Here is a 72089-nt window from a genome sequence, read left to right on the forward strand (position 1 = left end):
TTAAATCATAAATTAGCATAGATAATAAATATCCAGATATTATTTTTTTCATACTTTGCAAATATCTATTTGAAGTGGGAAATTTTTATGGGAGCTAAGTGTGCTAATGAAAATTAGGTAAATGGTGGCAACTTGAAATTTTCTCTATAGAAAGGGCTTGTGAGCAGTAATTTGGCAGGAATCAGACACTCAGAGACTCATCAAAGAGATTTGTTGGCCACACATGCTCTCTGTTTTATTGGCACGTGTGTTTGTTTTGGGGAAAGCTTAAGGAGAGGAGTGTGGCTGATAAAAACTGCGAACAGGATAAATCTTCTCAAGCCATCCATGTGTGCCAACACTAAACACCACGTGTACATGGATTGTTGAGATTTTGGCTTTGTTTTTCACTTTATGAACATACCCAAAATCACAAAGCAAGAGATATAGGATTAAAATATCCAAAAATAAATGAGTGATCATCATTTTCACAATTTCTGAACCTAAAAAATTAAAAACATAAGACAACCATGGAGAAATTAGTGTAAAATTTTTTTCATGCTATTTTTAAAGGCATAGAAAAATTAGTAAAAGAGCCTGAGAGCCTACCTCTACCTCTCTCTCTGTTTGATTATTGAGCAGTATCTCTCATTCCATATCACTTGATTTGAGTGAAGGATGCATTGCCTAAGGAAACATTTTGAAATTATGGGATACAATGTCCTAAAGTCAAAGGCACAAGAGAATGGATAGGATCTCTCACTTGTCTTGGCTTTTATTTGAACAGAACTTGGCGTGTGTGCCATGAGAAAACCACACATTTTCCCTAAACAATAATTTTTATCCCCTAAACTCTTTTTAGTTGTAGGGTAGCATAATGTGACAGTAAGTGTCTCCAAGTACTAGTGGAACCAAATTACACTCTTGAGACTACGCGTGCTCTGACTGTTGATGGCAATGTCCCTGTTCTGTCGTTCTTCCTCATCAGCTATCCTGCTAAAGTGTGCAGTGAGTAATGATTACAGGGTGATGTTTAATGAAAACTCTACCCATGATTCTGAGCCAAATATGACCCCTACTATTCTTCTACTATTAAGGAAAAATTACCCATTCCCCATGCAATTGCAGGTGCCAGAGACCTCAATTGCCAAAATATGCCAGTAAACTATTCAACTTTTTAAAATTTCTCAACATATAATGTGCTAATATTGATATAGAAATGCATAGGAAGTAAGAGGTCTGACTCTTGGGAAAATTAAATATAAATAACTTTGCTTACACTAATTTGGATGAGAGTTACAACACCCTTTATAACTAGCTTTTATATATGGCATGAAATGAAGATGCCAAAGATTAATGCTGTCCATTTCAATGGCCAGCATGTATCCAAAAGACAAATATATAAATCTAAAGCAAATAGAAATGCATTGCTTAATTTCTGCTTATCATTCATTATACAATTGCCAGGAAGTTAGCTGTTACATTTTGCAAATCCATCACATCTTAAATTCAACTCGGAAAAGTTCCTTCTTCCATCACTGTATTGGGCTTTTATGGACCTTTGATGTCTCTCACAGTAATCAGCGCTAGAAGATCTACTGAGAGAAAGAAGATGAATGTATTCTACATTGTTCTTCAGTTTTTTTCAGTGCCTCAAAACTGAGTATGGGCTTTTATTAATGTAAGGTAAGACACTGTACTTACAATGACCGTAATTCTAGCAAAGAAAAAATAAGTTTAGGGTTTCTAGTCACCTGTTCCTTGATATAGACAAAGTAGTAAGAAACTTGGAATTTTCCATGATGCCCAAAGCCTAATGTTCTTAACTTTGGAGAAATGCTTTAACATCACTTTGGAAAACAAATCTGATTTGTTGTAAATGAATTTTCTGGTATTCATAAGCTCCACATATACTCTCATATATGTTATTCAATACATATAATCATACAGGTAGTAATAGCAGCACATATAAGGAGTAGAGGTACAATGGAGCAAATGATTAATGTGAAAAAGGGAAAGGAATAAAGTAGGATGTGAACATGGTCCTAAGGCATCATAGTGGAGATAACTACCTTGAAAAGTAACAGGTGTTTGCTATGTATGTATATGATGCTCTGAAAGTATGTCCCCACATTCTCTGACACTCCTCATATCTCTCCTCATGAACACGGTTTGTCCTAGTGACTCACGTCTAATAAATAGAATGCAATAGAAATTATACTGTGCAACTACTGTAAGGCTGGTCCTAAAAGATGATGTAGCTTCTACCTGACTCTCTTGTTCATTTGATACATGTATAGTTGAAGGCCCAAGACACCATGTAAGAAGTCTGACTCTCCTGAAGCTACCATTCTGGAGAGATCAATTCAAAAGGCCATATGGAGAAATGCCCAAGAAGCCAACTGTTCCAGATCTCTGCTGCTTGACTCCTTTGAGCCCAGGAACCAGACATGTGAATTAACAATCTCAGACAATTCTAGTTCCAGCCATCATCTGGTTGCATCCACAGGACAGACCTCACTGAGAAAGCGCCACCTAGCTAAGCACCACCACCTCTCAGGACCACTACCAGTGTTGGCATGATTTATTACCCAGCAGTAGATAGCTAGGAGAAGGCAGTGGCACCCCACTCCAGTATTCTTGCCTGGAAAATCCCATGGATGGGGGAGCCTGGTGGGCTGCAGTCCATGGGGTCGCGAAGAGTCGGACACGACTGAGCGACTTCACTTGCACTTTTCACTTTCATGCATTGGAGAAAGAAATAGCAACCCACTCCAGTGTTCTTGCCTGGAGAATCCCAGGGACGGCGGAGCCTGGTGGGCTGCCGTCTATGGGGTCACACAGAGTTCGACACGACTGAAGCGACTTAGCAGCAGCAGCAGTAGATAGCTAGAATGGTAGACAATGGGAATACCTTGTGAAAAACTATGGAGGCTTAAATCATCTGGGTTTTTTCAAGCAGAAACAAGTAGCTGAGTATGGCCAAAAGACAGAGTATGAGTCAGGGCAAGGTGAAACACAAGATTGAAGAGATTAGCAGAAAGCCAAATCATGGAGGTCCTTGTAATTTATGCCATGGAGTTTTATTTTGGAACCAGTGGATATTCATCCATAGTTTAAACACATCTGTTTATAAAGATTAATCTATGACTTGTGAAAATGTTTCAGAAATATTATTAATATTCTGTGAATATGAATACTAGCAAACACAGGCTAGATTGTCAGTTTAAGAAATTACATGCTCTGTAAGTGTGTTTGTTTTGCTGGTATGCATCCTTTTTAGTCTCTGGAAAGTCTGAAGAACTAACTGCTTAGATTAGCACTTCACTTTACTGAAATCAAAGCAACCTATCCTGGATAATGGCTCGTCTCGACATATTATCAGTCAGGGGTTACTTTCTAGTCAGCAGCTTCAATGGCTCTGGCTTTATTTAGAAAGATTTCAGTGTTTCCCTGAAATGCTTCATCTGAGCACTCTGTGCATGGTTAACCTTTTGTGCTTATAAAGATTACTTAGAGTCTTTAATTATAAGAACCCCGAGTGGAAGATAAGTTAACACATTTGCCAAGCTCACACAGCTATGTAGTACTAACACCAAAAAAAAAAAAGATCTACACATTTTTTCAATTAGTGATTCTTTTCAGAACACTTTTGACAGGCCAACTACTGGCCACGCTGGAAAGAAACTAGAATAAGGTGGTATAGTGCTTAACGCTTGATTACAACTATTTCCGTAGAAATACTGCTAGATTTGGCAAATCCTGACATTTTGATTATCTATAGTTGTAATTCAATATTATTTTTGTTACAGAAAATATGTATCTCATGTTTATAAAACGCAACAGAGGTAGAAAAGAGCTTCATAATGTAAGGTTTACTCATGTTATATATTATATATATGTGTGTGTATACACACACACACACACACACACTTATTTTCATATTGAACTCCTACTTTAAAGGGCATTTGAAAAATGAGAGTAGAATGGGATTAGATTTGACTTTTTCTTTTTTGTCACTGAAAATTGTTTATTAAAACACAAACCAGACTTCCCTGGTGGCGCAGTGGGTAAGAATCCACCAGCCGATTCAGGGGACATGGGTTCAATCCCTGGTCCAGGAAAATTCCATATACCACAGAGCAACTAAGCCTGTGCACAGCAACTACTGAGCCCACGTACCTAGAGCCTGTGCTCTGCAGAAAGAGAAGCTACTGCAGTGAGAAGCCCACACACCACAACAAAGAGTAGCCCCTACCCGCCATAACTAGAGAAAGCCTGTGCGAGGCGGTGAAGACCCAGCACAGCCAAAAATAAGTAAATACATTTTTAAAAACACACAAAGCAATGGACAGTGAAAACATCCTTCTCTTTTTTAACTTCCTGGTAGGAGTAAGGTGAGGCCTAGAAGGGTTAGGGGCAGATGGAAACAGCGCAGAAGGAAAGAAACTCTACCTGCTCCTCCTGCTTTCCTGGAGTCAGACATGTTCAGTGCCTCTCAAATTTTGGGAAACGGCATGTTATAGTGATAAGACTATTAACTCTAAAAACACTATCACAGGGTGTTAAATGGGGCTTGTCCTATTGCCTCTAAATTTCAGCTGAAGCCCCAAGGCCAAGAAAAATGGATAATAGATACTTCCTACATTCTAAAGAAAGGGGTTAGACATATCCATGTGGTACTAACTTAAGAGAGCAAAATCAGTGCAGCAATGGACCCCTACTTCCTAGCTATATAAGACAGCACTAGTACATCAGAGAGGGTAACCAAGGTGGTCATCAGCCTTGTCAAAGTATGCCCTCTTCCACATCATGATAAGTAGAAGAAATATTAAGTGTCTTAAAGGGGCACAGTGGGGATCTCACTCCCCAGCTGGCTATGTAGAGAACCTGACATATGTTCCCAGGACCTATACAAACATTGAAACTGGTCACTGCCTCTCAAATGAAGAGTGCAGAAAGTGGGAGGATGGGGGAACTGGGAGAATGGGAGGATGCGGGAAGCAAACTGCACTTAGACGGTTTTGTGAAACAAGAAGATTTGAGTTCCTTCATGAAAAATGGCTTCCTTAGAAGGTAGGGTTCAAAACATACTTCTTGTGGGATGGTGGGCATCCCACAGGAAGAAGCTGAAAAGTACCTTGCTGTAGGAGAATTGAAGTTTCAAGAAGTCAGCCAGAACATGAATCCCCTGTGTCAGACAGCATTTAGAAATTTGCCGTCAAAGAGGACATCAAGAGATGAACTACAGAGCCTACTGTAAGAGAGACGTGCCTTTTCCTCCTACCCCATCTCCCTCCTACCCCATCTCCCTCCAGCCCCAGCTAAGCCAATCCACCCCTACCCTGGTCAACAGACACACACACAGATACATTGGAACAGCCAAGTGCTGAGGAAATGGAGAGGAGTAAAAAGCCTCCAATCAGCAGCTCATTCCAATCTCTGATGCCCAGCTCCTACCTCAGCTATGGCAGGGGAAGAACTTTGAATAAGATGGATGTTTGAAGGTTTGTTTTAAGAAGGATCTGACTTGGTAATATCTGGAAATAAAAAGTAGTCTTGAGCTGCAAGTGACTCAAAAGGTGTACAATTTCCTGATCAAGTGATGGGGACAGGCAAAGGACCTTTCTAGAATGCAAACCTAGAAGAAAAATGTTGTGTTCTGATTATAACGTATCAGAATATCACTCATGCAATACAGTGGTTACATACAGAGAAGTCTGAATACCAATATTGTCACTTCAGATTTGTTTGAACCCATCTTCCTTTATGGTAAAGATTGAACACAGGAGAAGAGGGCAAGAGATGATTAGATGGCTGGATGGCATCACCAGTGCAATGGACATGAACTTGGGCAAACTCCAGGAGATGGTAAGGGACAGGGAAGCCTGGCATGCTGCAGTCCATGTGGTCACAAAGACTCAGACATGACAGGGCGACTGAACAACAACAACAATCTTCATTTATAAAAATGGAGTAATGAAATCTATACCGTAGGCTGAGAGATAGCTAGGTAATGCATCTATAACATGTAGCACATAATTTGCAATAATATTGTTTCTTCTGACTTCTTCTGTTAGTTGCAATACTTAAAAAAGAGTTAAGGCAGCTTATACTTAGGTTGCTTACTTAGAAGCTGAAAATCAAAATAATAAAAAGGAATGAGTGGCATACAAGCCAACAACATATTAAGAACCAGATTTATTAATATGATTAAGCCTCAAACTTGAATTTATTAAAGACTAGAACAAACAGCAGCAGCAGAACAAAATAGTTACAAAATTCTTATTATCTGCTTAAAGGAAATTTTCCCATTCTTCAAGAGAGAGACACGCTTTTGGGGTGCTAAACTGAAAAATAATTTTATTATATAAAATATCCAGGAGACTCCCCTTTAATTTATTCTGGCTAGAGATTCCAAAACTGTATAATCCAATTATATTGCAAAAGTTCTTTTTCGGGGGGTGGGGGGAGGTCTATATTTGAAATTCAGAAAGATATTAAAGATCAGTCCATAAAAACTGTTTTAAGTACAATATGGCTTTTTATGGTGCTATTTTTATTCTCTGAGTTCTATTTCCTGGTAGAGCAGGGATCTTGAATATAATACCCTCTGTGGAGGGGGCGGGGCAGGGGCACCCATTCCAACTCCTGCACAGGAACAAGATTTTTTTTAATCTCTTTTTCTTGTGATTGATTAAATCTATCTTCAGTTCTCTTTCTGTCCCACAGTATTGCCCACCCAGGCCTAGCCCACAACAAAGTGTTCCATGTTTTCAAATTATTTGCTTTCTTTTCTCCAAACAAAAATTCACATTGCCAAGGCCCAGCTGAGTTTAGGAGGAAAGCAATATTATAGATGAATTCATGAAATGAAAGTATTAGTCACTCAGTCATGTCCAGCTCTTTGACCCCATGGACCTGTAGCCCACCAGGCTTCTCTGTCCATGGAATTTTCCAGGCCAGAATACTGGAGTGGGTAGCCATTTCCTTCTCCAGGGGATTTTCCTAACCCAGGGATCGAGCCCTGGTCTGCCACATTGCAGGCAGATTCTTTACCATCTGTGCCACCAGGGAAGCCCCAATAAAACCCATTTACCGTTTCCATAAATGTTCGTGATCTTACCAGAGTGTTCATTTTTGAGCCCATATATTCTAATTGTAAGAATTTCACAAAAATGAAATAAAAAACAGTACCTAAGCTCAATCAGCACGGCCCATCCATTAAAGTTCTAAGTCTTTGTATGGCACCCATGCAGTGATTTCCTAAGCTGAAAGGATGGAGAGGCAGGGAGAGCAGTCATTTGATTTTCCATGTAGTGTGGCTTGTGGGATCTTAGTTCCTAGACCAGTGACCCTCAGCAGTGAAAGTGTGGATCCACTGAAACACAGGGGATTCCCAAGAAGAGTCCATTTATGAGAGGGCAGTGTATGCAAGCGGGCCTTTCTCCTTTGAAGACTGACTTCTTTTATAACAAAATCTCATTCAATATATACCTCTCATCTATATTGTATTTTTAATTAAGTTGGATCATTTACATTTCTGAGCATACCTAAATTACTAATAATTAAGCTAAATGAGCAAGGAAAGGTTGCAAAACAATAATCTCACTGAAAAAAAACTATCTGTCAACTGAGAATGTGCTATGAATTATCTAGGACCAAGTATCATCTTAAAAATGGAGAGGCCCACAATGCAAAGGTAATGCATTCTTTAAGGGAGGTTTATATTCCTGTTTTTCCCCAAATTTTCAGTGTTTTGGAACAGACAATCAGTCTGTTTACTTACGTGTGATTAATGATTTTCTGAGCATCTAAGCTCTAAATTTAGAGAATTTTAAAAGGACTGAATTGTTCCTGCAGCCAGCAATGCTGACGGACTCCAGGGAGTTGAACAATAGAAGGAGCAATGAACTATTTGTTAGCTACCCTTGATAAACTTAGCATTTCCCCTGTGAATTCAGGCATTTTATTTAATAAAAGTTGATGTTTATTTGGTTGGGGCAAACCATTGTTGAAGTGGTTTTGAAACAGTAAGAACTTCCTAAAATTACTCTAATTCCTCCTCATTTTTTAGAGGCTGCCTGGTCTGGTGGCCCCACAAGATCAAAGTTTGGATTCTAATACTGTCTGTTAGTAAACCTTTGTGTGTGCATGCATGCTCAGTCACCTTAGTCCTGTCGTATTCTTTGTGACTCTATGGACCAAAGCTCTCCAGGCTGCTCTGTCCATGGGATTCTCCAGGCAAGAATACTGGAGTGGGTTCCCACTTCCTCCTCGAGGGAATCTTCCTGACTTAGGGATTGAAACTTCGTCACCTGTGTCTCCTGCATTGGAATGTGGATTCTTTACCACTGAGCCACCGGGGAAGCCTAGTAAACCCTTACTAAGAATTTATTTGATCAGTGAAGTTCTCAAGTCTCTTTATTTTCTAAACATGAAAAGTTACACTGTGCTCTGTATGGTCCCCATCATGTAAGCCTGGCTGTCTCTGAAGGCAGCAATTCCATTATCTTCTCTATCTTCTGAATTCAGTGCTTTGGGTCCATTTTCTTTCTCTTTTAATAACTAGAGCCTATAAATCTACTTTGTAATCAAATGTATTGAGTGTTCTTTCATAGTTTGTCTAAAATTATCCTTCCACCTTTGTTACCTAGATTATCTACTTTTCCTCCTTAAAGTGGGCCAACTGACTTTTGTCTCATCTGTTTAGATTTTGAATTCACCGTAATGAGAGCTGCAGCCCTGGTAATGGATGAGCCCACTCAGCATGAGCACAGATTGAGAAGAAGGTTGGGGAGAGCAAACCAATACTTCGGACCAAGCAGTAGGGCACATTAAAAAAAGAGAGAGAGAGAAAGTTTTAAAAACATAACAGTTAAAAAAAAATAGTCATGAAAAAATATAGTGTCAATCCAGGAAGCCAAGAGAGAGAAGACATTTCATATGCAAAGTATGGGTGGGGTGCATCCAGGCAACAGAATTCATATCAAACAATAACAAAGAGATCTGATAATGCTGCTGCTGCTGCTGCTGCTAAGTCCCTTCAGTAGTGTCCGACTCTGTGCAACCCCATAGACGGCAGCCCACCAGGCTCCCCCATCCCTGGGATTCTCCAGGCAAGAATACTGGAGTGGGTTGCCATTGCCTTCTCTGGATCTGACAATACAAAGATAATAATAACAAACCAAATATAGTTGAAAATGGGAGTATGCAAAGGATTGAAACATGCTTGGTAGATAAGTTTCACCATGTTCACAAGTGAATCAGAGTTATAATGCCATAGACAGAAGGGAACAGGATCAAAGGAGGTTGTTTTCTGACCTAAGATTATTTTAGAATGTTTATAAACGAAGCTACTAGAAAAGAAGAGAAAGAAGATGAGGCAGGCAAACTGGCTAAAAGTGACAAGAGAGAATGAAATCTGGAATCTGATAATTTAAGCAAAGTTGAGTCTCCTCAGTAGAGAAGACTGTTTTTTTCCTAATTATTTTTTAAATTATTTTTAAAAATTATTTACTTTTCCTAATTAACTGTTCAAAAAGTTATGCAACGATTGTTTTCTTTCCACTCCAGGAGCTGATTGGCTCCTTTTTCATTTGAAGTTCTATTCTACCTAATCTGTACCTACGTGCTAGGCCTTTACTATTCTAGTGTCTCATAATGTTTACTATTAACCATCAACAAAGACTTTAAAAGAGCCTGCTTTAAATGCAAATATTTAGGTTTTACAAAAGTAGTCTGCTAATTAAGTTGGTATTTTTATCTTGTTCTTTTCGGTTTCCTAGGTAAAAAATTAGAAAATATATCCCCAAATGGTAATGCACTTAAAAAGCACAATTATATTAGAAGACATGTATTCCCATGAAAATAAAATGCACCATAATAGAGGTTTGAAGTAGGGAAGGACATACTTTGACAAATTCATTTCTCAGTTAAAATATCTGCTCAAGCTTTGAAAGAGGAATCGCTAAATCCATCTTAAATTAAATAATACCCTACTGACAAACTCCAAGAGGGTAATATTCAGTTCAACTGGAGTTTATTTGATACCTGACAAAATGATTGGATCTAAGACAATCACAGACTACTAAATTACCCAGTGAAGAGTGTATAGGTCTTGGTCTTTTAACACAAGGAAAGAGAGTTTCAGTCAATTTGCCAATCACTTCCTTAGATAGAGCCTCCCATTTTGGATAAAATGTTACAAGTAATGGAAGTCTTGCAAGTTAAGGAGCAGCTCTGCTTAGACAAACAGTATTTGAAAGACTAAACCATATGTAATTTAAATGTGATATCTGATGGAAACAGTTACACGGAGTACCATCACAAGCATTTGTCTTTGTAGTCTCATTTCGAAACAATTCCAGGTCAGTGTCTGTGGGACACCCCATGATGAGGTAAATGATAAGAACCCACACAGCCTAGAGCAGGGAGTCTCTAGTGCTTCTTCCCCACTTGGAACAAATGAGCCCTCCTAGTTTCAGTCCTCAATCGGGGTGAACATAGATTGGTTTTCTACTTGGACCTAATGTTGTGTGAGCCACCCCACCAGAGCTCCTAGCTCTTCCTCTGAAAGTGAGCCCTGTGGGACACCAATTGACCATTTCCAGTGAGGTTTCATGGCCTTACTTTACAACTCCAGTAGATTAGAAAGTCAGTACAATCTTACTTAGAAAGTTCAGAATAATACTGCCAGTTGATGAAAACACCTGCTTTCAATAGGTAAACAATCTATTCTAAATAATTCTGGAAACAGTTTGGCTTGTAGATAAAGCTATGCAAGCAAATGAAGATAGGTAGAGGTTTATAACCAGAATTGGATGCAAGAGTACTAAACAGAGGGATTATGTCAGTAGCTGGGTGTTAACCATTCCTTAAATGCACATATATGAAACTCAGGATTGAATTGGAAATATGTATTGAATTGGAAATATGTAAACAGTCAGAATTATTAAATTAACTGAAGTTTCAAATAATATTTAAATAGTTTAATATTTGCAAGTTTCTATGATTTCAAGAATTCAACTAAATCAAAACCTCTTTCAGAATGTAATGATTTTAGATTTTAGGTAAGTAGGGATTATATAGTCCCTATAAACATTATCTTGCACATATGCTATAAGGAATTAAACAAATTTATTATTAATTAGTTTATGGTAAAAGGGCTTATTAAATCTCCTTATTATATTTATTGCAAGGATGTTGTGAGAACCCAAGAAAGAAATGTCTCTTGAATCTAGCTTTCAAGAGAACCGGGCCTTCTCCAGAACAAGTAATTTGCTATTTTACATATGCTTGTATTTTCTAGGAGTCTTGCAACTTAGTTTATTCTCTGCTTTGACTGCTTAGAAACCCAGAAGAAATATGCAGGCCATCTATGGGAGCACTAGAGCATAGGATGGAATTTTTGTACTAACCTTACCCTGGACTTAATCTTACTTATGCCTCCACTTCAAATTCTTCATCTATTTACTTTTTGAAACCTTTTATATCAGTGTGATCTTATGGATATTTATTTTATAGTTTGGGTTATATTCCAGCATTACTTTGTGTATTTTGATGTTCTATTTTTTGCAGTTTTGGCCATTGAGAGCTATTTTAGTTGGTTCTTTGGTCCCATGGACATACCCTATTATTGCAGATTTTATTGTTGTTTCTAAACACTTCCTTACTTTCTGGCACTCATAGATTCTCAAGGATCATCCTGTGTGTTTCCTCTCTAGTTCTAGAATCAACAGTTTCTCTAAGCAGCCCTGGATACTTTTATGGGAGAATGGTATTAGAAACCAAGATCTGAGCCCTAAATGTTCCACTGTTTCTAGTTCTGCTTACCTGACAGAACAAGGAAATATATGTGTGCACACCAGCACATATATGAACACATAGCTGTAAATATTTCTACATGTAACCATATAAATTGCTAAGTGTTTGGCATATTATACCTTTAACTCTTACAGCAACTTCATGATATAAGTTCCATTTGTATCCCCATTTTATAAATGAGGAAACAGATGTAGAAGCCATAAGAAACTTACCCTAGGCCACACAACTTATGAAAGTCAAAAATGTAGTTGTTTTTGTTCTATGTATAAATTAAAAACCAAGTTATAAAGTAAACAATGTGGAAGTTTCATAAAAAGTTAAACATAAGTTTACCATATAGACTGATAATTCCACTTTTAAGATCCTACCCAAGGAAAATGAAATTATTTGTTTACACAAACACATACATGTGAATGTTTATACCAGATTTATTCTTAATAGACAAAATGCAGAAATAACTTGTGTTCATGCATAAATGGATAAATGAAATGTGGTTTATCCATATAATTAAATGTCATTTAAAAAAAATAAGGAATGAAACACTGATACCTGGTACAAAAGGGATAAACCTCAAAAATATTATACAAAGTGAAAGAAGCCAAAATAAAAGATTACTTATTGTGTGATTCCATATATGCAAAACGTCCAGAAAAGGCAAATCCAAGAAGACAGAAAGCTGATTAGTATTTGCCTGGAGCTGGAAGTGAGAATGGGAGTAAAATCTAAATAGACACAAAATCTTACTAGGTGATATAAATGTTCTAAAACTGGATTATGGTTTTGTCTGTACAATTCTACACTTAGAAAACTTGTTGAATTGTGCATTTCAGAGGAATTTTATATCTTGCAAGTTATACCTCAATATAGAAGTTTTTATTTATTCATTTATTCATTTTTAAGTATCACTTTTATATCATAGAGCATATACCAGTTTTTTAAATTGATCTTTTATTTTTGGCTGTGCAGGGTCTTCGTTGCTACATGGGCTTTCTCTGGTTGTGGTGCAGGGGCTGCTCTCCAGTTGCAGTGCATGGGCTTCTCATTGCAGTGGCTTCCCTTGTTGCAGAACATGGGCTCTAGGGTGCTCGGGCTTCAGTAGTTGTGGTGCATAGGTTTAGTTGCCCTGTGGCATGTGGGGTCTTCCTGGATCAGGGATTGGATCCATGTCCCTGGATTGGCAGGCAGATTCTTCACCACTGAACAACCAGGGAAAGTTATGGACAGAAGTCACAGTTGCACAACATTTGAATGTACTGAATACCACTGATTTGTATATTGTATGTTATGGGAATTTCACCTAAAAAACCTAAATAAATATAAAGTTTGGACACTGCCAAAATGTGTGTTTTTTGTATGTATTTTAAGTTAAAAAAAAAAAATGATGTTCTTTATTCATATCATTACTTCTACATATGCAACTCATATTCTTTGTATAAAAAGTAGGAAATAAAAAAGGACAATAATCTATTATTAATTTCTCATTATCTTACTGCCTAGTAATAATTTCATTTAATTTGTGGGAATATATCCTTCCATTCTTTTTTCTATGTGTTTTTATCAAAAATGTAATCCTACTATATGCTATGCTATGCTAAGTCACTTCAGTCGTGTCCGACTCTGTGCGACCCCATAGACAGCAGCTCACCAGGCTCCCCCGTCCCTGGGATTCTCCAGGCAAGAACAGTGGAGTGGGTTGCCATTTCCTTCTCCAATGCAGGAAAGTGAAAAGTGAAAGTGAAGTCGCTCAGTCGTGTCTGACTTTTAGCGACCCCATGGACTGCATCCATGCAGGCTCCTCCATCCATGGGATTTTCCAGGCAAGAGTACTGGAGTGGGGTGCCACTGCCTTCTCCGGTCCTATGACATGCTTTCGCAACTTAACAATAAACATAAATATCATCCTATTCTAATGATATGTCACGCTTTTGAAATTCAAAAGCCAAATGCCCACCTCATTTAAAGATAAAATCCACTCTGTGGGAGACAAAATGGCCATCCCGCCAAATATAACCTGAATCAACATTCTCTGTATGCCATGTGCTATGGACTGAATGATGTGCCCCCAAAATATATATGTTGAAATGCTGACCTCCAGTTTGACTATCTTTGAAGATAGAACCTATAAGGAGATACTTAAGATTTAATAAAATCTTAAGGGTAGGCCCTGATCCAATATGATTAGTATAGTGTCCTTAGAAGAAAAGACAACAAAGCACTCTCTCCTGCCCTCTCTCTCTCATCCTTCCACGTGAGGACGCTTTTATAAAGTGGTTATTTGCAAGCCAGGAACAAAGCCTTCATGAGAAACAAGATTGGCTAGCATCTTGATTAGGTCTTCCCCGGTGGTGCTAGTGGTAGAGAACCAGCCTGCTAAAGCAGGAGACATAAGAAATAACAGGTTTGATTCTGGGTGGAGAAGATCTCCTGGCGGAGGGCATAGCAACCCACTACAGTATTCTTGCCAGGAAAATCCCATGGACAGAGGACCCTGATGGGCTACAGTCTGTGGGGGCTCAAAGAGTCAGACATGAATGAAGTGACTTAGCACAGAATCTCAATAGGCATCTCAACCTTCAGAACTGTGAGAAAATAAATTTCTATTGTGTAAGCCACCCAACCTGTGCTCTTTTGCTATTTCATTGCAAGCTGACAAATATGCCATGTTTTCCAGTCAATCCTAGCTCCTGGACTAATTAAATTATGCAACAGCCTTTCCTGAGTGTGAACTATTATGTTTCAGATACTGTACTAGGTACTTTAAATATGTTACCTCTTTTTATTCATAGAACTGCTTGAAGTCATTTTACAAATAAGAAAACCAGGATTCAGAAAAGAAAACTAACTTAGTCAAAGTCACACAGCTAATAAATGCCAAAGTTTGAACTTGAACCCAGGTTTGTTTGATGGCAGAGGCTTTGCACATGCCCTGAGGCTGCTGAAGCTAAGAGATTGAGCTAAGTATTAGTAGTGTAGGATATATTTCCAGCATAAAATTTTACATAGATTATACTTGTATTGATCACCCACTGTGTGCTAACTACCATTTATGAAAGGACATAAATGCCAGACTGTAGTGTTTATATTTTATCCTGTAGTCCAGAGGTTAGCTAAACTTTTTTTTTTTTTTTCAAATTTCTATAAACGGCAAGAGAGTGGAAATTTTAGGCTTTGTGGGGGATTCAGTCTCTGTGGCAACTACTCAACTGCTACAATACAAAAACAGCCATTGGCAATGAGAAAATAAGTAAGCATGTTTGTATTCTAATAAATTTCATATATGAAAACAGACAGTAGGTTGAATTTGGTTATCAGGCCATAGTTTACCAACCCTGTTGTAGCCAATAGTAAGTGATTGAATGTGCTCAAAAGGGATTTTATCAAAGCTGTATTATTTTAAAGGATAGGTTCGGAAGTAATGTACACTGTGATTTGGGGGAGGGCAAAAATAGAGGCAGAGAAAGCTTGAGAAGACTAAGACTCAACAGACCCGATATAAGGCATAAAGAGAAAGAAGAAATGTTCATCAAATGAGTCTGTCAGGTTTTTAGATCAAATATTAATCCCTTTTAGAACTCGAATTTAGAACTTTCCCTTTTGAAAACTCACAGTAGATTATATGCCAGTTTAAGTCAATAGTTAATTTATTTCTTTCTTGGTAAAAACCAAAACTCCAATTTCAAAGCAGTTTGAATATATTTAAAACCAAATACTTTTGTGTGTGTGTGTGTATCTGTCTACCTGTCTTTCTGTCTGTCTTTATAGCCCAAGGAATCACAGGAACCAAAGAACCCCAGAATATCCATCAAACGTTTTTATTTGTAATCACTTTACTTAGTAAATGAACCAAAGAGTAAGGGTGTGAAAATAAGGATGATGCTGAGGAGCCATACTTCACAAATTGCCAAACTCTAATACACAAAGCTGGGTTGATGAATTAGAATAAAACCATTCATTTGCACAGTCTTCCCTGGAAAGAGATAGGAACTGGGCCTCTTGGCCCCTTATTTCTCTCCATAAAATCCTCTTTTATAAAATGTTGGCACAGCAATTTCCTTGTGAGGCAATGACTGGGCAGAGTGGGCTACACTGTTTAGTAGACAGAAAGGAGAAGACTTGGGATTTTATTTGGTCAAGATCACCCAATTAAACATTATTTTATCTGGAAAAAATATATAAAACACTATGAGTTTCTGTCTACATGATCTCACAGCCACAAACTAGAAAGTGAACAATCCAGTTAATGAGCCAATTTTTGTGTATGGGATGCAAAACATTGGTTTGATTCATATTACTTTTAAATTAACCAGCTGTTTAGGTAACGTGGTGCAAAACAACTGGCATCCCAAACCATCCATTACTTCTTCCAATTAAATTGTATTGCCTTATAACTGTTAGCAAAAGATCGTTCACTCATTTGTTCATGCTTTGTTTACTGGTTAAACACTTAGTGAGCACCAGTTGTTTCTCAGAGCAGGGTACTGCGCTTAGTAATAAAGGAAATGCAAAGATGAGAGAGACTCTAACTCTGCCTATGAAGAGCTTCCAATCTCAGAGGGGACATAATACAACAAAAAAATATTGATAAATAAAAGACAGAATGTGGTGTTTTGTGCACTGATTTAAAAAATTATTGGGTGCTTACAACCCACAGGGATTCTCTTTTTGAGGAAAGAGCTCTTGATACAACCCTGATGTAGCAGATTCAGGTCTGAGCACTGTCACTAACTGGCTTTGGCATTTGCTTAGTCACAGCTTTTCTGGAACATAATATCCCCGTCTAGGAAAGGATCTGTTGTGTTCAATGTTTGTTAGTGCTTTTTCCCATGAATACTATTCTAAGTTTCAATATTTTAAGTTGGAAAAGAACATGAATCAGGGTACATTTCAAAGGGTAGAGGAAACTTTGATTAAAAATGTAGAAATATGGATGTTCTTGAAAACACAAGAATGGATCTTAATTGATGCAGATGAGTTAGGCACACTCTCTTTAAAAAAAAAAAAGATTTATTTATTTATTTTTGGCTGCACTGGGCTTCCTCTAGTTGTGGTGACTGGGGGCTACTCTTTGTTAAGGGTCTTGGGCTTCATTAATTACAGCACACAGGCTCAGTAGTTGTGGTTTGAGGGCTTTAGTGCCCCGGCTCAGTAGTTTTGGTGCATGGGCTTAGCTGCTCCACAGCATGTGTGGGATCTTCCTGGACCAGGGATCAAACCTGTGTCCTCTGAATTGGCAGGTGGGTTCTTTAACCACTAGGAAGCTCAGGAATACTCTCTAAATAAAGGTCAGCTACATATATAAGAAAATAGTGATAACAATACTTTCATTTATAGGGTAAATATCTGGATATAGAATCTGTTCAGAAAACTGGAAGGAGGCATGAGGCTGAAAGCAGATAGAAATATCAGTGACTAGTATTTGGTGGACAAAAAATGAATTCTTTGGGTCACCTACTTTTCTACATAGAGTACTGCATGGGGAGAGGGAAAGTATGGGTGTGAAAGGCTCCCCAGTGCAGGAGGTGGCCTCCTGGAAGGTCAGCCCTGAGTACTGAGAAGCTACAACAACATCAATGACAGAACGAAGCATCCTTGCTCCCACAGCACAGGGCTACTGGGAGAAGGTACAGGTAATTCTCAGATTCAGTCTTCATACTTGATGTGTTACATGCAGCTAGGACAACCTTATAGAAATCTCTGGGTTAATCAAGTAAGTGAAAATTATAAGGGTGATGGGAATCTGGAAGTTTAATTTATAGCAATATCATGAGTGAGGAAAAAGATCTTCAGTTCAACACCTGTGCACAAGTTGTTAAGGATTTGTTTGTTTTAGCCACCCAGAACAGCTTGTGGGATCTTAGTTCCCTAATCAGGGACTGAAACCCCACCCTTGTGGAGTCCTAATCAGTTTTCTGAGTTAAAATTAGCAAATCAGTCTCATTTACAGCAGCAAAAACAGGAGTTTTCCAATTAACACGAGCTTTGGAAACTTTGGAAGTTTAATAGTATGTGAGACACTTGAACAATTGACCTTTTTTCCTGAATTTCTCACTAATAATGAATTTTTTCCCAAAGGAGAAGGCAAATGCAACAACTTCAGAAGCTTATGGGACTAAGTGTAAAACTAGTAGCTGTGGCCTAACCTAGGCTTTGGTGGTGCATACTGCTGCAGATATAGGTCTATGTCCTCGGGATCAAGTCTGTGGCATGGAGGTTTCTGTAAGCATGAGTGGCCAGATGTTCTTTCCCCAAAACCCTTGCAACTCCTTGTTCCCACCTCCTTGGCCTTGTCTTAGAAGCACCCATAGCCTGAGCCGAGTCTTCTTGCGCTCTGAGGTATCCTCAGCATCTGAGCAGGAGAGGTTGAGGTGAAAATTGAAGCCAATCCCTACAGGCCTGGATCGTGGGATGTGCCCAAGGGGAGCAACACAGCATATTGTTAAATGACTCAAGGGCATTTTGGGAACAATCTAGGAGGACTGCTTTGTGGGAGATTAATGACCTGAGGGATCATTTAAAAGAGCTGTTGGTTAACATGATCATTACTGCTTCAGAGCCCATATGCCTCTCCAGTCATGGTAGTGAGAAAGGAGTCTGGAAAAAATGGTGAGACTGTGAATTCTCATACTGCTAACTGTTGAACCAAGAATGATCAATAGACTGCTTGTAAAGAAAGTGTAGAGTTCACCTCGTCAGATTTGTGGAATGGATATTACCAGATAGGCGTGCGTGCAAAGTCACTTCGGTCGTATCTGACTCTTTGCAACCCCGGGGACTGCAGCCCGCCAGGCTCCTCTGTCCGTGGGATTCTCCAGGCAAGAATACTGAAGTGGGTTGCCATGCCCTCTTCCAGGGGATCTTCCCGACCCAGGGATCAGACCCATGTCTTTCATGTCTCCTGCACTGGTAGGCAGGTTCTTTACCACTAGTGCCACCTGGGAAGCCCAGATAGTTAGGTGACTGAGGATAAAGAAGAGAGCTTTTATCTGAATAGCAAGGTCTCATCCATTTTATTTATTTATTTATTTTTTTGTCATTTGAAATACTTATTTTTTTAATCAATAGAATAGCAATATAATTTCTCAATTCATTCCAAGTATTCCATCATTTGGATGATAGTCTGGAAACTTTTGAAACTATAAGGTAGATTATGTTTACAATTAATCTGAGGGGTTAGCATAAACAACTTTTGGAGAGAAAATATGTGGCATTTGGACTTGGATGATCCGCAGCCTGGAGTGGGATGAACTGCTCTTGAAGCTGTGTCTTTTTTTTTTTTTTTTACTGTAGTGTTTTTTTTTTCTAATTTTATTTTATTTTTAAACTTTACATAATTGTATTAGTTTTGCCAAATACCAAAATGAATCCGCCACAGGTATATATGTGTTCCCCATGCTGAACCCTCCTCCCTCCTCCCTCCCCATACCATCCATTTTAAATGATGCCTCAGGGTCTCTCAGGAGGCCCTGCTTTGAACTCTCAATGGAAAGAGTTATTGGTGACAGGAGATAGCCTCAGGTGGTTTCTTCTCTTGATCAGAAACATCTACTATTTCTTAGTACTAGATTAAGTACCTCTCACCTGTGCATAAGTGAAGGGCCCCAGCTGATCAGGAAGCAGTGGTTGTCGAATCCCATCCACAGCTTCTCAGTGCTCACCTCTAAACTGAAGGCTGCATGCTGTGAATGTGTTGCTTCTTAATGGAGATTTGATTCCCACCCCCACCCACTCCAGGCTTGATAACCCAATAGGCTTGCTATTAAGGCTAGGCAAAAGTGATAGGAGTTAAATCCTCCAGAAGCAAGCTTCAACCAATGAAGAATACTCAACCTTCTCTTCAGGTAATTCTAAGGTACGGTAGGCACAGACTCCCAGATTTCCTTAATGGAATTACCTTCGAGCAGCTCACAGTTGTAACTTGCTTGATAACTTACTCTCTATTGCCTTCCTTCTTTTTCCTGTCTACTTCCCTACTGGTGTTTCTTGGGACCACCTCTCCACTGACTCTCAGCCTTTGTCTCAGTGTTTGCTTCTAGGAGAATCCAAATAAAGACATTCAGGTAACACACCTTGTTATACATCAATCTCAAATATTTTTTTTTTGTTTTTGGTGTTTGTGCCTAAAGAATAGGAATACAGATATATATGTTCTGATAATTTAAATACAAAGCCTTCCATATTTTTCTACCCCTTGGCCCAAAATAGGAAGAAAGGGCAGGAAAAGTGTGTCATTTCAGGACACAACTTACATCTTACCCATCTGATGCTCATCTGAGCATCCTCATTAAGAGAAGGAGAGGAATAGGAATCTCTAGCTCCTTTAAAAACTTGCTGATCAAAGTTTAGTATCACTCTGGAACTTGTTAAAATGCAGAATGTCAGATCCCTTCCAGACCTACTGAATACGAACCTACAATTTTTTAAAACAAGATCTCCAGGCAACTCATATGCACATTATAGTTTCCATGTTGCTGTCCTCAGACACATGGCTGTGGTCTTTTGGAGGAAGAAAATGCAGTATTTCTATCAGCAGATCTTAGCAGCTGCAGCTCTCTGCTTAGATGTATAGCATATCACTGCTGTGGCAAGTAACCCAAGAGGAGTCCTTGAGTTTCTGTTATATGGGGTTACCTGGGTATCGATGAGATTTTACCACTTGCCACCAGGTGTAACAAGCTGTCAGGTGTAACGATGTCCTCCAGCCAAAGACTCAAGATCACAGGTAATTGAACAAGTTTAGTTTATTACCAGTTGCCTGAAGAGAGAACACACATCATGGGGAATCCTGGGGTGTCTCAGTAAGAGAGTGTCAGAAAGAACTTATTAAAAGATTCGGATTTTGGTTGAGTGATTTTGGAGAGGGTCCAAGGAAGAAGGGCTTTGCTGTGAATTGGGTGCTGTCAGAAAACAAGGATAATTCTATAATTGAGTGTCTTATAAAATCTTATCTATGGGGAGGACAAACCAGAGTGAGGCTAAAGTTATCACAATAAAAAACCACAGAATAAAAGTGAAACAGGAGATACAAACCTGTTTTTTTGTTTGTAGGTTTCAAATCCCTTTCACCACATTTGAACACCTTTAATATGCACCTAGGGAATAAAGATGCACGCTATTTGTAGACTGAAGAAGATTGCACTTGTGTGTGCGTGCTCAGTTGTGTCTGACTCTTTGCTACCCCGTGGACAGCAGCCCCCCAGACTCCTCTGTCCATGGGATTTCCCACACAAGAGTACTGGAGTGGGTTGCCATTTCCTCCTCCAGGGGATCTTCCCGAACCAGGGATTGAACCCTCATCTCTTGCATCTCCTACACTGGCAGGCATTTTCTTTATCACTGTGCCACCTGGGGAAGCCACTATTTGTACAACATGACAAACAAGCCAACTACTTTCTTTAACGCTCAACACAAGAAACAGTGAGATGTTCTACAGTTAAAAAGAATTGGTTGTGTTGGACTCACTGAAGAATAGGACCATTCAATAGTTTATAGAAAGAAAATTGATACTATGCAGTTCTGTGTACCACACAGTATTATCTTGTTGCCTAAATATACATGGGAAAGAAAACAATGTCTCTAATACAGAATAGCAGAAAGGGACAGACCATAACAGGTAAATAAGGTAAAATTCAAATAGTGAAAGTGTTATAAATAAAATAAAACATGGTGGCATGTTGAAAAATAGAGAAGGGGGCTGCTTGAGTTAGTTTAGTGGGGAGATCAGGACTGAGACATGAGTGAGGTGAAGAAGTGGGCCGTGTGTAAACCTGAGGGAAGAGTCTCTGGACAGAGAGAACATGCTTACTAACAATTGGGGTTACTGCTTTTAAAGTTTACTAATATGATGGAATGATGCTGAAGCTGAAACTCCAGTACTTTGGCCACCTCATGCAAAGAGTTGACTCATTGGAAAAGACCCTGATGCTGGGAGGGATTGGGGGCAGGAGGAGAAGGGGACGACAGAGGATGAGATGGCTGGGTGGCATCACTGACTCGATGGATATGAGTTTGAGTGAACTCCGGGAGTTGGTGATGGACAGGGAGGCCTGGTATGCTGCAATTCATGGGGTCGCAAAGAGTCGGACACAACTGAGCGACTGAACTGAACTGATCATGTGTGATGTATGATGATGATGTATGATGTATGATGGATGTAATGATGTATGGTGTATGATGGATGTAAAAATCATACAGCTCATTTTTTTAAATTTGCATTTTCCTTACTACTAGGGATGTTTACAATGTTTAGTGTTTAATTGTCATTTAAGCATGTCAATTTATATGGATTCTTTGTGTAGTAGACATTAAGTTTTTACCTATCATACGTTTGTTTTAAATGTGTTTTTTTATCTATAATCAGACTATCAACTTTGTATTTTTTTCCATGCAACATGTCTCAATGTACCTTAACATATTTATATAAGGGCTTCTCACATGGCACTAGCGGTAAAGACCCTGCCTGTCAATGCAGGAGATGTAGTTTTTCCCTGGGTCAGGAAAATCCCCTGGAGGAGGGCATGGCAACTTACTCCAGTATTTTTGTCTGGAGAATCCCATGGACAGCGGAGCTTGGTGAGCTACAGACCAGAGGGTTACAAAGAGTCAGACACAACTGAAGAGACTTAGCAAGCATGTTAATACAGCTAAATATGTCTATCTTGTACCCTTGCTTGTTTTCAGGATTTATTTGCCTGATACCTCTTCAACAACTCTTTATTCATCACATTACACCTTCTGTATTACATTATTTCTTTTTATTTGTTTCTGGCTGTGCTGGGTCTTTGTTGCTGCTGCACGGGCTTTTACACTAGTTGTGCAGGGGCTGCTCTCTAGTTGTGGTGTGTGGGCTTCTCACTGCGGCAGCTCCTCGTTACAGGGCACAGGTTCTAGGGCCTGTGGGGCCTCAGAAGTTGCTGTGTGTGGTGGCGTAGTTGTGACTCCCAGCTCTAAAGCACAGGCTCAACAGCTGTGGTACATGGGCTTAATTGTTCTTTGGCCTGTGGGATCTTCCTGGGTCAGATATTGAACTTGTGTCTCCTGGATTGGCAGGTGGATTCTTTACCATTGAGCCACTAGGGAAGCCCATAAACAACATATACCTTTTTTTTTTTAAATGACAATTTCTGTGTTTTAGTGTCATTTCTATCTTTAAATGAGAAATTTCAGTACATTCATGTTTAGGTAATAACTGATATAATTGATTTTACTCCTTTCATATTACTTTGTTTGCTACTTACTTCACTATTTTTTTTCTTATTTTTCTACTTTTTTTTCTGATTTTTAAGTTACTGTTCTTTCTTTACTTGCTCCTAATAACTTAGTTTTATTTCATTTTTCTATATTTCCTTACCAAACATTGCCATATTTTAAGACATCCATAACAAAACATATATCAATTCCAAAATATAAAAACAAGATGCCAATTACTCCTCTCAACATAGATGCCATAATCCCCAGCTACTTCTTCCTCCAATCCCCTAAAATAAGAATTTAGTGTGCTTTTACTTCCCACCACACTTCCCTAACCAACCAATCCCTACTTTTTACTGAGATGGTTTAGTACTATTGGTGTCAGACTGTTATGAAATTTTCTGTAGAAATATATTTTCTAAATTTAGAAAAATCTAATTATCCATCTATGTTTCTATTTACCTATCCATCCATCCACCCATCCATCTATTCATCCACTTATGTTTCCTTTTCAACCTCTTCTTTTGTAGGAGATCTCTTCAGATTCATTGCTGATGAGATGTATCTTCTCTCATCCATCCACACAAAATAAATGGAGAGAATTCTCAATTCCTGCACCTTTACAGAAATCCTTCCTGTAGCCGGTGATGTCTAGGCTGGATTATCATATACTTTCAGGTGTCTATGCTGGTAATTCCACTAGCTTCCTGTTGATAAATTCAATGTCAATCTGATTTATTTTATTTGGTAAACAACTTTTTCTTCCCATCTGCAGTATGTAAAATGTTCTCTTTATTTTAGAATCCAGGGATTTTATCATGCTGTGTCTGATTTGTCTTTCTTCCTTAATCCTGCATGTAATTTGATAAACCATTTCAATCTTGCAAACTCCAGTCTGACTTCAAAATAAGACACTTTCTCCCATTGTTTTGAAATTAATTTCTCTTTCTCTAGCTATTCCTTTTTTCTTTCTCTAGAATCCATATTATTTAAATTTTGGGATTCCTGACTTTATTGTTTCTTGATTTCCATTTCTTTGTGTTTTTATTTTGAGACTTTTTAATCTTCATGATCACTCATTCAAGTCTTAACAGTGACCATTTTCCCTTTAAACTTATCTATTAACTTTTTAGCTCAAATACTAGATTTCTCAATATTTAAAAAATTACCTTATTTACCTCTTGAAAGATTCATTAGACCCCTTTACCAGTTCTTGATTAAGAATCAGAACCACCATTGGGGGATTTTTAATTTTTTCAGTGGGCTATGAATCCAGCTGCTAATACAAAGGTGATAATACCACCAGCAAAGGGAGAGGCAGCTGTTTCTGCATCTATGGGCTTCTCAAATGTTAATATACCTGTATTTTCACCTGGGAATCTTGTTGAAATCCTAGTTCTGATCCAGGAGATCTGGGTTGGAGTCTGAGATTCTGCATCTCTATTAAGCAACCAGGTGATAACACTGCTGCTAGGGTCACAGACCACAATATCCATAACAAGGGACTAGCGTGTACCAGCCAACAGTCTGTCAGTTCCAAGTGTGCAGGCATCACAAAAACTTCTAACTGCAGCCTCCTTTTATGCAAACATTAGCATTTTCCAGGCCTAGCTGTTCCAGAGACCCATACCACCTGTTTGGCTTTTCTGCTGGATGGTAGAGACCAGTTGGTTTCCCCAGGAACATTCATCTTTCCTTCTGAGATTTGTGGCAAACTCTCTCCAGAATTCACAGCATTTTGATAAGCACTTTGTGAACTCCGGGAGTTGGTGACAGACAGGGAGGCCTGGTGTGCTGAGATTCATGGGGTCGCAAAGAGTCAGACATGACTGAGCGACTGATCTGATCTGATCTCTTCATTTCTGGTCTCCAGAGGCATCCTAAGGCCAGAAGAACAAAAGATCTTCCATTTCCTTCCATCTGCTCTTGGAAGAGCCAAGGCCTGGCTTCTACCCTCCAGGCCCCCAGTCAGTCCGTCCAACATCTGCTTTTCTCAGGAGAGGTAGTTTGCTATTGATATGGACTTGGGGGATATGTTCAAATACCATCTTCACAGGCACACACGCAAAAGCATGTACTACATATTTTAAGCCAGAAAGTATTTTTTTTGTGGTAATAAGGAATATATCCATATTTTAAAAGTTTAATATCTGTAAGTCTGATCTTGGCTTCTAGAAAGAGTTCAGATTTTAAGCAGAAAAAAAAAGAGAAAGATCAGATAAAATTACATTACTGAGCTGTAAGGGCAAAGAGTTAGCTAGCACTCTGTTAGAGGAGACTCCCTTTGACATTCCACTAAAGAAAGTCAAATGATGTTTTATACCTTGAGGTCCTGAACAGTAGAAAGAGAAAAAAAAGAAAAAAAGTAACCCATAAATTGAAGAGAATTCAGAACGACTATATTCTCTAACCCTTCTTTCTTCTGTGAGAGGATCTGGACATAGTTGGGCATAAGGATAAGTCAGATAAATGAGAATGAAGTTTGTCCATCAAGTTTTTCCCTTCATGTCCTCCAGAGAATATGGCTTCATCTTTGTACCTTTCCCCTGCACTGCAAAAGAGGAAGTCAAACATGCGTGCTGTGCAACGTTAGCCGTCTTCCTTTATTTTATGTCTCTTAATTCCTGGAGATGTCCAGGCACAACTTCTAAGATGCTTGATCTTTTTCCCCAAAATGGAAACTATATTTTTCGTATTCATTATAACTGGTTAAACCAACAGTGATGCACTTCCATAGAAATCATTTGTACCCTGTTTTAATAAGTTTTGTCTGCATGGTGTACAAGGGAGCCAAGCAGCTACAGGCAGAATGAACGGGATTGCTATGAAGTGGGGAAAGGTCTCCCTTAGGAGAGAGCTATGCCTTTAACAGTGTGACCTAATGGAAGCACTCCAGACATAAAAATGCAGACTTCCCAAGGCATGAAGCTTTCATTCTTCTGTAACTGCCATGGTGAGAAAAACTCCCAGAGAGACTGTAAAAGAGCAGTGGTGGTGTCATTATCATTCCTGTGTAAAGGAGAAAGTTTTTATGTCTAAAGATCTTTTTTTTTTTTCTATTTCATAAGATATCTCTGTTTGAAAACTTTTAAATATGATTTTAGGACTCTGCTTCCAACCAATAGACTAGCTCTAATACAGTAAATACTCAATTTCAGCTGCTCAATGAAGGTCTACTTAAATTATTTCTTATAAAAGCTCTAGAGATCATCTATTTACAGCCTTGGTATCACTTCTGGAATGCTATGGCACATGTGTGATCAAACAGCAGTACAGTAAAATGTCATGAACCTATGGATAATAAACTCTTCATTGATGAGAGCTCATGTGTTAAGCTATATTTCATATACTACAATGAGGACATAATCTTGAGATGATAGAAACCTCTGGAAGCTATCAGATTTACACATTTCTTTTCAAACATCTCAAGGTTATTCAAGACTGATGGCTGTTTTCTTCGTAAACATATTCCAAGACAGAGACCCAACAATTTTTAAGTTTTTGAAAAATCATCCACCTTACAAGAAGCGCTTCTATTTCTCCATCTAAAATGACATTTTAAAAACTTTTTTTCCAAAAACTGTAGCATTTTTATTTTCTAGGGGAACCAGGGACATAAAATGAGGAAGCCAAATCTCAGAAAGAGTGAGCAAAGCAGAACTTTGTCTTCTGACTGCTAGTACTACACTGCCTCTAAAATGAATGAAAACATAATGCATATAATATTATTTTTAAATACCATTATTCCTTACTATTCACAGTGAATTCATCTTTTAATTTTCATACCTTTCATTCTGTCACCTTATCAGCATAATGTAAGAAAGGATGAAAAAGGAGTATGTAAATGCAACACAGATTTTTTCAAGGTATTCTGCAATTGGTTAACACATTCTCACAAGAGAAAATTGTTTAATCCAGACTGGTTTACTCATAGGCAAAGTGAAGAGCTGGAACTAGATAATTTGTAAGGTGCCTTCTATTTTAACACTATTTTAAACAATTCAGTTTTGCTTTATGAAAGTTTTCTTAATACTTGCAATACCATGAAAATATCCAAGACTTCATGATATCTACCTTTACCAAAGAAGACTGACAGAGCTTTACAGTCTAGTGAAACGATATGCATAGAAAAGATCCCTTTGAACCTGGACTGTGTTTCTTTAATGTTATCGATACCAGATTTACAGTTATGATTTTATACTTTGTTTTCCAGTCCCTTTTTGATATCCTAAAAGTCTATGAAAAATCAAGGTCAGTCAATCCATCAGAGATCAGTACAATAATCATCTGCAAATTACAACTCTTTTTATACTTCAAAGTTCCTCTCCCACCCTCAGGAATACATATAATTTCAATGACATATTCTTCATAAACAGAACACAGAAATGAATGGGACTTGGGGAATGGATAAGATTTTGCCTTTGAAAAATAAGAGGCTCTCAAGTTGCACATTCTTATGATAATATGCACAGAATGAAGAGTATTATGGGTCTCTTGCATCTTGCAGCGGGATTTCTTTCTCTTAATGTAACTAAGAATGGCATGCTGTCTCATCCCTATGGTACAAGGACAAAGACTAGAACAAACAATGTCAAAATCCTTACTACCTCCTCCAATTTTTCCCTCTTCAAGGCTTCGGTTTCACTTCAGCCATCAAATCCCCATGCTGTCAACAGATGGCCCAATTTTAGAATGCTCTTATAGTAGAGTCTCCTGACCATTCTTTTCTCAACTTCCTTTCCCACATGCAACTCTCTATCATCACTCATTCTAAGTTCTGCATCACATAGAGGAAGTCATCAGGGCTTAACCATCAGACGGATCTGCCCAGGTCCACCACTTATGCAAGTTATTTAGTGTTTTCTTAAACTGGGACTAACACTTCCTCCAGAATATATCACAAGGATTTGAGATTAAAGTATTCCTCTCTATACAAGGATGCTTAGTAGATTGGCTCTAGTTGACGCATAGTATATGCTCACTAAATGGTTGTTGTTCTTCTGATCGCCAAGGAAAGTGTCTTTCCTCTATAGCAAGGCTGCTGCTGCTGCTGCTAAGTCACTTCAGTCATGTCCGACTCTGTGTGACCCCATAGACGGCAGCCCACCAGGCTCCCCCATCCCCGGGATTCTCCAGGCAAGAACACTGGAGTGGGTTGCCATTTCCTTCTCCAATGCATGAAAGTGAAAAGTGAAAGGGAAGTCGCTCAGTCGCGACCCCATGGACTGCAGTCCACCAGGCTCCTCTGTCCATGGGATTTTCCAGGCAAGAGTATTGGAGTGGGGTACCATTGCCTTCTCCGTCTCCTCATCCCTAGATACTGGCAATCTTTGGCTCATTTTCTGTTTCTTCTGCTTTGCCTTTGCAAATATATTACATAAATTGAATCATGTAATATGTAACCTTTTGAGCCTAACTTCTTGCATTTAGTATAATGGTTTGAGATTCATCCTTTTTGTTACATATATTAGTCATGTGTTCCTTCTAAACAGTGTTCTACAGAATGGACACATCAAAATGTGTTTTCCAGTTGTGTGTATTCTCCATTCTCCAGTTGAAGGGCATTTGAGTTATTTCCAGTTTTTTACAATTGTAAATAAACCAAAGCTGAGTTTTAAACTGCTTTTGTTTTTCATATTTGTTTTCATTTTTACATTTAAAATTGAGAAGCATTTGTCTCTTCCATTCCTACAAATTCGTAAATTCATAGATTCATCATGGAATCTATATGAATATAAATGAATCTATGATTCATTTCTGCTTGCAAAGTGACAATTTCCATCTGAGCTCACCTTCTTGTAATATTTTGCCAGACTCAGGCGATGTCAGTCAAAGCTTGCTGCTATCATTCTGTTTTCCATTTGTTCTAGGTTCATAATCAGTTACCACATCATTGTGAGCAATAGTTTTATGAAAAGTTTTGCTACTGCAGAGTGTGGAAAAATATTCCAGCTTCCAGTAGTAATTTTCCTTCTACCTGCTTCTCAGCCTCTATGATGATGCAATACATTGGGGGCAGGGGAGAGGTATTACAATATCTTCAAAATTCTAGATAATCAATTTTTACATTAATCAGTTTAGGCTGTGTTGTCAAACCCACCAAATATCTAGTGACTTAACAAAAATTTACTTTTTCCTTGCACTTCCTGTCTAACCAGGAAGGTGGGAGTGCTCATGGTGTCACTCAAAGAGCCAGTCTGATAGAGATGCTATCTCCACATGCACTTCATCACTCATCATTGCAGCTTCAGGAAAGGAAATGGCAAATTGTACATTGACTGCCTAGGACAGAAACACATTTCTACCTGGGAGTGATATGTGCTACTTATACTTACATCTCATTGCCAAAGCAGGTCACAAAGCCACACCTAACTTCAAAGATGGTGAAGAAATACAGCCCTACCTGCTGCCTTAACACCTCCATTTAATAAAGATGACACACTTTGCCCAGCAATTTTAATGCCCCCCTTTATTATCTACTAAAATCTCATGTGTAATAAGTCTGTTACTGGACTCTATTCTGTTAACTTTTGCTACTACCTATATGTCACTGTACTCCAGTATCATGGCCATATAAAATCTTTTTTTTTTTTTTTGAATTTTATTTTAAACTTTACAAATTGTATTAGTTTTGCCAAATATCAAAATGAATCCGCCACAGGTATACATGTGTTCCCCATCCTGAACCCTCCTCCCTCCCCATACCATCCCCCTGGGTCATCCCAGTGCACTAGCCCCAAGCATCCAGTATCGTGCATTGAACCTGGACTGGCAACTCGTTTCATACATGATATTATACATGTTTCAATGCCATTCTCCCAAATCTTCCCACCCTCTCCCTCTCCCACAGAGTCCATAAGACTGTTCTTTATATCAGTGTCTCTTTTGCTGTCTCGTACACAGGGTTATTGTTAGCATCTTTCTAAATTCCGTATATATGTGTTAGTATACTGTATTGGTGTTTTTCTTTCTGGCTTACTTCACTCTGTATAATAGGCTCCAGTCTCATCCACCTCATTAGAACTGATTCAGATGTATTCTTTTTAACGGCTGAGTAATACTCCATTGTGTATATGTACCACAGCTTTCTTATCCATTCATCTGCTGATGGACATCTAGGTTGCTTCCATGTCCTGGCTATTATAAACAGTGCTGTGATTAACATTGGGGTACACGTGTCTCTTTCCCTTCTGGTTTCCTCAGTGTGTATGCCCAGCAGTGGGATTGCTGGATCATAAGGCAGTTCTATTTCCAGGTTTTTAAGGAATCTCCACACTGTTCTCCATAGTGGCTGTACTAGTTTGCATTCCCACCAACAGTGTAAGAGGGTTCCCTTTTCTCCACACCCTCTCCAGCATTTATTGTTTGTAGACTTTTGGATCGCAGCCATTCTGATTGGTGTGAAATGGTACCTCATAGTGGTTTTGATTTGCATTTCTCTGATAATGAGTGATGTTGAGCATCTTTTCATGTGTTTGTTAGCCATCTGTATGTCTTCTTTGGAGAAATGTCTATTTAGTTCTTTGGCCCATTTTTTGATTGGGTCATTTATTTTTCTGGAGCTGAGCTGTAGGAGTTGCTTATATATTTTTGAGATTAGTTGTTTGTCAGTTGCTTCATTTGCTATTATTTTCTCCCATTCCGAAAGCTGCCTTTTCACCTTGCTAATAGTTTCCTTTGATGTGCAGAAGCTTTTAAGGTTAATTAGGTCCCATTTGTTTATTTTTGCTTTTATTTCCGATATTCTGGGAGGTGGGTCATAGAGGATCCTGCTGTGATGTATGTCAGAGAGTGTTTTGCCTATGTTCTCCTCTAGGAGTTTTATAGTTTCTGGTCTTACGTTTAGATCTTTAATCCATTTTGAGTTTATTTTTGTGTATGGTGTTAGAAAGTGTTCTAGTTTCATTCTTTTACAAGTGGTTGACCAGATTTCCCAGCACCACTTGTTAAAGAGATTGTCTTTAATCCATTGTATATTCTTGTCTCCTTTGTCAAAGATAAGGTGTCCATATGTGCGTGGATTTATCTCTGGGCTTTCTATTTTGTTCCATTGATCTATATTTCTGTCTTTGTGCCAGTACCATACTCTCTTGATGACTGTGGCTTTGTAGTAGAGCCTGAAGTCAGGTAGATTGATTCCTCCAGTTCCATTCTTCTTTCTCAAGATTGCTTTGGCTATTCGAGGTTTTTTGTATTTCCATACAAATTGTGAAATTATTTGTTCTAGCTCTGTAAAGAATACCGTTGGTAGCTTGATAGGGATTGCATTGAATCTATAAATTGCTTTGGGTAGTATACTCATTTTCACTATATTGATTCTTCCAATCCATGAACATGGTATATTTCTCCATCTATTAGTGTCCTCTTTGATTTCTTTCACCAGTGTTTTATAGTTTTCTATGTATAGGTCTTTAGTTTCTCTAGGTAGATATATTCCTAAGTATTTTATTCTTTCTGTTGCAATGGTGAATGGAATTGTTTCCTTAATTTCTCTTTCTGTTTTCTCATTATTAGTGTATAGGAATGCAAGGGATTTCTGTGTGTTGATTTTATATCCTGCAACTTTACTATAATCATTGATTAGTTCTAGTAATTTTCTGGTGGAGTCTTTAGGGTTTTCTATGTAGAGGATCATGTCATCTGCAAATAGTGAGAGTTTTACTTCTTCTTTTCCAATTTGGATTCCTTTTATTTCTTTTTCTGCTCTGATTGCTGTGGCCAAAACTTCCAAAACTATGTTGAATAGTAATGGTGAAAGTGGGCACCCTTGTCTTGTTCCTGACTTTAGAGGGAATGCTTTCAATTTTTCACCATTGAGGATAATGTTTGCTGTGGGTTTGTCATATATAGCTTTTATTATGTTGAGGTATGTTCCTTCTATTCCTGCTTTCTGGAGAGTTTTTATCATAAATGGATGTTGAATTTTGTCAAAGGCTTTCTCTGCATCTATTGAGATAATCATATGGTTTTTATTTTTCAATTTGTTAATGTGGTGTATTACATTGATTGATTTGCGGATATTGAAGAATCCTTGCATCCCTGGGATAAAGCCCACTTGGTCATGGTGTATGATCTTTTTAATGTGTTGTTGGATTCTGATTGCTAGAACTTTGTTAAGGATTTTTGCATCTATGTTCATCAGTGATATTGGCCTATAGTTTTCTTTTTTTGTGGGATCTTTGTCAGGTTTTGGTATTAGGGTGATGGTGGCCTCATAGAATGAGTTTGGAAGTTTACCTTCCTCTGCAATTTTCTGGAAGAGTTTGAGTAGGATAGGTGTTAGCTCTTCTCTAAATTTTTGGTAGAATTCAGTTGTGAAGCCGTCTGGACCTGGGCTTTTGTTTGCTGGAAGATTTTTGATTACAGTTTCAATTTCCTTGTGATGTTTCAATTGCTTGTGATGGGTCTGTTAAGATTTTCTATTTCTTCCTGGTCCAGTTTTGGAAAGTTGTACTTTTCTAAGAATGTGTCCATTTCTTCCACGTTGTCCATTTTATTGGCATATAATTGTTGATAGTAGTCTCTTATGATCCTTTGTATTTCTGTGTTGTCTGTTGTGATCTCTCCATTTTCATTTCTAATTTTATTGATTTGATTTTTCTCCCTTTGTTTCTTGATGAGTCTGGCTAATGGTTTGTCAATTTTATTTATCCTTTCAAAGAACCAGCTTTTGGCTTTGTTGATTTTTGCTATGGTCTCTTTTGTTTCTTTTGCATTTATTTCTGCCCTAATTTTTAAGATTTCTTTCCTTCTACTAACCCTGGGGTTCTTCATTTCTTCCTTTTCTAGTTGCTTTAGGTGTAGAGTTAGGTTATTTATTTGACTTTTTTCTTGTTTCTTGAGGCATGCCTGTATTGCTATGAACTTTCCCCTTAGGACTGCTTTTACAGTGCCCCACAGGTTTTGGGTTGTTGTGTTTTCATTTTCAATAGTTTCTATGCAAATTTTGATTTCTTTTTTGATTTCTTCTGTGATTTGTTGGTTATTCAGCAGTGTGTTGTTCAGCCTCCATATGTTGGAATTTTTAATAGTTTTTCTCCTGTAATTGAGATCTAATCTTACTGCATTGTGGTCAGAAAAGATGCTTGGAATGATTTCTATTTTTTTGAATTTACCAAGGCTAGATTTATGGCCCAAGATGTGATCTATCCTGGAGAAGGTTCCATGTGCACCTGAGAAAAAGGTGAAATTCATTGTTTTGGGATGAAATGTCCTATAGATATCAATTAGGTCTAACTGGTCTATTGTATCATTTAAAGTTTGTGTTTCCTTGTTAATTTTCTGTTTAGTTGATCTATCCATAGGTGTGAGTGGGGTATTAAAGTCTCCCACTATTATTGTGTTATTGTTAATTTCTCCTTTCATACTTGTTAGCATTTGTCTTACATACTGTGGTGCTCCCGTGTTGGGTGCATATATATTGATAATTGTTATATCTTCTTCTTGGATTGATCCTTTGATCATTATGTAGTGACCATCTTTGTCTCTTTTCACAGCCTTTGTTTTAAAGTCTATTTTATCTGATATGAGTATTGCTACTCCTGCTTTCTTTTGGTCCCTATTTGCATGGAAAATCCCTTTCCAGCCCTTCACTTTCAGTCTGTATGTGTCCCCTGTTTTAAGGTGGGTCTCCTGTAGACAACATATGTAGGGGTCTTGTTTTTGTATCCATTCAGCCAGTCTTTGTCTTTTGGTTTGGGCATTCAACCCATTTATGTTTAAGGTAATTACTGATAAGTATGATCCCGTTGCCATTTACTTTATTGTTTGGGGTTCGAATTTACACACCGTTTTTGTGTTTCCTGTCTAGAGAACATCCTTTAGTATTTGTTGGAGAGCTGGTTTGGTGGTGCAGAATTCTCTCAGCTTTTGCTTGTCTGAAAAGCTTTTGATTTCTCCTTCATACTTGAATGAGATCCTTGCTGGGTACAATAATCTGGGCTGTAGGTTATTTTCTTTCATCACTTTAAGAATGTCTTGCCATTCCCTCCTGGCTTGAAGAGTTTCTATTGAAAGATCAGCTGTTATCCTTATGGGAATTCCCTTGTGTGTTATTTGTTGTTTTTCCCTTGCTGCTTTTAATATTTGTTCTTTGTGTTTGATCTTTGTTAATTTGATTAATATGTGTCTTGGGGTGTTTCTCCTTGGGTTTATCCTGTTTGGGACTCTCTGGGTTTCTTGGACTTGGGTGATTATTTCCTTCCCCATTTTAGGGATGTTTTCAACTATTATCTCCTCAAGTATTTTCTCATGGTCTTTCTTTTTGTCTTCTTCTTCTGGGACCCCTATGATTCGATTGCTGTAGCATTTAATATTGTCCTGGTGGTCTCTGAGATTGTCCTCATTTCTTTTAATTCGTTTTTCTTTTATCCTCTCTGATTCATTTATTTCTACCATTCTATTTTCTAATTCACTAATCCTATCTTCTGCCTCTGTTATTCTACTATTTGTTGCCTCCAGAGTGTTTTTAATTTCATTTATTGCATTATTCATTATATATTGACTCTTTTTTATTTCTTCTAGGTCCTTGTTAAACCTTTCTTGCTTCTTCTCAGTCCTTGTCTCCAGGCTATTTATCTGTGATTCCATTTTGATTTCAAGATTTTGGATGAATTTCACTATCATTATTCAGAATTCTTTATTAGGTAGATTCCCTATCTCTTCCTCTTTTGTTTGGTTTGGTGGGCATTTATCCTGTTCCTTTATCTGCTGGGTATTCCTCTGTCTCTTCATCTTGTTTAAATCGCTGAGTTTGGGGTGTCCTTTCTGTATTCTGGCAGTTTGTGGAGTTCTCTTTATTGTGGCATTTCCTCGCTGTGTGTGGGTTTGTACAGGTGGCTTGTCAAGGTTTCCTGTTTAGGGAAGCTTGTGTTGGTGTTCTGGTGGGTGGAGCTGTATTTCTTCTCTCTGGAGTGCAATGAAGTGTCCAGTAATGAGTTATGAGATGTCTATGGTTTTGGGGTGACTTTGGGCAGCCTGAATCTTGAAACTCAGGGCTGTGTTCCTTTGTTGCTGGAGAATTTGCTTGGTATGCCTTGCCCTGGAACTTGTTGGCCCTTGTGTGGTGCTTGGTTTCAGTGTCGGTATGGAGGCATTTGATGAGCTCCTGTCAATTAATGTTCCTTGGAGTCAGGAGTTCCCTGGAGTCAGGGTTTGGATTTAAGCCTCCTGCTTCCAGTTATTGGTCTTATTTTTACAGTAGTTTCAAAACTTCTCCTTCTATACAGCACCATTGATAAAACATCTACATTAAAGATGAAAAGTTTCTCTACCATGAGGGTCACCCAGAGAGGTTCACAGCGTTGAATGGAGAAGAGAAGAGGGAGGCGGGAGTTAGAGGTGACCCGAATGAGGTGAGGTGGAATCAATAGTGGAGAGAGTGGGCTAGCCAATAATCACTTCCTTATGTGCACTCCACAACTGGACCACTCAGAGATGTTCACGGAGTTATACAGAGAAGAGAAGACGGAGGAAGGAGACAGAGGTGGCCAGAAGGATAAAAGGGGGGAATGAAAAGGAGGGAGACAGATCCAGCCAGTAATCAGTTACCTAAGTGTTCTCCACCACCTGGAACACACAGAAATTCACAGAGTTGGGTAGAGTAGAGAGGGGTTAGGGAGAAGACACAGGTGACCTGGTGGAGAAAAAAGGAGAGTCCAAAGGGAGAGAGAGCAGTTAAGCCAGTAATCTCGTTCCCTAGTGAAAAATGGGTACTGAAGATTGGGTTCTTAAAGGTACAAAATTGGTAACAAATACATAAAAGCAAAAATTAAAAATCTAGAGTAGAGTTTGGAATTTTAAAAATACGATGTTAAAGAAAAGAAGAAGGAAAAGAAAGAGAGAAAAAAAGGAACAAACAAAAACAAACAAGGTCACGAAAATTATAAAGAAAATATAGGTACAAAATTGATAACTAATACCAAAAAGCAAAAGTTAAAAATCTAGAGTAGAGTTTGGAATTTCAGATATACAATGTTATATAAAAGAAGAGAAAGAAACAGAAAAAAAAAAAGTCACAGAAATTATAAAAAAACTATAGGTACAAAATTGATAACAAATACCAAAAAAAGCTAAAATTAAAACTCTAGAGTAGAGTTTGGAATTTCAAAAATACAATGTTAAAGAAAAGAAGAAGAAAAAAAAACAAGGTCAAAAAATTATAAAAAATATATATATGAAGTTTGCTGAAGAAAAAAAATAGTGGTCTTTTTTTTTTTGCAAAGTAATAGGTTATAAAAGTGAAAATTAAAGGAATAATAGAGGACTTAAAATTTTTTTAAAAAATTAAAAAAAAAAAAAGAAAGAATGATCGTAAAAATAGTAAAAATATATCGAGGACTTTCTCTGGTTTTGTTGTGAGTATTGTGGGTTCAGCTCATTTTTGGCTAGTTCCTTGGTCCAACTTTTATTTCTCAAGATCTATAGGCCCCTTCCTATGTAGTCAGTAGTAACCACAGGGTTTTAATCTATTGCCTGTAGCTTCCAAGGCGGTTCCCTGTGTCACAGCTTCTTCTGTTTGCTGGACTCTTCAGTGTCTGGTTTCCACCCTGACACAAAGGGGATGGTGGAGAACACTTTTTTTTTTTTTTTTCTTTTTAGGCTCACTTGTTCAGTCGCGCTGTGGGGAGGGAGGGAGGGATGCTGCAAACAAGTAACACTGGCATGTGCTCACAGCGCCTCAGCCACACTGGGTCTGCCCCCGCTCACAGCGCGTGTAGCCTCCCTGCCCACACGCTCAGGCTCTAGGTTGTTCCGCTGGGAACCATCTGTGGCTGGCCCTGGGCTTCCTGCACCTCCCAGGTCCAAGCCGCTCAGGTTCAGGCACTCGGGTAGTCCTCAGAGGCGCAGACTCGGTTGGGCCTGCGTTTTGTGCCCTTCCCAGGTCCGAGCAGCTCAGGTGATGAGGAGTTTAGCGAGCGCGATTGCTGCGACTTATCGCCTCCCCGCAGCTCGGTTATCTAGGTGTACAACCGGCACACGTTCTCAGGGAGATGTTGACCATCCAGACCCCCAAGAAGTTTTAGTTAGCAAAGAAGCCTGCTTACAGTTTTATAGATAATGTCTCTCTGGGGCTGAGATTGCCCCCTTCCGGCTCTGGCTCCGTGTCACCAGAGGGGGAAGGTCTGCAGCCGGCTATCTCTCTTCAGTCCTTTGTTCCGTGCACAGGCCTGGCAGTGTCTTAGGTTAGGGCTGGCTTTTCATGTGATGGATATCCCACAGTCTGGTTTGCTAGCCCAGATTATTTCGCTCAGATAGCGCTCAGGGTATTCAGGCCAGGTCCTTACTCTAAGCGATGCAGTCCGCGCCGCGCCTCCCTGCCCAGCCCCCGCTTGCTAATGGCGTGTGCAGGTGTCTGCGCTGCTTCTCCGCTGGGGGAGTTAACTGTAGGGCTCACAATCTGTGAGTTTTAATTGTTTATTTATTTTTTTCTCCCTATTATGTTGCCCTCTGTGCTTCCAAAGCTCGGCACAGATTCGGCGGTGAGAAGGTTTCCTGATGTTTGGAAACTTCTCTCTTTTTAAGACTCCCTTCCCGGGACGGAACTCCATCCCTCCCTCTTTTGTCTCTTTTTTTGTCTTTTATATTTTTTCCTATCTCCTTTCAAAGACTTGGGTTGCTTTTCTGGGTGCCTGATGTCCTCTGCCGGCATTCAGAAGTTGTTTTGTGGAATTTACTCAGCTTTTAAATGCTCTTTTGATGTATTTGTGGGGGAGAAAGTGTTCTCCCCATCCTACTCCTCTGCCATCTTGGCTCCTCCCCTAAAATCTTTTGATAATGGTAGGGCAGATCCTTCTTCATTTTTCTGTATGGGCTATCCTCACATATTTATTCTTTATAAGACTTACTTTATCAATTCTAAATATACAAGTGATGCATCAGTAAAAAGAATCCAACAATAAGGAAATACATATAAATAGAACATGAATATGCCTCTTCAATTCCCCTTTTCCATTCTCATTCTCTGATTAAGAAGTAATTTTGATCTATATTTTGCCATTCTTTTTATACATGTACATGCATATTTCTTGAGATGTACAATATATTGACTTGCTGGGTTAACATTGTTTAGTGTAAATAGAATCATACTACACATATTGTTTAGCTATTTTTTTCTAATTTAGTTTGGTATGGACAGGGAACATGATTTCAAAACTGAAATTTGTTAGTATTTGTTTTACAGTTCAGCATATAATTTATCTCAGTGCATGTTTCATGTGCTCTTGAAAGAATTATATGTTCTGCAGTTGTTGGATATAGTGTTTTGTAAATGTCACTTAGATCATGTTGATTGATAGTGTTATTCAAATTGTCTGTGATGATCTGTACTGACATATTATCTAATTTTTATACCAATTGCTGAGAGAAGAATTAAAATCTTCTACCTTGGACTGCAAGGAGATCCAACCAGTCCATTCTGAAGGAGATCAGCCCTGGGATTTCTTTGGAAGGAATGATGCTAAAGCTGAAACTCCAGTACTTTGGCCACCTCGTGTGAAGAGTTGACTCATTGGAAAAGACTCTGATGCTGGGAGGGATTGGGGGCAGGAGGAGAAGGGGTCAACAGAGGATGAGATGGCTGGATGGCATCACTGACTCGATGGGCGTGAGTCTCAGTGAACTCCGGGAGTTGGTGATGGACAGGGAGGCCTGGCGTGCTGTGATTCATGGGGTCGCAAAGAGTCGGACACGACTGAGTGACTGATCTGATCTCATCTCATCTGACTTCAGGGATTTATCTATTACTCCTGTTAATTCTGGTCATTTTTGCTTTATGTATTTTGAAATATTATTACTAAGTATATTCACCTTAGGATTGTGACATCTTCTTGATGAATTTATCCTTTTGTGATTATAAGATGATTCTGTTTCAGTCTCACAATGCTTCTTGTCTTGAAGTCAATATTGTCTGACATTATTATAGCATACCAGCTTTCATATGCTTAGTATTTGGTGTGTCACCACCTTTTGTGTTCAATCTGGCTTTGTTATTATGATTTTTCTTTATTATTATACTGCAGATCTCTTGTAGGCAGCAAATAATTGGGATTTGCTTTTTTTAATGTATTCTATAAACTCTGAACTTGAATTACCAATACAATTGAGATGAAATTTACTATCAGCTATTTGCTTTATATGTGCTGTTTCTTTGTTCTTCCTTTTATTTTTGTTTTTTAGTTAATAAAATTTTTAATATCTCATACTATCTCTTCTAGGGTTTCCCAGGTGGCTCAGTGGTAAAGAATCTGCCTGTCGATACAGGAGACACAAGAGCCGCAGGTTCCACCCCTTGGTTGGGAAAATACCTTGGAGAAGGAAATGGCAACCCACTCCAGTATTCTTGCCTGGAAAATCCCATGGACAAAGGAGCCTGGCGAGCTACAGTCCATGAGGTTGCAAAAGAGTCAGACACAACTGAGCAACTGAGCACTGAGCACTATCTCTCCTATGGACTGTTTAGCTAATACAGCTCTGTGGATTTTTTTGTTTGTTTATTTTTTGGTTTTGGCATATTTCCTCTAGGGGTTATAGTATGCATCCTTAATTAATCACAGTCTTCTTGAATTAATGTCATGTCACTTCACTTATTATGTAAGAAACAGTTGTAAAATTTTATTTGCACCCTTCTGTTGCATCCTTTCTGCTGTTTATTTGCTAAGTCGGGTCTGCAAATAAACTCTGCAACCCTATGGACTATAACCCACCAGGCTCTCTGTCCATGGAATCTCCCAGGCAAGAATACTGGAGTGGGTTGACGTTTCTTCCCGATCCAGGGATTGAACTCACATCTCTTGTGTCTCCTGCATTGGCAGGTGGATTCTTTATCACTGAACCACCTGGGAAGCCCAGTCCTTTATGATACTGTTCCACATTTTTGTTATTGTTTAATCACTAAGTTGTTTCTGACTATTTGCATCACACATTTACCTCTAAGTGTATTACAAATCTCAAAATATACTGTTCTTACTTTTCTTTTATGTATTGTATGACTTGAAAATTTTAAGAAAACAAATGTTAGTATTTTATAATTACCAATACATATAATATTTCTTGTATTCTCCACTCCTTCACATCTATCTGAATTCCCATGTGGTATCAATTTCTTCAATCTGAAGATATTTCTTCAGCATATCTTGTACTGTGGTAAATTCTGCTGGCAACAAGTTCTCTCAACTCCCATTTATCTAAAATGTATTATTTTTCTTTCATTTTTGAAAGATATTTTGCTGGATATGCAATTCTAGGTGAGACTTAAGCCATGGTGTAAGATGGACTAGAATTACCTCTTGCTATAACTAGAAATTGAAATAATTGTGGAACACAATTATTTTCAGATAGTGGGGCAATAGGTAATAGAGGGCTGTGATCCCTAAGAAGGGAAATCAAATGAGGTGAGACTTAACATGGTGCAAGGAAGGCAAACTTAAAAAGAGTCCAACAGTCTCACTGAACTGAGGAGACAGACTGGAGACCAGCGTAGCTAGAATTTTCAGAATTTAGAATAAGGAGATACACAAAGAATTAGTCATTCAGTCAGTTCAGTCACTCAGTCGTGTCCAACTCTTTCTGACCCCATGGGCTGCAGCACACCAGGCTTCCCTGTCCATCACCAACTCCCAGAGCTTACTCAAACTCATGTCCATTGAGTTGGGATGCCATCCAACCATCTCATTCTCTGTTGTCCCCTTTTCCTCCTGCCTTCAATCTTTCCCAGCATCAGGGTCTTTTCCAGTCAGTTCTTCACATCACATGGCCAAAGTATTGGAGTTTCAGCTTTGGTATCAGTCCTTCCAATGAATATTCAGGACTGATTTCCTCTTGGATGGATTGGTTGGATCTCTCAAGAGTCTTCTCCAACACCACAGTTCAAAAGCATCAATTCTTCAGTGCACAGCTTTCTTTATAGTCCAACTCTCACATCTATACATGACTACTGGAAAAACCATAGCTTTTACTATATGGACCTTTGTTGACAAAGTGATGTCTCTGTTTTTTTTTTAATATGCTGTCTAGGTTTGTCATAGCTTTCTTCCAAGTACCACGCATCTTTTAATTTCATAGCTGCAGTCACCATCTGTAGTACTTTTGGAACCCAAGAAAAAAAAATCTCACTGTTTCCATTGTTTCCCTATTGATTTACCATGAAATGATGGGACTGGATGTCATCTTAGTTTCTTTAGTCTTGAGTTTTAAGCCTGCTTTTTCACTCTCTTTTTTCACCCTCATCAAGAGGCTCTTTAGTTCCTCTTCACTTTGTCCCATTAGAGTGATATCATCTGCATATCTAAGGTGGCTGATATTTCTCCCAGCAATCTCGATTCCAGCTTGGGAGTCATCCAAGCCAGCACTTCCCATGATGCTCTCTGCATATAAGTTAAATAAGCATGGTGACAGTATACAGCCTTGATGTACTCCTTTTGAACCAGTCCGTTGTTCCATGTCTGGTTCCAACTACTGCTTCTTGATCTGCATATAGATTTCTCAGGAGACAGGTAAGGTGGTCTGGTATTCCCATCTCTTTAGGAATTTTCCAGTTTCTTGTAATCAACATAGTCAAAGGCTATAGCGCAGCCAATGAAGCAGAAACATATGCTTTTCTGGAATTCCTTTGCCTTTTCTGTAATCCAATAGATATTGGCAGTTTGAATTCTGGTTCCTCTTCCTTTTCTAAATCCAGCTTGTATATCTGGAATTTCCCAGTTCACATACAGTTGGAACCTAGCTTGAAGGATTTTGAATGTAATCTTGCTAGTACGTGAAATGAGTATAATTGTACAGTGGTTTGAACATTCTTTGGCATTGCCTGTGTTTGAGATTAGAGTGAAAACTGCCCTTTCCCAATCCTGTGGCCACTGCTGACTTTTCCAAATTTGCTGGCCTATTGAATGCAGCACTTTCACAGCATCATCTTTTAAGATTTGAAATAGCTCAATTGGAATTGCATCACCTCCACTAGCTTTTTTCACAGTAATGCTTCCTAAGACCCACTTAACTTCACACTAGGTGGTTATCCAGGTCATTAAGACCATTTTTGATTTTTTAAAATAGGTCTTCTGTGTATTCTTGCCACCTCTTCTTAATCTTTTCTGCTTCTGTTAGGTGTTTGTCATTTCTGTCTTTTATCGTGCCCATCTTTGCAAGAAATGTTCCCATGGTATCTCCAATTTTCTTGATAAGATCTCTAGTCTTTCCCATTCTGTTTTCTTCCTCTATTTCTTTGCATAGTTCACTTAAACAAGGGCTTCTTACCTCTCCTTGCTACTCTCTGGAATTCTGTACTCAGTTGGGTATATCTTGTCCTTTCTCCCTTGCTTTTCACTTCTCATCTTTCCTCAGCTATTTGTAAGGCCTCCTCAGACAACCATTTTGCCTCCTTTCATTTCATTTTCTTTGGGATAATTTTGGTCACTGCCTCCTTTACAATGTTCTAAACCTCCCTCCATAGTTCTTCAGGAACTCTGTCTACCAGATCTAATCCCTTGAATCTATTCATCACCTCCACTGTATAATCATAAGGGATTTGATTTAGGTCATACCTGAATGGCCTAATGGTTTTCCTTACTTTCTTGATTTTAAGTCTGAATTTTCCAATAAGGAGATGATGATCTGAGCCACAGTGAGTTCCAGATCTTGTTTTGGCTGACTGTAGAGAGCTTCTTCATATTCGGCTGCAAAGAATATAATCAATCTGATCTCAGTATTGACTACTTAATGATATCAATGCATAGAGTCATTTCTTGAGCTTTTGGAAGAGGGTGTGTGTTTAAATGGTCTATATTTATTTTAATTTTCTTTTATATTTTTAGTCCATTCAAGTTTTTGTTGGTGGTAGTGTTGTCAGGGTTTGCTCTACACTGTTATTAAATTCAGTTTTATATTTCCAGTAAAAATTGATATAGTACTAATTAGAGAAACTTTGAAAAACACAAAAGAATATATTTTTAAGTAAGGAAAAAAGCATTAGTTTTCTTTCTTCTTAGGATACCTTGTTCCAGTCATTTATTAATGTATGGGTTTTGGTTTTAAATAATTTGTTCATATTGTATATAAAACATTGTAAGATATTTTCCAACTTAACATTATATGAGAAGCATTTCCTTTTGTTAGCTAATCAGATTCTTTTCCATTTTGATTATTTTAAGCAACACTCCAGTGATCCCTTTATAATAGTTTCCCAGGAGTGGAATTAACTGGTCAACATTTGTTGATATATATTTAATAACATTGCTAAATCAAGTTCCAAAATGTTCCAGTAGTTTATACTCATATTTATTAAAGTATATGTTTCTTTACATTCTTGACAAGGATTCTTTAAAATTCTGATAATTTCATACGTAAAATATAAGGTTTCTCATCTTTTTCTATTTACAATTATTTTATTACTTGTAAGGACTTTCCTGATGGCTCAGATGATAAAGAATCTGTCTGTAATGCAAGAGACCCGGATTTGACCCCTGGGTTGAGAAGATCCCCTGGAGAAGGAAATGGCAACCCATTCCTGTATTTGCCTGGATATAATCCCATGGACAGAAGAGCCTGGTGGGCTACAGTCCATGGGATTGCAAAGAGTCAGACAGGGCTGAGTGACTAACACTTTCACTTCACTTTCACTTACTTGTAAGATTAGACATTGTTTTATAGGCTTATTAATCAGTTACTTATCTTCTGTTGACATTAATTTTTTCAATTCTTTACTTTTAGTCCTCACCAATACTATTTTCATCTACTAATATCCTGATCACCATCCCTCATTTATTAAGAGCTTTGCTAAATCACTCAGACTTACCTAAGTTCCACAATTATCCTGATTGTCTACCAATGTCCATCTAATATCTTTGCCTCTTATTTTATCAGCTTCCTTATTTCCAACAACTTCCATTTCCACTTCACATTTGCCACACTCTTCTGTCTCACTCAGCACTGCAAATGCTTCATAGAGTCATAAATTCACAATTTCCTCTGCCCTTAACCTTGTTCGTCCTTCCAGCTCTCCTACTTCATTATTACCATAATACTTTAACTTCATCTAATTTCCAAGTACTTAAGAATCATCAGCATTCTCTCTTGCCATCAAATCTATCTGTAATCTATCTGTAAAACACTCTTTACCTTCAGGTCCCACATCAACTCCATGAAATATTTTCATAGTTATCCTTTAGGCCCTTATCTCTCTGACTCATTTAACTTCTATTATATATTTTCTTAAAAAAAACCCAATCCAGCCTAGTTTACCTGCCCTCCTTCTCTCTGACCAAACTTTGCTTGATGAGCTCTCCTGATAATTAGCACTGTTAAAAAATTCAAGATCTTTTCCCTCAACTGGGCCTTCAGTGCTTCTCAGGAATCCTGTATGTTTCCTCTAGTTGTTCTTACTTTCTCCAGCTGTGAACAAATAATACCATAAACTTTCTTCACTTTCTCAAACTACCAAGATAACTCCACTAGCTAATATGCTTGGCAGATAAAAGATTACAATAAATATTTGTGGAATAAATGCAAAAGAGCATTACATTTCAGTGTGATAAACCTTGATACCTGAGCTTCATCAAGTCAAGGGAAAATCCTATACAATCCTTCTAGAACTATAGGCCAAACAACGCCTTAAAGAACATACCTGAGCCATCCATCTATTTTGTGATAACAAAGATAACACACAAACATAAGAATAAGGTAGTATGCACTTGCATGTTTCTTAATTATATAATGTACTTTTTTGTGAGTTTAGCTTTCTCAGCAGGCCCAGAAATGTTTATAAAGGGACAGAGAACTCCCCTAATTATTCTAAAGAATTCCAATATATAAATTAGTTTTCCTTTTATATTACTTTATAAGCATAGTATCTGTGTATATTTGTATTTTGCTTTATTCAAGTTTCTTTAGTTGAGGTTAGAGAAAAACCTGCGTATTTCACAAACTTTAAAGCCTTTCACTTTGTGGCACATTAAGGGTAGTGAATTGCATTTTAATAAAACACTGTCATTAGTACACATAAAATAGTATTTCTTCCATAAAACTGTTATTTCTACCTAATTACTTGATTATTCATGAGTCTAAAAATTTTATTCTTAAATTATTTGGGTTCAAAGTGAGTATATTTTATATTAATTTTAATACTAAATACAAGAACTATAAGTGCATTGTCTGTATGGATTTTTATAACTTCCTATCACCTATAAGAATAGATTCTCTAAAAAATATCAAATATATACTAAAACCTGAAATTCATTGTTCTATGCACCAGATGTCACTGTTTCTCCATGCTAGTAAAGTGGATCAACAAATTTTGGCAGTTAAAAAACCCAACTTACTCTATATTTCTATTAAGTCTATACCCAATGAAAATATGTAAGTATGTAAACCAAAGTAAGACCAAAAATGTTCATGGTGGTACTATGCATAATATTAAAACTAGAAATTACCCAAATAAATGGCATTCAAAAGTAGAATGGATAAATACATCAGTGGTGTATGTATATTCACAATGGAATACTATACAACAATGAGAATTAAAAAGTCTGCAACCACACAGAACAAATCTCAAAAACATGTTGAGTGGAAGAAGTCAGATAAAAGAGTATATTGTAAAATTCCATATATTTTATAAAGTTCAAAAATACACAACACTAATCTATGATTTAGAAGTCAGATTAGTGGTTAACCTTGAGGAGAGATTGTCACTGGAAGAAGCCAAGAGGGAACATCTGAGAATGCAAGTAATGTTCCCTCTTTTGACCTGGCTGGTAATTAAGTGATAGGGGTTTATTCAATTCACTGAGCTATAAGTTTATGATGTAGACAATTCTATTTATGTATCCTATACCTTAAATGTTCAATAAAAAAAAAGATTAATTGAAACTAGGTTAATAAACCCTCCAAAGATTTACTCAAAGTATAATCCAAGTGTAATGATTAAGTATGTTGACTGACACAAGAATTCCTGAGATTTTTCCTTCAGTTGATTCCAAATCACCAAATATTTCACTTTGATTCCCAAAGTTGCTCCCTGCAAAAAGAGAAATCCCTTTGCCACAACTCCTCGTTCATCTTGCTGTGTGTACTCTTCATTGCTCAGCTCCATTCTTGGTTACCTCAATGATTTCCTCTCTCCTGACACTGTCTTCACAGCAAATAAACCTGTTTAAATTTTTTCCATCTTCAAAACCAAAAATATCCTTTTTGCTTCTCTCCTCACTCTAGTTAGTATGCCATTGTCAGGGTAGAACAATACTTTTTCCCTACCCTCTTATCTTTAGTGCTTCAGTTCAGTTCAGTTCAATCGTTCAGTCATGTCCGACTCTTTGGGACCCCATGAATCGCAGCACTCCAGGCCTCCCTGTCCATCACCAACTCTCGGAGTTCACCCAAACTCATGTCTATCGAGTCGGTGATGCCATCCAGCCATCTCATCCTCTGTTGTCCCCTTCTCCTCCTGCCCCCAGTCCCTCCCAGCATCAGAGTCTTTTCCAATGAGTCAACTCTTTGCATGAGGTAGCCAAAGTATTGGAGTTTCAGCTTTAGCATCAGTCCTTCCAAAGAACACCTAGGACTGATCTCCTTCAGAATGGACTGGTTGGAACACCACAGTTCAAAAGCATCAATTCCTTGGCGCTCAGCTTTCTTCACAGTCCAACTCTCACATCCATACATGACCACTGGAAAAACCATAGCCTTGACTAGATGGACCTTTGTTGGCAAAGTAATGTCTCTGCTTTTGAATATGCTATCTAGGTTGGTCATAACTTTCCTTCCAAGGAGTAAGCGTCTTTTAATTTCATGGCTGCAGTCATCATCTGCAGTGATTTTGGAGCCCCCAAAAATAAAGTCTGACACTGTTTCCACTGTTTCCCCACCTATTTCCCATGAAGTAATGGGACCAGATGCCATGATCTTTGTTTTCTGAATGTTGAGCTTTAAGCCAACTTTTTCACTCTCCACTTTCACTTTCATCAAGAGGCTTTTGAGTTCCTCTTCACTTTCTGCCATAAGGGTGGTGTCATCTGCATATCTGAGGTTATTGATATGCTGCTGCTGCTGCTAAGTTACTTCAGTCATGTCTGACTCTGTGCAACCCCATAGACGGCAGCCTACGAGACTCCCCTGTCCCTGGGATTCTCCAGGTGAGAATACTGGAGTGGGTTGCCATTTCCTTCTCCAATTCATGAAAGTGAAAAGTGAAAGTGAAGTTGCTGAGTCTTGTCCGACTCTTAGCGACCCCATGGATTGCAGCCCACCAGGCTCCTCTGTCCATGGGATTTTCCAGGCAAGAGTGCTGGAGTGGGGTGCCACTGCCTTCTCTGAGAGGTTATTGATATATCTCCAGCAATCTTGATTCCAGCTTCTTCCAGCCCAGCGTTTCTCATGATGTTCTCTGCATATAAGTTAAACAAGCAGGGTGACAATATACAGCCTTGACGTACTAGTGCTTGGGGGTCTGTAAATTACATTGACAAAAGGTAGATTAGTAAGAAAAAGATTTTTCTTACTAAAAGATTAGTAAGATTTTTTAACAGCCAGACATCTTTTTTTCTATATCCTTGTCTCCCAAGAATATCTCCTCAGTTCAGTTCAGTTCAGTCGCTCAGTCATGTCCAACTCTTTGCGACCCCATGAATCGCAGCACGCCAGGCCTCCCTGTCCATCACCAACTCCCTATGGCAACAGGAAAGTTCATGAAAAGTGTTCTACCTAAGGTCACAAGTAGTCTTCATATTGCAATTAGATTTTGTGTTACTCCCTGAAGCATTTTATACTATTGACAACTATTTCTTGGGTATAGCTAAGCTATCTGAAACAATGATAAATCATCACCCAATGTGCAATGGGGGAAAATTTTAGTTCTGTGTAATAATTTAAGCAACGTCATTAGATCTTATTTTCTTAAGGCAAAAATTCCTAATTTCTCAGATATCTGTTGCCATCTGAGAAACCTCTCCAAGATGACATTTAGGTACAGAGTAGCATGTTGCTTATTGCATATTTTTAAAAATAAAAAAAAAATAGAGAGTCTTTAATCCATGTAATGTTCTTGTGCTGTTTTGGCACTTTTCTTTTCTCTTAAGAGTATTTCTTTCTGATTACTCTTCCCTTTAATGGCATTTGTGGCTGAAATCTGAAGAATATAAATCAGAGGTTTTCCATGAGGGCAGGACTACCGTCCAGGGGAGGTTTTGGAAATATTAGAGGGAGGAGAATGTAATGTTTTCTGTCACAATCATTAGGAGATAATACTGGTATTTATTTTAGTGGAAGCAGGGCTGTTAGATGTTCCACACAATCAAGAATTGTTCAACATCCCATAAGACCTTAAAATGTACCACCAAATGTTCCCATAGATTAAAAACTTTTTATAATAATTGGACTCTGAAACCTAACTGCATTGTATATATATATTTAAAAACTATATTTCTTGCAAGTTTAATGTACATTGAATTTTCCAGTAAATCTGTTACTTTGTAAACTGAGAGAAGATTTAGCTAAAAGCATTTACCACTGCTGAAATTCACAGTGACAGTACTACTTATAATAATTGATTTGTCATTAAAACATGCCTCATCTGTCCAGATTTGTATTCATAGCATTCACAGCTATTTACATATGGTGCAAATGGTTGCATTCCGTACTTCAGCGGATCTTCCCAACTCAGGGATTGAACCTGCGTCTCTTGTGTCATCAGGCAGTTCTTAACCATTGTATCACCTGGGAAGCCCAATATGTAATGAGTCTACCTAAGCTATGGTTCAGTATCAGATGTAGTTGAGTCTATTGTCTCATGAACTAGGGAGATAAAATATAACTGGCAACATCAAATCTTGTTTCTGTTTTTGCTTATTGATATTTTTCTTTGCAGAATTTCTGTTGAACAATCAGGATAAGAGGACATCATTTATGTATCTATATCTGTATATATAATTTCCAGAAGTAAAAACATAAGCAAAGCTGTTTCAGTGTTTTAATGGTCCTTTGGAATGCTTTAGAAAGTGTCTTTTTTATCTTTCGCCTCCAGATAGGAATCCAAAAGATATATTATTATTAAACTATATCCTTAACCATACATAGTGACTTTTCAGTCAACTACTTTTATTAAGATCCTTGAAAAGTTATACCACCTTTCAGATAACTACTTTTTCTCAATATTACAATTTTTTAACCCAAAAATGTCTTAAACAAAATGTTTTATATTTGTCTTCAGGCAAAGACAAGTTGATTTATTTATCATAAGATTTTTTAGACAGAGAATATCACTTGAATTATGCACTGTATTTAGATATACTCAAAAGGTATAAAGAGGTGGTATCTTTGATTTTTTGGTCTATTGTGTCCTTGGACTATGTCCACATGTTTTGTAGCACTCACATTTTGAGCCTATTTTATCCTAAACATTTTCATCCTAAAGATGTTTGCCTGAACTATAACTTAAGTATAGTCTTATGTAAAATAGCCATGAACTTCAGAAGGACTGAAAAAATGATTTAAAAAATGATGTGAAAAGAATGCACCTGCCAGAAAATGATTCCCTTGCACTTCTCCTCTCTTCTACTAATCACTGTCTTTTACCAAGTCCTATGTCTTTCTATCAGCAGATACAATAAAGTGTAGTTACATTACATTTTAGGTACAAGCTATGTTTACTTTCAAATTTTAAGTATTACCTATTTTTGTTGTTTGATTGAATAAGGTTTTTCTATCTGTAAACATTCTTTGATTATCTTGGATTAAGATAGAACACATCATACGTTTTTCCATTTAAACTACTGGACAAATATTTTAAGAACTTTCATGTTAAACAGTTTTCAGGGTAAAACTGAAGCTGTTCGGCAAAGGAGAAACATAATTTTCCTTGACTTCTAAACACGAGCTCAGATAGTTACCCTCCTACTTCCCCAGGATTATGTCTGCAGAGCTCCCACTGTACAATATAAATCTTAAGAGGTGCTGTTAGTGTGACAAGCGATTTCAATAACTACGTCAGTCCCTTGTTCTTACCTAGAGAACACAAAGTGAAAAGAATCTTCCCTGTAAGTATGATACTTTAGTTCAAATATTCTCTCTTGCTATCTAACAATCACAGTCAGGAATTCCTGGTAATATCTCGTATGTTATCCCTTAATTACCAGAAAATTGATAAATTAAGGAAAGGATAAATTAGGAAATTAAAGTACAAATTAATATCACCACTGATAAATCTTGCTTGCATTTGCTAATAAAAGTGGAGAATAAAAATTACTCTAAGAGATAAGAATGAGAACAAAAAATTACTAATTTCCTATATGTGGTTTAATTTTTTCTTTTATTTCTATCTAGCACTTGCCTCCCCATTCCCATTTTGAAATAAAAATCTTGAAAGAAAATTAATGATTAACATCATACCAATGTGTATGTGCATAAAAATGTAGTCATTTAATGAAAACATTGTTAAACATTGTTAGGCTTAGCATTCTATTAGTTACCCCAGGTTATACAATGTAAAATTGTGCTTGCTTAAAAATTACTTTTGCCCAATTATATTACATTTTCAAACAAATATTGTTTTATTGCAACTTTATTTTCCTTTAAATTTAGGCAATGATTTTATATTAGAATCTAAACAGTTCTATTTTATGGCAAAAACACTAGCCCTTATATCTGTTCAGCTACAGTTTAACAATGAGCTTCCCAAGCCCTGTCTGTCACCCTGTTTCATTCTCTTAACTTTGATGATCATGTATGAGATTAAGTTGCAAAAGTAGCCTTCTTTCCCATAATCTGAGAAAAATGAAGAGCTATAAGATGAATTCATGTGAATGCAATGTGCTAGAACAACTTGTTTCTTATTTCACAACCACTGACAATGTTATTGCGTATTTGCAGAACACCTGGTACTGTGCTGAGCACTGAGCATTGAAAAGAAATAAAGACAGACAGAATATCTGCCTTTTTGGATATCAAATCTAGTGTGGAAAATAGATAATAACCAAGTAAACTACTAAGTACACAATTACAATTGGTGGTAAGTGGTATGAATCAGACATGTATAGAAAGAGAGGATGATGGTGAGAGTGACTCTAAAACCTGAAAGTTGAGAAGTAATCTGCCATTTTATTAATTGGAACAGAAGAACACCATTGCAATGAGACAGACAACATACATCCAAAGACCGTAAGATAGAAGAAAGCTGAGTATTGATGCAGAACTGATTAGGGACTGGATCAGAATAATTAATAGTATTTAAAATGTCCCTACTACCCAAAGTCAAATTTAAAATCAATGCAATTTCTAGCAAAATTCCAATATCATTTTTCAAAGAGATGTTTAAAAAAAATGCTAAAATTCCTTTAGAACTGTGCTGCTACTGCTAAATCGCTTCAGTTGTGTCCGACTCTGTGCGACCCCATAGACGGCAGCCCACCAGGCTCCCCGTCCCTGGAATTCTCCAGGCAAGAACACTGGAGTGGGTTGCCATTTCCTTCTCCAATGCATGAAAGTGAAAAGAGAAAGTGAAGTCGCTCAGTCGTATCCGACTCCTAGCGACCCCATGGACTGCAGCCTACCAGGCCCCTCCGTCCATGGGATTTTCCAGGCAAGAGTACTGGAGTGGGTTGCCATTGCCTGTAGAACTGTAAAAGGCTTCAAATAGTCAAAGCAGCTCTTAAGGAAGAACAAAGCTATAGACAGTACAGTTCCTGAGTCCAAACTATATCACAAAGCTATAGTAATCAAAAAACATAGTACTGGCATAAACAGACACATAGACAAATGGGATAGAATCAGAAGGCAGAAATGCTAAGTCACTTCAGTCGTGTCCGACTCTGTGCGACCCCATAGACGGCAGCCCACCAGGCTCCCTGTCCCTGGGATTCTCCAGGCAAGAACACCGGAGTGGGTTGCCATTTCCTTCTCCAATGCATAAAAGTGAAAAGAGAAAGTGAAGTCGCTCAGTCATGTCTGACTCTTAGCGACCCCATGGACTGCAGCCTACCAGGCTCCTCCGTCCATGGGATTTTCCAGGCAAGAGTATTGGCGTGGGGTGCCATTGCCTTCTCCGTAAGGTAGAAATAAGCGCTCACAAATACAGTCAACCTGGTGGCTCAGTTGGTAAAGAATCTGCCTGCAGTGCAGGAGCCCTGGGTTCTATCCCTGGTTCAGGAAGATTCCCTGGAGAAGAAAATGGCAAAATTACTCCAGTATTCTTGCCTGGAAAATCCCATGGACAGAGGAGCCTGGTGGGATACAGTCCATGGGGTCACAAGAGTTGAACATGATTTAGCGACTAAACCACCACCACAAGGGAGCCAAGAATACTCAACAGGAACAGGATTGTCTCTTCAATATGTAGTGGTGGGGAAACTGGATAATCACACACTGAAGAATGAAACCAAGGTTGTCTGCCTCTGGGAGTAGGTAGCCTTTAACTGCTGGGTTAAAACACAGAAGGGTAGGGAGAAATTCCAAGGTGTCCTTGAATTATATGTTTACACAAATGTAAACTAAAGTATCATCATTCCACCTTAATCATGCCACTTGACTTCCTCAGATAAAATTATACACTTTCCTCTTTCTCTGGCTTCAAGTGCTTGGAAACATAAGGCAGACAATCCCTTATGGTGTCTTGCCCAGGAAGCAGATATTACCTATACTCAATCTCTTCTCTTTCCTTTCCTCCTTCAGCCAGGAATTATCCTCTAGTTAGAAAGTAGCACTGGCAAAAAACTTACTCTCCACTTTCTGGTGTTCTCAGCATTTCATAAGGCTTATATATTCCAGTTTACAGATAAGGAAAGTGAGGTTTTTAAAAGATTAACTCACTGTATCCATTCAAATTTACATATTAGTGATAGAAATGGAATTTAAACACAAAGTCCCTAACCAGGGTTGGTTGACATATGCCTTACAATTCTGTATAGATGGTTAAACTGTTCTTCTAAGATAAACACTGGAGAGATGAGGATAAAAATACATCAGTGAAGACCAGGAATACTTAACACTGATTGCCTCCTTTCTTGCTCTTATAATTTGTTTTCAAGGTGAAAGTGTCTTGGTGGAGCCCCATTGAAAAGAAGAAATTTAAAACTGGAAGAAAAATAAAAGCAGTGTGGAGAGAGGGATGAAGTTGGCTTCCAGCAATAGGACCTGCAAAGAGTTGGACACGACTGAGCGACTGAACTGAACTGAACTGAGTGGTAACCCAATAGGGCAAGATACATTTCTAAACAGAGACCTGTTCTAGAACCAGCAGAGGCAACCCTAAGACCTGCAGAGACAGTCACCATATGAGAGCTAACCTTACTGGCCTGTCAAGTTCTGCAGTGTAATAAGCAGTGGCCAATGTAGGGTGCCACACACACGGCAGATTTGCATTTTAGTTTAGGTGTCCCAAGCTTAGGAAATCTCAAACTTTTAAAGGAAGCCCTAAAAAACCTGCCAACCCTTAATCCAGGGAGAGAAATTATCTATATTATCCTGAGGAGCAAACAAATCTGTCCTCTACCCCAAGATAGACACTATGGCTGTATCTTCAGTGTCTAGAAGAGAAATTGATACAGAACAGACGCTCCATAAATATTTCTTAGATGTCTGATAGACTGACTGAATAAATGGTGGACAAGTATTTCAAGGAATTGTCCTGAAAATTTTGGGGAAGGGACAGTCAAGCAGAGGTGTTAGGAAAGAGAGAAGAGTAGTAGTTTTCCAAGTCTGCAAAGGAGGAAAGGCAACCTCACTCTTGCCATGGCGTTAGGATGGAGATGGTTGTAATATTTTTATTTTTTTGAGAACAATCTTCACATGGACCAGTCACAGTGCAGAGACATAGGCTGGTTCACTAGAGTGAGGGGAGAATGACTATCTTGAGACTGAAGCACAAAGGTAGCTTAGTGAAATACTCACTGATAGCCTCAGCCACTTTAGGAGAGAGAAGCTGTATTAGAGGAAAAGAAAGGAGCTAGGTCTGTGTTGATCAGAGAAAGGATACTATCTGAGTCACTTATACAGAGAGAAGTTCATATTGAAACCACAGCAAGGGCCAAACCGGTGCATTGTTAGTAATGGAAGTGATTTGGACAATATTTTGATTCCTGAAGTTATTTATTGAGGACTTTAGTCAGAGACAATTGTGCATTCCTATCATTTTTCTTTTTAATGTATTATAAATATTCATTGATTTTTAAAACCCCCTCTAGCTGGTAGACTGTGGGGCATACCTATTAAATTGTTTGTTTCCTGATGAGAATGTAATCTGGGTCACTGATTCGAATCATTGATGACTTGAAAGATAATTTTATTTAATGTGATGAATTTTCTTCATTTTATTCTTCTTCTCCTCATTTAAGATTATATGTAAAATAGCACTGTAGGATATGCAAAACCAGAAACTTGAGGCTTTTGTGGTAAATACCTAACATACTTTAAAAATATATATATGTATTTATTTGATTGCACTGGGCCTTCGTTGTGGCATGGGGGATCTTCTAGTTGCAGCAAATGAAATCTTTAATTGCAGCATGCAAGATCTAGTTCCCTGAGCTGGGACTGAACCCACGGACCCCTGTATTGAGAGCTCAGAGTCTCAGACAGTGGATCACCAGGGAAATCCCACTACCTGATATACTGACTCACTTTCAAGGAAGGTAAAAACCTTCTTCTTCTCTCAGTTTCAAAATTAGGTGCACATGTTATGGAGTAAAGCAGGGGTTTGTTGATAACTTAGGAGAAAATATGAAGTAGCCTCCAGCACTGAAACCATACAGGAATTTTAGCCGTCAATCTGAGATTGGTATGTAGCTCAAGATTCAGTTATAATCCAGAGTCAATGTCCTGGTACCACTGGGCCATGAAGGCATTTCTCACCCTCCTCTAAGGACACAATACCTATAGGGCCCACAGAAAGTTCTAGACCTACCAGTGTTTAGCCAAAGATAAATGTTTACAAGATCAGATAACTTCATTCATGCTTCTCATCTTTAGTACTAGAGCAGCACCTAGAATGAAGACTCTTCTGGCATATTACTCTGTTCTCTCATTTGAAGATCTAATCCATCCACCCCAATCTCTCACTTTTATATTGTTGACTGCCTTCAAAAATCTTTCACTTTGCTCTCAGGAGTCTTATTCCATTATCAACAAAAATTTTTTTCCTGCATATTCAGTCTCCTCAGAGAAAATTCTCTTTATCTCCTTGCTGTAAAGTAGTATCTCAAAGATGATTTCAGAATGCTCATTGGATAAGCATTTACATTTTAATAGTTATATTTTATTTTAATTAAAAAATAATTATATTTTATTTTTTTAGAAAAATATATATTGGAGCCATCTCTGTATGTGTACTATCAGGTTAGAATTAAAGGAAGAATTAAAGAAAAAATGAAGGAGCTGGTGAATTGATTTAAAGAAGACTACTGAGAAAAGAATATGCATAGAAAGTAGAAATGGCAAAAATCATAAATGACTGCAGTTTAAGAAGTTCTACCTAATGTAAACCTAATTTTCCATTGAAAATTCTACTTTCACCTTCACATTCTCCAGTGTGTGCTAGACTTTCTCTTTTATCCTGGTCACCATAAGGTCAGATAACGTCAGTTACAGTCTCTTAATACCTTTTCCGGATCTTGACTTTGTCTGTCTTCATTTGGAAACAGTTCTTATTGAAGCCACATCTTCAAATTATAGTACTCTATCAGATCAGATCAGAGCAGCTCAGTCGATCAGTTGTGTCCGACTCTTTGCGACCCCATGAATCACAGCACACCAGGCCTCCCTGTCCAACACCAACTCCCAGAGTTCACCCAGACTCACATCCATCAAGTCAGTGATGCCATCCAGCTATCTCATCCTCTGGCGTCCCCTTCTCCTCCTGCCCCTAATCCCTCCCAGCATCAGAGTCTTTTCCAATGAGTCAACTCTTCGCATGAGGTGGCCAAAGTACTGGAGTTTCAGCTTTAGCATCATTCCTTCCAAAGAAATCCCAGGGCTGATCTCCTTCAGAATGGACTGGTTGCATTGCAGTCCCTTGCAGTCCAAGGGACTCTCAAGAGTCTTCTCCAACACCACAGGTTAAAAGCATCAATTCTTCAGTGCTCAGCCTTCTTCACAGTCCAACTCTCACAGCCTTGACTAGGCGGACCTTTGTTGGCAAAGTAATGTCTCTGCTTTTGAATATGCTATCTAGGTTGGTCATAACTTTCCTTCCAAGGAGTAAGCGTCTTTTAATTTCATGGCTGCAGTCACCCTCTGCAGTGATTTTGGAGCCCAGAAAAATAAAGTCTGACACTGTTTGCACTGTTTCCCCATCTAGTTCCCATGAAGTGATGGGACTGGATGCCATGATCTTCGTTTTCTGAATGTTGAGCTTTAAGCCAACTTTTTCACTCTCCACTTTCACTTTCATCAAGAGGCTTTTGAGTTCCTCTTCACTTTCTGCCATAAGGATGGTGTCATCTGCATATCTGAGGTTATTGATATTTCTCCCGGCAATCTTGATTCCAGCTTGGGCTTCATCCAGCCCAGCGTTTCTCATGAGGTACTCTGCATATAAGTTAAATAAGCAGGGTGACAATATACAGCCTTGACGAACTCCTTTTCCTATTTGGAACCAGCCCCATCTTTTCTCTGTAGATCATTGTCCTTCGGATCCATCTCTTATAGACCTATAAAGCTTGAGCATCCAGTTCAGATTGGTTAGTGTGCGAGTGTCTGTGTGTGTGTATTATTAATAAAAATAATATATCTTCATTTGTGAGAATTTGAAAAATTACAGAAATTAATCCTGTTTATCATTATTAACAGTTTTTAAGCATTGTTAAAATTTTAACAGATTTTCTTCAAATAATTACTGATATTACTTTTTTATACTTTATCACTAACAGTACATCTTAATAGTTTTTATATTATTACAATGTCTGCCTTTACAGAATAATACAAATGCCATCATTTAATCATTCCCCTTTTCATAGTTGTCCTGGGGTTCTTTGCTGACAAAGATCCATCTAGTCAAAGCAAGGGTTTTTCCAGCAGTCATGTATGGAAGTGAGAGTTGGATTATACAGAAAACGAGTGCAGAAGACTTGATGATTTTGAACTGTGGTGTTGGAGAAGACTCTTGAGAGTCCCTTGGACTGCAAGGAGATCAAGTTAGTCAATTCTAAAGGAAATCAGCCCTAAATATTCACTGGAAGGACTATTGCTGAAGCTGAAGCTCCAGTCCTCTGGCCACCTGATACAAAGAACTGACCCACTGACAAAGACCCTGATGGTGGGGGAGATTGAAGGCAGGAGGAGAAGCGGGCGACAGAGGATGAGGTAGTTGGATGGTATCATCGATTCGACAGACTTGAGTTTGAGTAAGCTCTGGGAGTTGGTGATGGACAGGGAAGCCTGGTGTGCTGCAGTCCATGGGGTCCAAAGAGTTGGACATGACTGAGCAACTGAACTGAACTGAATCATTCCCCTATTGTAGGACACTTGGGTAGTAATAAATTTTTATTATTATATAATGTTTACAGTAAACATCTTTGTGGATAATTTAGTCTACCAGTTTAACTTAGCCCACAGGGCCAGGTTCCCAGAAGAGGAGTTTCAAGGTCAAGAGTCAAGAAAAAATTTAAAGTGTATTTGGATAAACCAAGGACTCCCCAGGGCCATTCATAAAGAACAGTGGGTGTCTAGAAAATGGCTAAGGAGGCTGCCTTTGGTGCTTTTGTTGTCTGAAGCTCTTCCACCCACTGGCAGCCTTTTATTATGCTGAGCAGGATTTGTAAACTAAATGGACTTTCTGAGAAGACAGGAGTAAAGCAGAATTAAGAGCTGAGAGAGATGTGATAGTAACCTAGGGTAGTGAAACTGTGAGAATGAACAGGGATGGTTAGAGATATAATGCGATTTAAGAAAAATCTTTTATATGGAGCCTACATAGTCTTTCATAAAAAGCTTGTAATGTTTGTTCACACTCTGTCTTCAAGAAGTTCAGACAGGTCACATGGAAATTTACAGAGGCTGATACACAAAGGCTTATAAATGCAAACTTCAAAAGAATATCTGCAAAGCTTGCATGCTATGAATCTTTAAAGTAGGTATCTGGGTTAAGGCTGTAAGCTTTTGGAACAACACAAAAAGCCTTAAAAGAGGCTTTTAGATGTTGCCTGGTAGTTTTGAATTAGGGAAATGCAGGTAGGGAGTAGAACTTATGGAGAGCCCTAGAATGATATTTTCAAAGTTTACATCTTAAGAGCTAGGTATGTGTTCATGCTCAGAAACTTCAGTTATGTCCGACTCTGTGTGACCCTATGGACTGTAGCCTGCCAGACTCATCTGCCCATGGGATCCTCTAAGGCTAGAATACTGGAGTGGGTTGCCATGCCCTCCTCTAGGGGATCTTCCCAACCCAGTGATTCTTTACCACTGAGCCAACAGGGAAGCCCCTACAAGATATAAATATATGCAATTTTCAACTGCACACCTCCCAATAAAAAATTTGGTAGTTTTTAATGGGGCCATTTCAATATAGCATTTTGTTTAAGAATATGGAAGCAGACTATCTGAGTTCAAATCTAAAATCATGGAAGGTCAAAAATGAATAACAATGGTTTATCTGTACAAGAAAAGAGAGAAAAGGAGAGAGAGTCCAGGATGGAAGCTAGGTTTGAATTCAGAATCATGTAAATGTCATAAATATTTTTTGAGAAAATAGTAAATCAAGATGACAGAACAAACCATGCCTCAAATTTGAAAACAAATTGAAACAAGTCAACATCAGTGTATATCTGGGTGGTACCCAGATAAGAATTATTCCAAATAAGTTTAAAACACAAAATTTGACTGTACATCCCTAGTGGAGATATCCTAAGGGAAACAAAGAAACAAAACCAAAAGCATGCAGAAACTGTATTTTGTGCTCTTATGAATAGTGATGTTGATATCATTATTTTGAAGTTTTGTATATTGATATTATTATTTTGAAACTAATGTATGTGTTATATACATATAGATAAAGCAAATTAATAATTATATTTTATATCATCAAGAAACAAGGTTTTTCAAAGTAAGAGAAGTCCTACAAATGCAAAATCAAATACACAAGTAAAATAAATAATGAACTTATGCTTTATTTATTTCTAAAAAATGCTTATTTTCTACAGTACCATTTGCAAAAGGTGCCACAAACTGCAACGAAAAGACAATGACTGCAATCACTATCAAAATAAGTCATATATATATATACATATATCTCCTTAGATTCATAATTTAAAAAGAAACTCAATGGTCAGTTTTGATGGTTGTTAACTTGCAAACTCACTATTACAGTAATAGAAGAAAAAAAAAACAACCATTTATTTATTCTGCTTTTCTTATTCAAACCACATTTCTGAGTATTCTATCCAAAAGTTAGAAGTTCTTCTTTACAAAATAATAAATTTAGAAGGAATATTAGAACTGGAATATCACCATTTTGCAAGCTATAATGAAATAATACATGCTAAAGATACCAAAGGAACATTTCAGGCAAAGATGGGCTCGATAAAGGACAGAAATGGTATAGACCTAACAGAAGCAGAAGATATTAAGAAGAGATGGCAAGAAAACACAGAAGAACTGTACAAAAAAGATCTTCACAACCCAGATAATCACGATGGTGTGATCACTCACCTAGAGCCAGACATGCTGGAATGTGAAGTCAAGTGGGCCTTAGAAAGCATCACTACAAACAAAGCTAGTGGAGGTGATGGAGTTCCAGTTGAGCTATTCCATCATCATCCTAAAAGATGATGCTGTGAAAGTGCTGCACTCAACATGCCAGCAAATTTGGAAAACTCAGCAATGGTTACAGGACTGGAAAAGGTCAGTTTTCATTCCAATCCCAAAGAAAGGCAATGCCAAAGAGTGCTCAAACTACCACACAATTGCACTCATCTCACACGCTAGTAAAGTAATGCTCAAAATTCTCCAAGCCAGGCTTCAGCAATATGTGAACCGTGAACTTCCTGATGTTCAAGCTGGTTTTAGAAAAGGCAGAGGAACCAGAGATCAAATTGCCAACATCCGCTGGATCATGGAAAAAGCAAGAGAGTTCCAGAAAAACATCTATTTCTGCTTTCTTGACTATGCCAAGGCTTTGACTGTGTGGATCACAATAAACTGGGGGAAATTCTGAAAGAGATGGGAATACCAGACCACCTGACCTGCCTCTTAAGAAATTTGTATGCAGGTCAGGAAGCAACAGTCAGAAGTGGACATGGAACAACAGACTGGTTCCAAATAGGAAAAGGAGTTCGTCAAGGCTGTATATTGTCACCCTGCTTATTTAACTTATATGCAGAGTACCTCATGAGAAACGCTGGACTGGAAGAAACACAAGCTGGAATCAAGATTGCCAGGAGAAATATCAATAACCTCAGATATGCAGATGACACCACCCTTATGGCAGAAAGTGAAGAGGAACTCAAAAGCCTCTTGATGAAAGTGAAAGTGGAGAGTGAAAAAGTTGGCTTAAAGCTCAACATTCAGAAAACCAAGATCATGGCATCCGGTCCCATCACTTTATGGGAAATAGATGGGGAAACAGTGGAAACAAGGTCAGACTTTATTTTTCTGGGCTCCAAAATCACTGCAGAGGGTGACTGCAGCCATGAAATTAAAAGACGCTTACTCCTTGGAAGGAAAGTTATTACCAACCTAGATAGCATATTCAAAAGCAGAGACATTACTTTGCCAACAAAGGTCCATCTAGTCAACGCCATGGTTTTTCCTATGGTCATGTATGAATGTCAGAGTTGGACTGTGAAGAAGGCTGAGCACTGAAGAATTGATGCTTTTGAACAGTGGTGTTGGAGAAGACTCTTGAGAGTCCCTTGGACTGCAAGGGACTGCAATGCAACCAGTCCATTCTGAAGGAGATCAGCCCTGGGATTTCTTTGGAAGGAATGATGCTAAAGCTGAAACTCCAGTACTTTGGCCACCTCATGTGAAGAGTTGACTCATTGGAAAAGACTCTGATGCTGGGAGGGATTGGGGGCAGGAGGAGAAGGGGACGCCAGAGGATGAGATAGCTGGATGGCATCACTGACTCGATGGATGTGAGTCTGGGTGAACTCTGGGAGTTGGTGTTGGACAGGGAGGCCTGGTGTGCTGCGATTCATGGGGTCGCAAAGAGTCAGACACAACTGAGCGACTGATCTGATCTGATGTGATTAGTCAAAAGATTTATGGGGGAAACTTGTAATGGGTGTATGCCAACATTTGAACCATCTTAGCCTAAATAAGGGAGGAGGCAATGGCACCCCACTCCAGTACTGTTGCCTGGAAAATCCCATGGATGGAGGAGCCTGGTAGGCTGCAGTCCACGGGGTCGCTAAGAGTCGGACACGACTGAGCAAATTCACTTTCACTTTCCAGTTTCTTGCATTGGAGAAGGAAAAGGCAACCCACTTCAGTGTTCTTGCCTGGAGAATCCCATGTACGGAGAAGCCTGGTAAGCTGCAGTCCATGGGGTGGCACAGAGTCGGACACGACTGAAGTGACTTAGCAGCAGCAGCAGCTTAAATAAAAGTAGGACAATGATATGTTTTTCTTGATTAGATGCAATAGGAAGTATAAATCACATTGTCTCACTGTGGTTTATTATCCACAGGAGAAAGAGAGAAAGCAAAGCTGAGCTAACCAAGTCTGGATCTACTGCCAGATTATTGTAAAAACATGGGTGTGGAGGAACATGTTAATTAATACCACACTGATATAATTAATCCACTGAAAATGTGAGAAATGATACAGTACAAATTATCTGGTGCTTTTATGAGAAATGGCATAAAAGGGTGGATGGTGGTGGTGAGTTGTTAGCATTCAGTACAAAGATGCTCACACTGTATGCCCACAGGTATAAAAGTCTTTCAACTGTGCTCCTTTCAGACTCCTGATCAAACAGCTAACCCAGTCACTACCGCCTAAGAGTCCAGCATACCCTTACTTTGGACCACTTCTCTCTCTACACAAAGTTAATGGCCAGTTTAGTTGGCTGAAGCTCTGCCCTTTGAGAGGGTTTCCCTTTACCACTGTCTTTCAGAACCATTCCTGAGATGCAGTTTAAAAACAGTTTGTTTTCACTTGCACTCAGATGCCCAGAAAATCCATTCATGGATCAAGCTCAAACTTCCTTCTTCCATCAGTTAGTAATGGAGAATCCCTTCTAAGAAGCTGAAGAAGAGCTGTTAATGCAACGCTTGCAGGTGACATGAGAGTCTAGGCCATTTGTTCTTATAGGTTACTTATGCTGTCTGAACCTATGTGAGCCCAAACATTGATAGACCACTTCAATTACAATAGATTGCTTCTGGGCTTTCCCAATTTTATGACTTGATGGGTCAAGATAGATCATCTTTACTACTCAGTCATTTGATGTTCTCAGGTCAGAAGCTTGATTTCTATCTGAGTCCAGTTGTATGCCATGAATGGATTTTGAATTCTGCATAGCTTTCTCATGGAGATGGCATATCTGTCTTAGCCCTACTGAAAGAGAGAAATGACACAGTAATTTGAACAGGAAAAGCTTAATAAAAAAAAATTATCAACTATAGGTCCCACAACTAGTGAGAAATGAACAAGGATTCTAATGAAGATATTTATAATTCTAATACCTACTCTCTCTCCACTAGATTGTCCAATGTTTGACAACAACTTCTATGTGCAGAGCAGTTCAGGCAAATATTTCTGGAGACCTCAATACTAGCAATATAAAACAATGGCTCAAACGTTACCCAAACCAGGTGAATTGTTTCCCCTTGTGCAACCTCTTCAGGTAAATGTGTGTCCAGGATTCATCCAGCAAATATGCCTGCAGTTAAAATTTCATTCTGCAGAATGTTGGGGAAGCTTGCCTGCACCTCTAAATTAGACATTAGTGTTAGAAATATCTTAATGAGTGAGTTTCTATTTGCATTTCATTATCTACTAGATGGATATTTTATTTTTAATATTTATTTATTTGGCTGCATTGGGTCATAATTGCAGCATGCAAGATCTTTGTCCCATCAGGTGGAATCTTTCATTGGAATGCCAGGACTCTCTAGCTGTGACACTTGGGCTCTGGAGCATGTGGGTTCAGTAGTGGTAGCATGCCATCTTAGTTTCTCCATGGCATATGAGACCTTAGTTCCTGAACCAGGGATTGAACCCATGTCCCCTGCATTGCAAGGTGGATTCTTAACCACCAGACCACCAGGAAAATCTCTGGATGGATATTTTAGAATGGGTCAAAAGCAAACATTTTTGTCTGATCTTGACAATCCATAATCATGTCTTCTGACTGTACTCAGACCTGAACTGATGAAAGTGAGGTTTCCCCTCATAGAATCTGTCAGTGTGCTATTATTATTAAATAGATCTCCTATTCAAATTGAGTGAACCATGGTGGGACTCTGGATTCAGCATGCATTCTTCTGGGTTTAGCAAAATTCCATGTCATGTGCATTTCTCTTTCCCCAGTATATGTTTATCTAAGTAACTAGCTATAGATCTCTTTAAATAATGATGGAGGAAACATGACTGTATACATTAACTGTGATATTGTTAAATTATTATTCATTCTGTCGTTCAGGTGCTCAGTTATGTCTGAACTTTGTGACCCAATGGACAGCAGCACGCCGAGCTTCCCTGTCCTTCACCATCTCCCAGAGTTTACTCAAACTCATGTCCATTGAGTCAATGATGCCATCCAACCATCTCATCCTCTGTCATCCTTTTTTCCTCTGGCCTTCAATCTTTTCCAGCATCAGTGTCTTTTCCAGTGAATTGGTTCTTTGCATCAGGTGGCCAAAGTATTGGAACTTCAGCTTCAGCATCTGTCCTTCCAATGAATATTCAGGGTTGATATCATTTAGGATTGACTGGTTGGATCTCCTTACAGTCCAAGGGACTCTCAAGAGTCTTTTCCAACACCACAGTTCAAAAGCATCAATTCTTTGGCACTCATCATTTTTTATTGTTCAACTCACATCCATACCTGACTACTGGAAAAACCATATCTTTGACTAGACCGACCTTTATAAGCAGAATAATGTCTTTGCTTTTTAATATACAGCCTGGGTTTGTTATAACTTTTTCTTCCAAGGAACAAGTGTCTTTTAATTTCATGGCTGCAATCACCATCTGCAGTAATTTGGGGTCTGAAGAAAATAAAGTCTCTCACTGTTTTCATTGTTTCCCCATCTATTTGCCCTAAAGTGATGGGACCAGATGCCATGATCTTAGTTTTTTTTATTTTTAAGCCAGCTTTTTCACTCTCCTCTTTCACTTTCATCAAAAGGCTCTTTAGTTCCTCTTCACTTTCTGCAGTAAGCGTGGTGTCATCTGCATATCTGAGGTTATTGACATTTCTCCTGGTAGTCTTGATTCCAGCTTGTGCCTTATCCAGCCCAGCATTTCACATGATGTACTCTGCATAGAAGTTAAAGCAGGGTAACAATATACATCCTTGATGTACTCCTTTCCCAATTTTGAACCATTCCGTTGTTCCACATCAGGTTCCAACTGTTGCTTCTTGACCTGTATGCAGGAGGCAGGTCAGGTGGTCTGGTATTCCCATATCTAAGAATTTTCCAGTTCATTGTGATCTACACAGTCAAAGGCTTTAGCATAGTCAACGAAGCTGAAATAGATGTTTTTCTGAAATTCTCTAGCTTTTTCTATGATCCAGTGGATGTTGGCAATCTGGTCTCTGGTTCCTCTGTCTTTTCTTTCTTTTTTTTAAATTTTATTTTATTTTTAAACTTTACATAATTGTATTAGTTTTGCCAAATATCAAAATGAATCCACCACAGGTATAAATGTGTTCCCCATCCTGAACCCTCCTCCCTCCTCCCTCCCCATACCATCCCTCTGGGTCCTCCCAGTGCACTAGCCCCAAGCATCCAGTACAGTGCGTCGAACCTGGACTGGCAACTCATTTCTTACATGATATTTTACATGCTTCAATGTCATTCTCCCAAATCTTCCCACCCTCTCCCTCTCCCACAGAGTCCATAAGACTGTTCTATACATCAGTGTCTCTTTTGCTGTCTTGTACACCGGGTTATTGTTACCATTTTTCTAAATTCCATATATATGCATTAGTATACTGTATTGGTGTTTTTCCTAAATCCAGCTTGTACATCTGGAAGTTCTCAGTTCACATACTGTTGAAGCCTAGCTTGGAAGATTTTGAACGCTACTTTACTAGCGTGTGAGATGAGTGCAATTGTGTGGTGGTTTGAGCATTCTTTGGCATTGCCTTTCTTTGGAACTGGAATAATAACTGACCTTTTCCAGTCCTGTGGCCACTGCTGAGCTTTCCAAATTAGCTGACATATTGAGTGCAGCACCCTAACAGCATCATCTTTCAGATTTGAATTAGCTCAACTGGAATTCCATCACCTCTACTAGCTTTGTTTATAATGATGCTTTCTAAGGCCCACTTGGCTTCACACTTCAGGATGTCTGGCTCTAGATGAGTGGCCACACCATCGTGGTTATCCAGGTCATTAAGACATTTTTAAAATAGTGCTTCTGTGTATTCTTGCCACCTCTTCTTAGTCTCTTCTGCTTCTGTTAGGTCCCTACTGTTTCTGTCCTTTATTGAACTCATCTTTGCATGAAATGTTCCCTTGGTATGTTTAATTTTCTTGAAGAGATCTCTAGTCTTTTCCATTCTATTCTTTCCTTTATTTCTCTGCATTGTTCACTTTAAAAGGCTTTTTTCTCTCTCCTTCCCAGTCTCGGAAACTCTGCATTCAGATGGGTATATCTTTCCTTTTGTGTTTCTTCTTTTCTCAGCTATTTGTAAGGCCTCCTCAAACACCCATTTTTCCTTTTTGCATTTCTTTTTTTGGGAGGTGATTTTGATCACTGCCTCCTATACAATGTTACAAACTTCTGTCCATCCTTCTTCAGGTACTCTGTCTATAAGAGCTAATTCTTCATGAGATGCCTCTTATTCAGCCAATGAGTTGTGTGTCTGAGAACTAGCTAAGGTCTGAAAATTGAGAATGAGATGGTAATTGTGGCAGTTGAAGGGATGGAAATTTTTCTTACGAAGATGAGGAAATGAATGTGTGCATGCGTGAATGCTCAGTTGCTTCAGTCATGTCTGACTCCTTGCAACCCCATGGACTGTAGCCTGCCAGGCTCCTCTTGTCCAGGGAATCTGGGCAAGAATACTGGCATGGGTTGCCATGTCCTCCTCAAGGGGATCTTCCCAACCCAGGGATTGAACCCCAGTCTTGGTGTGTCTCCTGCCTTGTAGGTGGAATCTTTACTGCTGAGCCACTGCGGAAGCCTGAGGAAATGATAACCTAGGGGTAATAACTCAGTATTTCACATCTATCTATAATGCTAATATTAACATTAAAAATAGTTATAATAACATTCCCACTCTGGAAATCTTCAGGATACTTTTGATGTATTATAATTCATCTAATATTTACAAAAGAGATAAAAACACAATATAAGAAATATCATGACCTAACTGCCATTTTCTTCCCCTTCATACTATAAGTCTAAAGTAATTGATACAAATAAAATAATGTCAGGCTTGACTCTGTTGAGATTTGTAGTAGAGTCTTTGCCATCTCTTATTTTCATTCTCTTCCTTCCATGTAATAAAGCTTTAAGTGGCCACATATTTGCCAAACTAAAGATTATAGTTTCCATGTATTTTGTATTTAAAGGTGACCATATGATGGAGTTTTGACTAGAGAGATGTAAAAAACAAAACAAGTATTGTGTATCACTCTGCATCTTACACTAAACATAATTGGGGATTGTCTCCTCTTTCTATTGTTGGGAGATGGTAAGCATTGAAGCATCTTCCTTGAGTTGTATGTATGGGTGTAAACTATGATTTTAGTGGACAGAGATGACTACAAGGCCAAGACTGTCTTCTTACCTTTGGACACAAACATGAACAAGGAATGAATGTCTGTCTTATTAGAGCTTTGGGTTCCTTTGTTATGATAGCCTAGTTGGCAATATAAATAATATAGGGCCCTAGAGAAGAATGAACTTCCCTGGTGGCCCAGTTGCTAAAGAATCTGCCTGCAATGCATAAGACCCAGATTTGATCCCTAGGTCAGGAAGATCCTTTGGAGAAGGGGACATGGCAACCCACTCCAGTATTCTTAGGCTTCTTGGGCGGCATTAGTGGTAAAGAACCTGCCTGCAAATGCAGGAAATATGAGAAGTGGGTTCGATCCCTGGGTCAGGAAGATCCCCTGGAGGAGGGTATGGCAACCCACTCCAGTATTCTTGCCTGGAGAATCCCATGGACAAAGGAGCCTGGCAGGCTATAGTCCATAGGGTTGCAAAAAGTTGGACATGACTGAGTCAACTTAGCACAGAGAAGAATGTGAATGTAGTGTGTATTCCTTCTCATTCTGTTGATAGGCATTTCTTAAACAGATCCTGGAGTGAGGACTAGAGATCTCTGAATCCTATCAGGAGATTGCCATTCAGAAATGTGTGGACCCATGAGGGAATGGTCATTGACACGCATGAGCATGTGAGGTCTTTAAATTAGTCAGGCTCCTACTTCTCCTTACTCTACCTTTATTTTTTATTAATCTTTTGCATGAATTTATAAAGTAAGGGACACTTGTATTAATCCACACATGGGATTAGTTTTTAGAAGGCTTTAGAAATGTTTAAAAATCAACAGAAGTATAATTTGTAAGAAAAAGGCATCTGACCATAAATGAGACCCATTTAATCTTGGGAGAAAAATGGATGACATAGCTTTTCTTTTTAATTAGTTGCTTTAGACCTCAGTGCTTATATTATCAGGAAGCCCAGGCTCTCCTTCATAAGACTTTTTCCCTCATGTATTGTACAAAATTTGAGGCAGAGTGAGAGAAATGGAAAATGTGACCAGTCCCCTGAGGGGACCTTGTTAGGTTTGCCAGTGTTCCCACTGCCACTTAAACTGGTTCTCTAAACCAGACAGAAGCATCCCTGGCCCCTTAGTGATCTAGTTCCCAGAATAGGCTTTGGTAGAGCACTCATGAGCCTTGATCAGGCCCCCAAAGTGAGATTTCCAGGCTCAGCTACTGGGACCAATATGCATAAGCAAATGGGGCCATTCAATGTTGAGGCAAGGGTCACAAGCCTCTACTCTAAAGATATTTTCTTCATTTTCTCAGGCCCAGGGGAAATTGGAAGTGTCTTCGGATTCTGCATAAATGAATTATTGTTTTAAAAAACTTGAAAAATCTCCTGTAAGATTTTGACATCCTGATAGATGTCAAAATATATCACTTGCAGTGTTTGCATGTTGAAATTGTGCTTGATTTTTACTTTGTTTTTGTATTTTCTAAAGATCTTCAATGAAAAAAATTACTTTTTAAATAAGGTGTTTAATGCCATGAGTTTATTTTTTTCTTCATACAATAATAAGAAATGACAACTTTAACAAATGACCTGGTGATTTGGACTCATGAGAGACTGAAGAACACTGGCAAGCACCCACTGTAAACTGTAAAGTCAGGTATGTCCAAAGGATAAAGCCACTAAGGTTTGTTTCTCTGGAGCATAAGCCACTGGACTCCATAACGTGGTAAGAACATTTAAACAATACTTTTGACAAATTACTGGAGGCTTATTGTGCACTAGCATGGGAGTGACTGGCTTTCACAGTCGTGGGGTGGGGGTGGGGGGCCCTACACACTTGTAAGCTTTTTCTCAGGAGCCCTGCCAGGTTCTCACAGGAGGAATCCAAGAAAGCTTCCACATGAAATCTCCAAGGAGAGAGAAAGGGTAGCGATTGTGAAAGCCTCCCACAGTTTTCTTCCTAACAAGGGACTATTCTGAAATTCTGTCCCACCTGGAGAAAGGAGACCCTGCCCTAATCCGGCTCTATCCAGCCTTCCTGTCTCGTCTAAACTGTGAAAGGAGAAGCCATAATCAAGATGAGAGAAAGCTTAGAGGAAACAGCCAGGGGGTGTTGTACCTAGAGAAGGTACATAGTGGGAAGGAACAGAGAGGAGGCCAGGAAAGCTAGAATGAGTCATGAGACAGATCACACTGGATTAGAATCAGAGCTCTCTATGCTGCAGGGCCGAGAGCTGATGATGCCCCAGTAGCAAGGAACACACCCAATGTCAGTTTCTCATACCTGATGATAATTTGATAATTTGACCTGATAATCATTTGATAAAATGATAATTTGAAGGAATTTGATAATTCCTTCCTTATTCTGGGATTCATGAAAGTACTCTGTATTCTAGGTCTTTTGAGAATGTCCATTTTCTATTTCTAATTGCTACATTTATTTTTGTGTTACTTGCTTTACATCTTTAAATATTCTAAAATATAAGTTATAAGGCATGATGAAATAAGCAGTAAAAAGGTGGTAAGTGAAAGCTTTGATTTTTGGACTCTTGGTTGCAAAAATAGAAATCCAACTGAAACCAGTTTAAGTAAAATACAGTGTACATGACTCATGTGTTTGGGAGGCTTAAGGGATTGGGCATAGATTAGAATGAATATAGTGTTCTTAGACTTTCAGTCTTGATTCTGCTTTCCTCCAGAGATCCTCCATGAGGTGAGAGAGCTGGCTCCCAGCTGCTCTATAACTAGAGCCTGTATAACTTTACAGATAATCACAACTCTCTGTTCCTTAAGAATTACAATTACAACTGTATTTTGAATTAAGAATTGCCTCTGGAGTCAGGGCCCTTTTCTATTTAATAAACAATAAATAGTTTTATCAAATTCATTGGAAGTAGATAAAACCATTTTACAAAAGACAAGGGGACATGGAAGGGGGAAAAAATGTTAACAGATGTCCATTGCATAAACTGGAATGCTAGTATGGAAGATATAAAAGTTACATCTGGAGTTATATTGTATACTTAATGTAAAAATCATGAAAGTGAAGAAATCTCAAAATATACACTATATTAAGAAAGTTGGAGAGAAAGTGTTATGTAGTATTTGGAATAGGTTATTTTGTCCTTACCTATGCAAGACTTATTAAGTTATTAAAATCATTCTGTATTCTAGTAGTCTTCTTTTTTCTGAATCATTAGATAATCCTGTTATTTCTATTTCAAAGAAGATTATAAATTATATTTAGGACTGTTTTGTATAGCTATTTAAGACATGCTCTAGTATGGAAAAGTCTCCCAGATATTCATGCTAAGCCATTCATTCAATAAACATAGCCTGGGTTGCACATACCACTTAATTTTTTTTGACCATTTTGTATATTGATAGAGAAGGAAATGAGAAATACTCAAGTTGCTTTTCCACCATACAGTCTACCCATTTATAAATATTTTGATATAAAATGGATTTTCCAGGTGTGAACATATTTTAAAGAGTTTATTACAGTATGATGAAAAAGAAAACTGGCAATTATTCAGTTATTCTTTCAGTTAATAAAAAACTCCTGAATACCAAAAATATAATAAAGAACAAACCAAAGTTTACTTTGCAATAGAGGAAAAGAGGAAGAGGTAGAAAAAAACTTGAATTTAATTTTTGAGTAATTAAAATTTTGATTTCATACAAAGTCTTTTGGATTCTTTAATGAAACATATCTTTTAGACTGATAGAAAGAAATCCTTTGAACTATTTGAAATATTGATATTTTGGAAAAAATCAATATTATAATAATAATAAACAGTAGTAATAGTAATAAATAATAATAAAATTTTAAAAAATATCCTCATTATTTCAGATATGGAAAATCATTACTGAATAAGGATAGAAAACTTAATTCATAGATTAAATATAGAAAAATGCTTCTTAATGTTGTATGTTAAAAGGAAAGAATAAAGCTTTGTATATAACTACCTTAGTTCTTTCATGGATTTTAGAATTCATCTTTTTCTTATATAAGGGAAATTTTGTTGCTAGAATTAGTCAAAATAGACTGAAAACTATTATAAACAATACCAAAATGTCAGTGACTTAATGCAATAAAATTTTACTTCTCACACACAAAGTCCAAAGCAGATTTTCTAGATTCAGAGTCTCTCTGGTAGCTCTACTCCAAGTAGAAAGTCAAGATCCCAGGCTCTTTTCATCTCATGACTCCTCCATGGAAGAGACAGAGACTGGACACCACAGGAAGGCACATTTATTCTGGGTATGGCTTTGCTTTACCTGCCAGCAATGCTTGGCCGCTGTACCACTCATGGACTTACAAAATACCTACATTCACCAGCCTGAAATTCCACACAACATTGTTTCACAGATAGATAAATGAGGCAGCGTGATATTCACTAGTCTTTCTACCTATGTCACTGACTGGAATACAGAATACAGTATATGTTTTGAATACATATGGTGTTGTTTCTCTCAGAGTTGGAATGTGTTGCTCCAGGAATCTAGAGGGAGAAATATGAGTAGCTTGTCTCATGATTATGCCTACTTATCCACTTGCGAAAGTCTGTTTCTTATCTCTGGAGAAGGTAATGGCACCCCACTCCAGTCCTCTTGCCTGGAAAATCCCATGGATGGAGGAGCCCGGAAGGCTGCAGTCCATGGGGTCGCTGAGAGTCGGACACAACTGAGGGACTTCACTTTCACTTTTCACTTTCATGCATTGGAGAAGGAAATGGCAACCCACTCCAGTGTTCTTGCCTGGAGAATCCCAGGAACGGGGGAGCCTGGTGGGCTGCCATCTATGGGGTCCCACAGAGTTGAACACGACTGAAGTGACTTAGCAGCAGCAGCAGCAGCTTCTTATCTCTAAAACTTTGGATGCTTCTGATTTAGTGATCTCAGTGTCCAGGGAACTAAGGAATATTATTACCGGGAGACAGGACCACTGTTCCACTGAACTGAAGACTGCCATTTGGCCATTTCAAGATTTTCATATCACTGAATTAACTGTCAAGGGAGGAGTACCTAATTGACTGAAGTGATTGATCCTGATTATCAAAGAGAAATTAGGCTGCTGCTATATAATGGCCAGAGAGGACTAGATCTGGAACCCAGCAGATTCTCTGTGTTACCACCTAACATATGCATATTTAATATTAAAATTAATGGAAAACTACAGAAACACAGGAAAGACAGAATTACTGAGGCATTAAATTCTTTGGGAATAAAGATCTGAATCATTTTGTCAGCTTAATAACCATAACCAGCAGAGATACCAGCTG

The 72089-nt window shown here is 38.3% G+C and overlaps 1 long non-coding RNA gene across 6 annotated transcripts; it reads left to right on the forward strand.

Annotated features, from left to right (window-relative positions):
* The first annotated feature begins 19313 nt into the window (after positions 1-19313).
* Positions 19314-54943, forward strand: LOC147379551 (uncharacterized). 6 transcript variants are annotated; one of them, XR_015161890.1, is made up of 4 exons: positions 19314-19654; positions 23523-23670; positions 49876-50006; positions 50839-50971. It is a non-coding gene; the product is annotated as an uncharacterized LOC147379551 (long non-coding RNA). The 6 variants fall into 6 exon arrangements; XR_015161891.1 differs by lacking the exons at positions 49876-50006; positions 50839-50971 and adding an exon at positions 38360-39191 and having other exon boundaries at positions 19321-19643; positions 23523-23682; XR_015161889.1 differs by lacking the exons at positions 49876-50006; positions 50839-50971 and adding an exon at positions 52992-54943 and having other exon boundaries at positions 19326-19654.
* Positions 54944-72089: the final 17146 nt, after the last annotated feature.

This window comes from Bos grunniens, chromosome 1, assembly GCF_055505025.1.
Source record: "Bos grunniens cultivar Pamir isolate PY7600 chromosome 1, Bosgru_T2T1.0, whole genome shotgun sequence".
Lineage (NCBI taxonomy): Eukaryota > Metazoa > Chordata > Mammalia > Artiodactyla > Bovidae > Bos > Bos grunniens.